Below are 72,089 nucleotides of genomic sequence, written 5' to 3' on the forward strand. Positions count from 1 at the left end.
ATTACTGTAAGGAGAAAGCATGGCCCCCCCTTATGACAATTTCCTAGGACAAAACTCCATTAACTCCATAATAATTAAGTCCTTGAATAGGTCTCATTTTTCATTCATATTTCATTTACAGAGAAATTCCTTTGTGTAAGTAGTGTGCGAACAACTGAGGGGTACTCATGATAGTCCACAAATGGAGAAAGGAAAAAGGATGAATTGTCCTCTTTGCTCATCACTGACATCTTTGCTCCCCACTCCCTTGAGAACCTCAGAAAATAGAAGAGGGTAGAGGTATGAGGGGATTAACAAATAATCATTAATTCAGAAGTCATCTAATCTAACCTCCTCATTCTATAGATGGAGAAATAGGATGGGGGAGAGTCAGAGATTACATGATTTGCCTAAGATCATATACATAGTAAGTAGCAAGATCAAGATTCAAATCCAAGTCAAGTGACTCCAAAACCAACATTCCTGACAAAGTACCAGGCTGCCTTTCCAACACAGACAGGAGGTAAGTGGAAAGAGTACTGTAGTCAAAGAGCCTGGATTCAAATAACTTCTCAAACTACCAGTGAGATTAAGCATGAAATTAACCTTTCTAGTCCCAAATTTCTTCATCTGTCTACTAGATGGATTCTGAGGTCCCTTCTAGCTCTAGTTTTATGATCCTATGCATGCCAATGGTGGCTAGATTATTGAATGAACTAATTGTTGATCAAGACTTAACATTTATTTACCAACAAATCATGATCCATTGGTCTCAGATGGGAGATTACTGAAATTTGAATTTCTGACATGGTAATGATGAAGCACTTGCATTCAAATATCTGAATTCTGATAAATGTCTGGCTGGCCTGTTTCATTTTTCCACCATTCCTGAGGCTACCTGGAGAGAAATTTCAATGATTCATTTTGCCTTATTCAGAAAACCATAAGCAAAACCCACCAGCAGCCTGTAAATAATGGAAGAGGGTGAGTAGGAGCCTGTGGCAAAGGCTTAGAGAAAACTCACACACACATATGCCACTCTTCTAACTAGATTTTGTGCTTTTTATGTGTTCAGTCAGGAATGAAAACAATATTATAAATGTTATGCTTTCCGGAGATGACAGATGCTCATCTTGGGATGAAGTTACATATACCGATAGAAAATGAGCTGTAGTGAGTTCCTCACAGAGGATAAGTGGGTGTTTTCTGAATCTTTGATGAAAACCCATCGTAGCATGGATAGTACATGTATATTTTACCTTATTACCCAGATTTATCCTTAAAAACTTTTCCTCTACCATCTTTACCCATCCAACTGACAATTTCCAGTGTTCCCATGTTATTACTACTTACTTCATGTAAAGAACGAATGATGTTTTACAGCAGCTGTATGAAGTGCCATTGAGGATTAAATTGCTTTTCTTTCTTTCTTATCATCATGAATTTGGTGCTGGTGAAAGATGGAAGATTGGCAGCCTGGGAGCCCAAAATCTTCTGTTATCTATGGGATGGGCAAAGGCAATACAAACTTCCTTTTCCTCATCTGCCATCTGCCAGCGTTTGAACGGAGAAGAAAGAGTTCTCTGGGAGAGTATGTCATTTTAAAAGATAGGATTTCTCTTTATAGAGGAGAAAAAGCACGTTTTTACAAAAGAAATGGAGGGAACAATGAGGGTACTAAAAATTCAGAAAGATTCCATAATATTTGTATTTCCACTCAGTTTTATATGGACTCTGCCCTTCCCCACTCCCCCTCCTCCTCCAGCTCAGTCCTTCCCACTCTGTTCTCCCCTACTGCTTTTGCAATTGAAACATTTTAAATGTGCATATACGTAGATTAAGGATACAAATTTGTTGTTAAAATGTAGGGCATGTGAAACTGTGAAATATAAAATAACAAGAATAGTAGTAATAAATAATAACCATAAAAGTAGTATCTCCATAGCTTTTTAATGATTGCCAAACAAAGATCCCTTGATCTTCACAACACTGTGGATGATATGTTATTATTATCTCCATTTTGCAGAAAATAAACTGAGGCTTAGAGGGAGTGACTTGTCCAGTCATACAGCCAGTAAGATTTGAATTCAGGTCCTCCTGACTCCAAGTTCAGGACTCTATCCCCCATTGCAGCACATATCATACTACCTTCCCATTTTGCATCCATCTCCTCCCTTTGCATACTCTTTTTCCAGCATCCAATTGCATCAGTTTCCCTCTTTAGATGCACAGATCCCCCCTCTGTGGTGTCTCATTCAGTGCCCAACTCTAGAACTCTGTCTTTCCAACTCAAAACTTAACTATTCTTTGTCTCATTCTGAAGAGAGCACTTTTGGTTGCCAGGTTGAAAAAGATATTATATATTTTTTGGCAATAATGTGTTAGTTGTATAGCCAAATGTGTAACCCAGGCCAAAGATATTTGGATTAACCTGGAAAACTCCTCAATAATTCACAGAAATAACTTTCTAAAAGCAGAATTCCTCACCATATACAATCTAATGTGAGAGATGATGTGATTGTTTCTCTACATCTTTCCCCTTCTTACTATTACCCATTCCCTACCAACCCTTTTCCTAGGTCTTCTTACTGTTCGGATCACATTCAAAGATGTTATTTTCCTATCCATGACCAACTCTGTCCAAGTGATAACTTCTGAATAAGTTTTTGCTTTAGTTTTCTAACATGAATCTTTATCTGTCCTAGATGATGAGTTCCTAAAGAGGAAATGTTTAACTCACTTTGTTAAATACAGTATTGTGCTGAGGACGTTTAATAATTTTTATTTATTTGTTTGCAAAGATGATAATACCAATTGACAGTGATTTATCACCTATTCCTATCAGGACCAGTTCTAGGCAAAAATGTTCACACAGTCACGAGTGAGTAGGTTCCTCTCATCTTTTTTTTTTTTCCATTAACTCCACTTATCCCTTTGTCCCAAGTCCATGTTCCATATAGGCTAGCCAGAAATAAGGTCACAAAATGTGTAATGTTTGATTCAGAGTACAATGAATTACTTTCCATCCACCCCTCTCCCCTTTGCATTATTCATATCAAGTTGTACAGAATCACTCTCAGATATGTCTTTTCTACCCACACAGCAACCACCATAATTACAGCCCTCATCACCTCTCTCTAGGATTATTACAGTCACCTCTTCACTGGTGGCCATGCTTTAAGTCTCTCCCCACTCTAATATATCTTCTACACAGATACAAAAGGGATTTTCCAAAAATGTAGGTCTAAACACATCACCTCCCTACTCAATAAATTCCAGTGGCTCCCTCTAACCTATAGGATCTAATGTAAACTTCTCTTTTAGGTATTTAACTCTTCACAAACATTCCCTCCACATTTTTTAGTCCTCTTACATATTAGTCATTTCCATGCACTTAACGATCTGAATACACTGACTTACTGACTGTTGTTCACATAGTAACTCTTAACCTTCCATCTCTGTGCTCTGTACTGGTTGTGCCCCATGCCTATAATTCTCTAACAGTTTACCTTTGCCCCTCAGAATCTCTAACTTCCTATAAGAATCAGAAAAAAAAAATTAACCTTCTTCAGGAAGTCTTTCTTGATGCCCTAATTTCAACCAACCTCCCCCCAACTCCACATGCTCGTGCCACCTTTCTAAGTTTCTATTAACATTGATGTACAAATTAATTGAGAAAAGTAATGAATTTAATGTAGTTTCATATTGTGACAGGTCGTGCATGTGTAATTTTTCCAATACTAGGCCAGGGGTGAGGAACCTGTAGCCTTGAGGCCACATGTGGCCTTGGATGTCACCTTTTGACTGAGTACAAGTTTTACAGAACAATCCTTTTATTAAGATGATTTGTTCTGTGGAGTTTCGATTCAGTCAAAGGACTGCACTTGAGGACCTAAGGGACCATATGTGGCCTTGAGGCTGCGGGTTCCTCGCCCCTACACCAGGCTCACTCAGAATATCTGATCTTGATTGAAAAAAAAAAAAGCAGATTTGATCTGGTTTCCTCACCTTTAAGTATGTCTCTATCAGTCGAACACTAAATTTCATGCTATTTATATGTTTCAATGCTCTCTTTTTGTGTTATTTTAATTCTGTGGTGTTTTTTTTAAGAGTAGATTTGATTCCAAGGAAAGAAGAAAAAAGTAGTAGCTCTTGAAGGATCCACTCTAATGATGGTTGAAGCTAGCATAGCAGTTGTTGGTGTGAGGAAGTCAAGTATTCCAAGATTATTCAAGCTGCAAAAAGAAACAGGAAGAAGCACACTAATCCTGAGAAAGCTGGGTCAAAAAGGGAAAAGCAGCATTAAGGTGACAAAGTATTGCTGTAAAGCAGCCTAAGTAATACTCAAAAAACAAGCAAAGACCCTCAGAGAGACCTAGAAAATGGATATGTACTTATTCATTCCTCAGCAAAGTAGGATAGGCTACTTGAGACTAAAAAAATACTGTGAAGGCCAGTTTAAAAAATTTTACAGAGAAACATCAATAACTACTACTGTGGAGGAAACGTTTATTTTGAATAAGGTGATATAACAATTGGAGTACTAGAGATTGGAAAAAGGTGATTTTTAGTAATGAAATTTACTTTATCATTCAATGCTATATACCAAAAGAATTGTCAGACTTATTGGTGAGTTTGTCTGTATGGACATCTTCATGTATGTGTGCATATTCATACACACAAATATATATGTATACACATATGTAAATGTAAATACACATATATGCATACATATACACATACATGAGATTTTTTTTTTACTTCCAATGGGCCTACAAGTCTTGCTTCCATTAAGGAAATGGTAAATTCTGGTAAATATATTTATATGCTGAGAAAGAATTGATCTGAAATTATAGAAATTTTTAAATGGAAATGGAATAATGCAACATATTCTTGCACCATGTCACACATCAAGAAAGGTTAAGAAATTATCAAAGAACATAAAGGATTTTTTTTCCTTTTTTCCCTTAACTATCTTGGGAAACAGATCTAGTAGTGGTATCGGGGAAGGAGGGGGATGTCAAAGGATATAGACAGTTTAATAACTGTGGGCATAATCCCAGACTGCTCTCCAAAATGCTTGGACCAGTTCACAGTTCCAACAATAGTGAATTAGTGTCCCAATTTTTCTACATTCCCTCCAACATTTGTCACTTTCCCCTTCAATCATTTTAGACAATTTGATAGGTGTAAAATGATATCTCAAATTTGTTTTAATTTGCATTTCTCTAATCAATAATGATTTAGAGCATTTTTTTTGTAGGTCTATAAACTGTTTTTATTTCTTCTTAGGAAAACTGACTATTAATATCCTTTCACCATTTGTCAATTGGGGAATGACTTGTATTCTTATAGATTTCACAACATTCTTTGTATATTTGAGATATGAGAACTTTGTCTGAGAAACTGTCTATAAAAATTAGGGGAAAAGGGAAAAAAACCCTACGTGTTCTACAGTATTTATAGCAGCTTTCTTTGTGGTGGCAAAGAACTAGAAATTGCCCATAAATAAGGGAATGACTGAACAAGTTATGGTATATGATTATGATGGAATTCTACTGTGCAAATTCTTTGAAATATTGCTGTGTACAAGAAATGATGAGCTTCACGATCTTAGAAAAATATGAATAGACTTACTTGAAATAATGAAGAGCAAAATGAGCAGAACCAAGCAAATGTTGTATATAGTAACAAGTAATATTGTTTTAAGAATAATTTTGAATGACTAAGTCATTTTCATTATTATAAATACCCAAATTAACTACCAAGGACCTATGAAGGAAGATGCTATCTGCATCCAGAGAAAGATATGATAAATAAAGGTATGTATATAATTATATATAATTATATATACATATGTATGTATGTATGTATGTATGCATATATGTCAATGCATATCTGTATCTAATGGTAGCCATGTCTAGGGTTGGGAAGGAGGGAGGATAGGGGAGGGAATAAATATCAGATAATAAGTAGCGTACCTGGAATTTGAACTTGGGACCTCTGACTTGAAATCCTACATACCACTACGCCATTCCGCTTCTAATTCTAAGTTGAAAAAAGGCACATTGTGGGAAGGTCGTAATGTTTAAGTCAATGATACTTTTAAAAAAAGTGATAGATGGAAATGAGAAAATTTGGCTTAGATGAGCAAAAAAGCTTCCTGATAGAGTAATTATTAATCCTGAATCAGACATTAAGAAGAAAAGGAAGGTTTATTCGGGTCTTTTTGCTGAGGAGAGATTCATCCGTGGCCCTGGTGCTTTAAATATGGCACTTCTACAAAATGGAGAACTAGACTAAGTATTAATAATAACCACAGTAAACAAACGATAGCTACCATCTCTATAGCCTTGAAGGTCTGCAAAGGGCCTTGCATGCGCGATCATATTTAATGGTCTGAGAATACCTTTCCAATATTCTAAAGTTGTTATCTCCATGTAATAAACAACTCTATTGAAAAAGAGAGAAATAACAAATCTCGCTGTGAACAATAGCAACAATGACTCACATTTATGTAGTATTTTAAGGTTTACAAAGCATCTTCCTCACAAAAGTGGTATGACACAGGTAAGTCAGAGCAATATCCACGTTTTAGCAGAGAGGTACGTAAAGGTTGCTACTCACCCAGATTCACAGTGAGTGGATTGTAGTCGGAATTTGGTCCCTCGACTAATGAATTCCAGTAGCGCTTTTCCCAAACACACAGAAATGTTTTTAATTTTCCCAGTGCAATTTAATGATTGATCTAAAACTGAATTAGGGAAAAGGTATGCTTAGTGTTCCTGAGTCTGGTGTGGGAAATAGATATGTGTATTTCAACTCTATAATCCTGTATCAGACAATAGCAACATCATAATCTCAAAATGTCAGTCAATGGATGTGGTATAGTTGAAAGATCCTGTCTCTGATTCAACAGACCTTGATTCAAATGAAGCCTCTGATGTTTACTTTCTACATGACCTTAGGAAAGTAATTTAATCTTCCTGATGTCCATTTACTCATCTGTAGAATGAAGGGGTAGGATCATGTGGTCTCTAAACTCTCTTCTGACTCTAAATCTGTGGTCTATGGCTATGCAACATAATGGTACATGAAAGAAAAAGCACAAATAAGCTTACTATATTCGTTACAATTCCACAATTTCCTAGCCTGATGAATTTACTGTGACCCAGGTGAATGGAATGCTGAAATAGTGAAGCCCCTTCACTGTAGGATAAAAGCTGACCCCACCCTATATTTCTCAGAAGCTGCCTCACTGAGAAAGCAGAGTGTCCCGAGCCACATCCTGTTCACCCGGATTCTATTCCATCTCAGGCCCCCTCCCTAGTTATTGAAGCAAACCTTTCCTTGTTTCACACCCTTTTTGTCCTTTATCCCCTTGCTGCTGGGGAGAAGTTTCTGTGCTTAGACTATGAGCTCCAAAACCCAGCAAACGGGAAGAAGAGCCAGTGGGTGGGCAGGGGCTATGGGTTAGGGTGTATATAAACTTGCTCTGAGCTATACGTCCACACGCTCCCTTGCTGGCGCCATCTTAAGGGACACAGGATATGTCCTTTCTCATGCAAAAGCAATAAAACTCCTTTTTGCCTTTCTTAAGTCTCTAACTGATTATTATAAGGGGCTTCATAAACACCCCAAACACAGGTGACAAATCAGAAAAGACTGAATGAGTTAAGGCACATTAGGAACAGATTTCATCCTTCTCTTCCTATCGAATATGAGGATATTGACGCTTATATTTATACTAATTATAACTATTTATAATATTAACTAATTATAACAACTCAATTCACATTACTATAAGACTCTAAGACAAGTGTTCTTAACCTATTTGTATCATAGACATTTTTGACAGGCTGGTAAAAATTATGGACCTCTTCTCACAATAGTTACTATGGTGGTGGTAATTGCTTTTAATGACATTTGAAGAAAATGAAAATTTTCAGTCAACAGGTAATTAAAATAGATGTAAATTTTTCACCTCTAAGTTCACGGATTTCTTGGAGGACTGTGTGCTCCAAAGCTTACAAAACATAGTGACTAGTAATAACATGTAAGTATCATAATTGTTATTTTCTTTTAGGTTAAGTGAATGGTGTCATACTCAAATATAAAGAGACCACTAAACAGTACATATGGTCCCTGTGGTGTACATACTGACTTAGAAAAACACATGTTAATATTATCCATATTCTATTGTACTTTTGAAAATTTTGTCATATATTTCCCAATTACATTTTAGTCTGGTTTGGGCTTCTGCCTGTAGGCTTTGCATTTGATGCCTCTGAATTGAGTGACTTAAATATAATCACGTAGATAGTGTGAGAACCACAACTCAAACTTAGCCTTCCTCATTCTGGATTCCTAACTGGTTCCATTATACCGAGCTGAATGTCTTTTCAAAAAGCAGGCTGTAACTTAGGAATTTCTGTTTCTCTCCTGTTTAAAAAAAAATGTAGATTTGCCACATATTTTCTCATTAGTGTTTATGTGTTTCTCTTTTGACATTTGGTTTGTGTATTTACACTTGAAAGTTAAGTTGATGTAAATGGGAAGACTGCATCCATTTTATTACTTGTTCCTTGTTTTAAATTGGTTAGTGATTAAAAAATTTGGATTTCTAAGTGAATGATTTAATTGTTTTTTTTCCTTATTTGAGTTGTTCTTCTCAGTGTAATTATAATGAACTAATTTGTTTAATTTATATATCCAGGGTTTTATTGAGTTGCTGATGACTACTGAGAAACATACTACAAAGCAAGGAGGCAAAATGTTCTCTCTTGTAAGATAGTGATATTTTACTGTTTCCTTTACTTGCCCCTACAACAAAAAGGTGCACCTTTAAAATACATCTATCCCTTGCTATACATATGCTCTTTCTGCATTTTTCACCTTAATGGAACAGTCATTCATGCCCATTTTTCACTATTTCTATGCATATGATTTTTTTTTTATTCCATTACAAACAAATCCCCTCAGAGCAGGGACAGGTTACACACCTATGCAGAGGAATACAATACATAGAATATCTAGAAGTCATGCTTACCAAGTGCCTCTGCTGCCAAATAATTCCCCCAAATGATGTTTACCTCGGAAAAACCCTTAGCACTTGCACAATCCCATCCCCACCCAGTGCACTGTTTTTAGAAACTAGTTTAATGAATTAAGTAGCTCTTTTCTGAGGTTCTCCATTGCCATTAGCTTAATGGTGATGACCAGTAGACCAGTTCATTCCACCTCTCACCTCAGGTCAACTCAATAGCCTACCAATTTCTCCTTTCGGTAAGCACTGTTAAATAAACAGTTATTTCAATATTTGTCATTTGTGTAACCACCTCTCAAAGCCTATTTGCATGAAACCTCCTTGGTGGAAACTGATATGCTATGACCTTGCGATAGGAGTAAAATTGGTGAGATCTGGGGAGAAGAGAGAGTCTGGGCTTCTGGCTTCCAGCTTTGAGAAAGAAGACATGAGGTGTGCTGACTACCTTCTGGTCCCTGAAGGGAGAAAAAGACTCTGGAAAAAAGTCAACTCAACCATCTCCTCATGCAGGAGAAGAACATTGAATAATCAGTATATACCAAATGAAGAAAAACTCATGAAAATTGCCTTGTTACATTTGGATATATTTGGATGGAAAAAATAACTTTTGGGTAGTGCCAGGAACACTATCATTTTCTCCCATTAAAACAAATGGAAATAAGGCCTTTATTTTGTAAATTTTCACTTTATGGACAGTTTTTTGTTTGGTTGGTTTTTTACAGAAAGGATTTTGCCTGTTACTGTTGAACTTCAGTAAAGCAACTTACTCCTATCTTTTCAATGTCAAGGAAGAAAATTGAAACAAGAAGTTAAAAGCATGGGAACATTAGTGGAATGTGTCCTACCGCTATAAAAAATGGCATTTAACCAAGCAAAACTGAGCATAAATTGACTTCAACAAAGACTCAAATATTTATTACACATCTCCTATGTGTTATAGCAGTATACTAGGAAATTGTGAAGAAGAGATACAGAAGATACATGCATACATACATGTGAATGACAAGATTCCAGCCCTTAAAGGGCTTACAATCAAGAAAAGACATCACCTAAGTCCAAAATACATAACAATAAGTGTTAATTGTATGGTGCAAATTGCACTGAAAATTTTGTAGTAGGCATTCATCCTGCAGATTGGAATTGTACCTCACGACCCTGAGATTCTATGAGTATATGATTGTGAATAAGAGAACTATTAATATTCAGAATGATTGTGGAATGGAATTGAGTGGTATAAATAAGGGCACGACCCCATTTGGGGTTTTTTTGGCAAAGATACTGCAGTAGTTTGCCATTTCCTTCTCCAGCTCATTTTACAGATGAGGAAACTGAGGCCAACAGGGTGAACTAACTTGCCCAGGGTCAGAAAACTAGTAAGTGTCTGAGGCCAGATTTAAACTCAGGAAGATAAGTCTTCCTGACTCCAAGCCCAGTGCTCTAATTACTGCACCACTTAGCCGCCCATGATGAACTATAAGAAAAAATAACCAAGCTAATAGCCTTTATCATCACCAAATCCATTTTCCACTGGCATTCCTTAAGGCAGAGTTTTCCAAAAGGGAGAATATATACCCCTGGGAGGGGAGAAAAGACCCCTCCCCCCAAAAAATATACAAATCGATGTTCTGAATGACTGTATATTTTTGTAATACAATTCTACAATGCCCACATAAGTATATCTACTATTTTCAAGGAGGCAACTAGGTGGCACAGTGGATAGAATGGAGGACCTGGAGTCAGAAAAACCTGAGTTCAAATCTGGCCTCAGACACTTACCAGCTGTGTGACCTTGGACAGTCACTTAACCTCTGTTTGTCTTAATCCACTGGGGCAGGAAAGGGCAAACCACTCTAATATCTATGCCAAGAAAATTGTACAGACAGAATGGTCAACTGAACAACAAAGACAATTATTTTCCAAGTTCAAAAGAATGTGAAGAAAAGTGACAGGGTGATGAGTGATTAGATTCCAGAAGGTAGTGAAGTGAATTAGCAGAAGGGAATACATCATGATTAGGCTCACTCTGCAGCCTGGCTTCACACAATGGTAGGGCAAACTTATTATCCTCTGCTGTTGTAATCGAGTTGTTCAATCATTTTTCAGTCATGTCTGTCTCCACTCCATTTTGGTTTTTTGTTTGTTTTTGTTTTTGTTTTGTTTGTTTTGCAAAGATGTTGGTGTGCTATGCCATTTTCTTCCTCAGCTTATTTTACAGATGAGGAAACTAAGACAACAGGATTAAGTGAGTTGCCCAACAATAACAAAGGGCAAAATTTTCAACCTTTAGCTCTCTGCAAAAATCCTAATCACACTAGGGAAAAGGTCAGGACCCTCCACTAAGAGAGGAGGAATTGATGATGATACAATTGATTCTCATAGGGTATCCCCCCACCAGTCCCCTGATAAAGATGGGGGGCTCAGAGTCCTTGCTGTCCCCTGTTTACAGAGAGGGTCCCTGGTGGTCAAGTTAGAGGAATTTACTCGCTGAGTGGGGGGCAACAAGCCCACACATTTCCACTCATTTCTTCTCTTAATTACCTGGAAGTTTAAAGATTTAGGGGCTGAGGCCCTGCCACATTGTCTTTTCCCACTGCCTTTGGGAGGAAGATGAATGAAGTGGGAAGAATGATTTATGTATTTGGATTTAGAGTCCTTGGATCTGTCACTTTCTACTTCTTAGATTTTGGAAACTCATTTACCCTCTCTGGGCCCCAGTTTCCTTAACTGTAAGGGTAGAACATGAGGACCAGATCACATCCAAGTTCTAGCTCTGGAACTATGATCACATGACAGTGAATGTAAGACAGTGCTTATTTACATTATGATATATATCATTTTAATTTATGTTTTAAATTTGTTTGATTACAAAATTATAATTCATTCTTAATTTTATTTGTTAACTATACAAACTAATGTAAGTATTTTGAATACTTATTAAAAAGTGTTGATAAGAACTTTTAAAAAATATAATTTGGAAACAACTGCGTTAGGGAAGGACAAATGTGGTGGGGGAGAAGTGTTAATATAGTGGAATGTTAGAGGTAGCTAGATGGCACAGTAAGGGGTGTATTGTAGAGTCAAGAAGACCTGACTTTGTAAGAAATTATGAAAAACATGAAAAGACAAAGACCTGGACTTATGAAGGAAGATGCTATTCACCTTCAGAGAAACAGGTGATAAGTGGAAATAAGCATAGTATGTTCTTACATATATATATGTGTGTGTGTATAAATGTGTATGTTTATATACATGTTTATCCATGTATGTAGATATAGATATACATATACATATAGATACAGATACAGATGATATAGATATATAGATATAGATATAGATACAGATATAGATATAGATATAGATATAGATATAGATATAGATATAGATATAGATATAGATATAGATATAGATATAGATAGATTGATATCCATACTTGATTGTAGCCTTCTTTAGTGGTGGTGGTGGGGAATAAAGTAAAAAGTGAACAGCAGAGAACAAAAGAAAACCTACAAGGAAACAAATAAAATCTCAGCAGCTTTGAAAACAATGTATAGTATTTATTATACAGGTTTTCTTGAAATGGAAATTTATTGTTTTATACTGAACCCTCTCATGTTTGGCTATGTACCTGGCAATGTTATTTTTTTCCTTCTCATTTTCTATTAAAATTTAAAAAATAAATAAAGCTTTACAAAGAAAAAAAAAGACAACCTGATTTCAAATCTAGCTTTGGACACATTAGCTATGTAACCATGGGCAATTCACTTAATCTTTATTTGCCTCACCTTTCTCATCTGCAAAACGAGGATGATAATAACATCTGCCTCCCAGAGTTGTTGTGTTATGGATAAAAGGAGATAATATCAACAAAGTGCTTTACAAATCTTAAAGTGCCATATGAATGCTAGCTATTATTATTATTATTAGAAAATATATTTAGATATGTAGGGTAGAGCTTCCTATAATAATTTAGGAAATTTTAGGAAATATTTTTCCTAGTTTAGGAAAAAATTAGGAAATGCAAAACCACTAAAGATTGTTGACAAGGGAATAATTTGAAAAAGGTTTTAGAAAAAAACTAGAGGTATATACGGTAGCATAATAGACAGTATGCTGGACTTGGGAATCAGGAAGACATGAGTTCAAATCTGCTTCAGTCATTTGTTAGCTGGATGACCTTGGACCTGTCACTTAAGCTCTCCAAATTTCAGGTTCTCTGTCTCTAAAATAGGAATAATAATAGCACCTTACAGGTTGTTTTTATGATGACATGAGATAAGAAAAACAGTTTTTAAAATTTTTGTTTTGAACATTCATTTTTTGAGTTCCAAATTCTCTCTCCCCTCTATGCTCTCCCCTACCCATTGATAACCATTGTACATGTGAAGTCATGTAAAACACAATTGCACGTTAATCATATTACAAAATAAGCTAGAAAAATAAAATGAAAAAATATATTTCAATTTGCACTCAGAGTTTCTCAGTTCTCTCTGAACATAAATAACATTTTTGATCATGAGTCCTTTGTAATGGTCATGTATCATTATATTGATCAGAGTAGCTAGGTTTTTAATAATTGATTATTGTTATCTTATTGCTGTTACTGTATACAAAGTTCTTGTGGTTTTTCTAACTTCATTTTGCATTAGTTCATATAAGTCTTTCCAGGTTTTTCTGAAACTACCTCCTTTGTCATGTCTTATAGTACAATAGTATTCCATCACAATAATATGCCACAATTTGTTCAGCCTTCCCCAATTGATAAATAACTCATCAATTTCCAATTTTTTTACCACCATGAAAAGAACTCCTATAAATATTTTTTGTACATACAGGTTCTTTTCCTTTTAAAAATATCCTTGGCATACAGATCTAATAGTGGTACTGCTGAATCAAAGGATATGTAGTTTTATAGCCCTTTGGTCATAGATCCAAATAGTTCTCCTGAATGGTTGTACCAGTTCACAACTCCACCAACAGTACATTAGTGTCTGTATTTTTCCACATCCTCTCCACCAAGTGTCATATTCCTTTTCTGTCAGGTTAGCCAATCTGATAGGTATAAGGTGGTACCTCAGAGTTGAGGAAACTGAGAACAAAGGAGATTAAATTACTTACCTAACTTCATGCAGATTGCAATGATCTTAGACAGGATTTGAATCCGTGGCTTCTGACTTCAAAGCCAGTGTTGCTGCTGTTGTTGTTTACTGTACCATGCTGTCTCTCATGCTATATGTATGACTGCTGAGGTCCCTTAAAGTTCTAGGATCCTGTGTTTCTAGAAGGAATTGATTCATTGATTGGTGAAGAGGTTGAACAGGATGACCTTTAAGGTCCATTCCAATTTTGGTATTCTATTACAATATGATTCCATGATGCAGAATCTGGATATATGAACTAAAACTGAACAAGAAAGCAGGGCAGTTGTAGAAACAGGCAGTGAAAGGAAAACCAATAACTAGTTCATAGGTATCAAAGAGTTCTAGTGATGGTTCTCAAACAAATGGCTCAGTAGCTGAGTGAGTCAGGACATTGGAGGATTGATAGATGGAGATTTAGGTAGGGAGGTGTTTAGTGTAAAGAAAGTCTTAAAGGCAGTTTTATTGTATTCTATCCTGGTTAAGCAATGTTTGGGGTATTATATTCTAATGTAGGTGCCATACTTTTGGCTAAATGACTAAAAGGAGTATGTCCAGAAGAAGACATCTAGGATGGGTGAGAGAAATGGAAGCAAGTCACTTGAGAATCAGTTGAAAGTACTATAGAGATAACAGACATATAGAAAAATAAATTTAGATGGAATGAGAATTGTCTTCAGTATTTGAAGAGACATGTTAAAGGGATTAGGATCTACTTGACACACCAGAATGGACATTATAGAGAAAGAGGTTTTGAATCATTATGAAAAAAAAAAAACTCCCAAACATTTCAATTTAATTCAACAAACATTTATAAGTACTTAGAGTGCTAAGTAAAAACAAACAAACAAAAACATTGTACTAGGTGCTAGACATACAAAGACAAAAACAAAACCTCTCTTCCTTTCCTGAGGGTTGGAGGAGATAAAACATGCAAACAAATAAGTACAATAGAAGTAAAATTAAGGAAGAAAAGAAAACTCAAACTAGGAGGGTGGGGATCCAGAAAGGCTTCTTAGAGAAAATTATACCTGACTTGCTGCTAGGAAGAGAACAACAATTGTCAGAGGTAGAGATCAATCAGGGCAGTGCCATTTAAATATGAAAAATGAATACATGGAGGTAGGCTATGGTATGCTGAATTTAGTTAACAGCAGAGAGTCCCATTTAGATAGGATGTGGAATTCATGAAGGCAAGTAGTATGAAAGAGTTTGGAAAGATACACAGGAGCCAGATTGTGGAAGGTCTTAAATGCAGACTAAAGAGTTTATATTTTATCCTGCAGACAATGCTAGGGAAGGTATTATGGCATAGCTTTTAAATCCTGTCTCTTATATGTACACTAGTTTTGTGATCACAGGCAAGTAATTGAAACACTGTTTCCTAGGGAGACTGTCTGAGAGCAAATATTACAGACAAGTTCCTGACCTGCATTAGTGGATGAAGTTTACCTATTGATTTCACACAAATGAAATCACAGGGTTATACACCCAAAAAAAGGTAATTGGAAAACAATGAAAGTTTTTGAGCAAGGGTAGCATCACTTAGGGACAGCTGCATAATGGAAGATAGAATGAAGACGGAAGAGTCGTCCAAGCAATTAGAGTTGTCCAAAAGTGAAATAGGCTACCTCATCACTGAGTTTCCCTCACTGAGAGTCTTCAAGGGGAGGATGGATGACCATTTGTCACATTGCAAAATGAGATTCTTGTTAAGTTACAAATTAGCCTAGATGACCTTTGAATTCCCTTCCAAGTCCAGATACCATCTATGGTTCTCTGGGTATTGAAAGCCTAGTGCTAGATACTGGGTTTCAGAGGATGGCCAAGGAAAGCACATAGGAACACAGGCCTGGAGGAACTAGAGTACTCAGCAGATAAACAGGCACAAGAAACAGACTTGATCAGAAAGAAAAAGACAACAAAGGACGAAGTATTGATAATAGGACACGGAGTCAAAGAGTTAGCTACAGAGCTGCCTTGATAAAAGCTCCCTCCAATATTTTGAATTTTGGCCAAACTGAATTGACTAGTCACCATCTCTTGTTCTTATCCTGACCTATCTTATTTCTATGATGGAATACTATGTCCATCAGAATTCTAATGCTTTTCCCTAGTATCTCTGTCTCTGTCTCTGTCTCTCTGTCTCTGTGTTTCTTGTTCTTGATCTCTGTCTGTCTCTCTCCCTGTCCCTCTGTCTTTATCTGTCTTTCTTCCTCTCTCTGTCTCTCTGCCTGTCTCTGTCTCTGTCTGTCTTTTTGTCCATCTGTCTGTCTGTCTGTGTCTTTCTCCTCTCTCCCTCTCTCTCTCTCTCTCCCTCTCTATCTCTCTCTCTCTCACCATTTTTATGAAACTTCTCTTGGTCTCCTTCAGCTACCAAACTACCATTAGGGAAAGAACTACTGCATAAGAAGGACTTGAAAATTAGGAAGAAAAAAGAGAAAATTCCCAAAGAAAAGTAGGGGAGACAATATCAGGAGAAAAGTTGAGGGTTGATATTATTTTAAAAAGAGTAAAACTGGACCATTACCTCAAATAATTCTGCTAGGAAGATACAACATGAATCCAGCCTTCAACTTTATTTTCTTTATTCAAGACTCAGGTCTGTGCACAAATTCTCTGAAGCCTTTCCTTAATTGTTAAGGCTGTCTGCCCTTTAAGTTATAGTAGTTTATATGTGTTTATATGGAGAATATATATATATATATATATATATATATATACATATACATATACATATATGTATGTATTTAACCCTGCCTCACATACAGGCAGTTACTTTGCTGACAGATACAACTTCATTTGTATCCAGTGCCTAACATGATGATATCCATATTGGATGCTTTTAAAATGTTTATTGAATGAATTCAATGGGAATTCAAATCTAGGTCTTTAAACTTTAAGTCCAACATTCTCTTTACTACTGAATAGGTCAATTCCTCCCTTTAGTCACCAAAGAAGCACTGAAGCTCTCTATCATTGCTGTCTCCCTTGTAGGTAAATATGGGCTCTAGCCCCTGACTCAGGACCTTGGGCAGACTTCCTCTCTGCATCTTTTATAAGGAAAAACAAAAGGTATTGCCATATTAGTTAAAATCTTTGTTTCCTTTACAATACAATTTTAAAAAGCATTTCAAAAGTTATTTTGTACTACACAATGAAACCATTTGTATATTTTTCTTAACTTTTGAGTTTGATTCATATTTTCAAAAAACATCATTAAATCATAAAAAAATCAATTTGTCTACTCCATCTATATTCCATTATGTTTAATAAATTTCTATGCATTGGGATGTTGGATGATTCTCATTGTCTAATGAGCTATCTGGTAACACTAACTCTAGTTTGGATCAGTTGTAGGAAAGAAGGGATTATTAGACTTCAGATTCTAAATTCAAAAGTATAGCTCTTAGTTCCAACAATAATATATACCCTCTAATTAGAAACACTAGAATGGCTAGACTTCCAAATAGACCATGACTCCATGTTCTGAATATCAGTACAACCCCCGGAAACAAGAAATCTACATCAATTTCAGTGGTCTTACATGACTATTAACCATCAAGATAGATAAAGTAATAGAAGAGAAAAGAGAGATATTGATTTCTCATCAACATTTTCCCTTATGCCCTTTCCCTTTCCTACCCTGCCCCACAGTCACCTTTAGACCTTCAAGGACCTATCATTAGCAAGCTAGGCATTAGTTAGTTGAGTGCGGGCAGAGTAAGGATATATGTTCAATATGATCTACTGAAAAAAGGAAGTAGGCCAGGGGTCAGGAAATTTGGCTGTTATTTTTTTTTTTTTGGTGAGGCAATCAGGGTTAAGTGAGTTTCCCAGGGTCACACAGCTAGTAAGTGTCAAGTGTCTGAGGTCTCAGGTCCTCTTGACTCCCAAGCCGAAGTTCCATCCACTGTGCCACCTAGCTGCCCCTAAAGAGTGTTTTCAAGGACCACTTCACTGATTCTTTCATATATATATATGGGGGGTGTATATGTATATGTATGTATGTATGCATGTACACACACATATATATATATATATATATATGTGTGTGTGTGTATATATATATATATATATATATATATATATATATATGGCAATTAGGGTTAAGTGACTTGTCCAGAGTCACACAGTCTAGTAAGTGTTACGTGTCTGAGGCCAGATTTGAACTCAGGTCCTCCTGACTCCAGGATTTGTGCTTTATCCACTGCACCATCTAGCTGCCCCTTGATATTTTGCAACTCCAGCAATGGTATGACCTTGGACAACTGCCTGATCTTTCTAGTTTCAGTGTTTCTCTACCTGTACCCAGGGATTAATAATATCCAGCTCTTCTTAATTCACTGCAGTGTGGTAAAGATAGCACACATAGTCTGTGAATGCAGTAGGAGTTCCCTGGTGGAATAGCACTTTGAAAATTCAACAGATCATTATTAAAATGGAAACTTGCAATAACACTGTACAATAGAATTTGGTATGAGGTAGGTACATGTTGGACCCCATCCAAGATTTTTAAAATTAATATAGCAATAGGACTTCATTCAAAAACAGCTTCTCTTCTAAGGCAGTTCTTTAGCCTAGACCAAGAGGATGGTCAGAGAGTGAAGCTGTCATTCATTACAGAAACACTGTGGCCCCAGTGGTTTCTTCCCCTACAGTAAAGATTCACAGGATGGCCATTTTCAAAGTTACATAAGATTCTGATGTATACTTCTGGCTATGATTATATTTTTCAATTATCTTAGCTCACAAACCTACATTTTCTTTACATCTCAAGGGAAAATAAATGGTTGCTTCAATTCACTCTCTGCTCTCAGATTTATCTTACTGTGAGTATGAGTGTATTTACTGTTCTCTCCCTCTTCTGTTCCTTGACCTTACCCAGATCATCTCTTTATTGGCCATCTTTTTGTTGGAAAACTTTCATTCAGTCTTGTCAATTCTGAATTCCTACATTTTCCAACCCTTAACCCTGATATCCCAATATGGATTCTACTTTTTCAATGACTCTTGTTCCTTCTACTTGTTATGGGCCCATTTTCCTTCACCAGTCTTTATACTGTTAAGTGAGGCTAGGAACCTTTTCTTACATTCAATGTAGTTTTAGTCATCTTGAAAATCTTAAATCACAGCAGCTGTTGGCTCAAGGACATTCTGAGCAAAGCATTATTGTTTTTTCCTTGAATTTCTATAAAATTTCATTTCTGCTTGGTACAGGCAAAGAGGGGAAAAATCAGCAGTATAAAATAATCCACTCTCCCTTCCACTGAATTCAATTCTTTCAAGTAAAAGAAATCTTTTTCTTTTTTTAATGTTCTGTAAGCAGCCACGTAGCTGCAGGAAGAACATGCTATCAAAGCACACTTTGTGGTCTCTGAACAGAATGAGTGTGCATCTATTTTTTTTTTCAGATCATTAAAGGAAATGCAAAGTTAGGAGGGGAAGAGATCTGAAATCCAATTTTTGCATTCTCTTAAAAAATTCTTTACTCCTTTAATTCTTTCAGTTAAGAGAATGATAAAAGCCTTCAAAGAACAGATGATGACCATGTCCAAGAGAGGAGCTTTGAGTGCCCTGAAGTAAACTAATGCCTACTTAGGCATCTTAATAAAGATCACAAACATCACATTCTGGGGATGAATCTCCTTTGCCTGGGGCCACTTCTTTATGCTTTACACTAAAAAGAGAACGACATTTTAAGATACGCTGGGATTTAGTTTTGTTTTTAAGAACTAATCTTAATAACCAAACTGGAAAGGCTTTAAATACAGCCTCAAAAAAAAAATGGTATCTGCTAACCTAGGACCAGCCTAGCTAAGTGTGGGGAAGCTCATTACCTATAGGTAGACAAATAAGTGATTAAATCTGTGTTGATAGCAGTCCATGAGTCTCTACAAAATATTTTTGAGCTACTAGTGAAATAATTGTCTGGATAGGTGAGCCTTTCTAGTTGACACTTGGGCTTGCTAGAGGGAAAGAAGGCAGAGACAGGGAGGCAGGGTGCTGAGCAGAGTTGTTGGTGGGAAGGGAGGCCAAACAATCTTCCCTCAAAGAAGAAGACCAAGAGAGTGTCTAACTGAATCCTCCGATCAACCACTTAACAAGGCAATAGACATGTTTTTATTAACCTTTGGTGGTTATATTGAAATTATAGACTGAATTAAGATTCAGACCATCCTACAACAATGCAAATGAAGCAAAGCTTGATGTTATATATTATAATGAATAATATTGACCCTGGAGGAAAGATGAAGAAATGATCTTCCATCTTTTTGCTGCAGAGGTGTAGAACTATTGCTATGGATTATTTCATATGCTGTCATATGCTCCTCTCTGTTTCAGTTCTATTTATCTATTTTATCTCTATTACAAGGACCAGGATGGGACAGAGGAATCCAGAAAGGACTGGTATATCAATTAAACATTAACTGATTTAAAAAAATAATAATCTTGTTCTAGTGGCAAGCCTATTATATTTATTTAAATACTTTTGGGAGAGAAATCCTTGGTAGAGGTGGAATGGAAGGGGCTGAAAGTCCTTAAGGAATATGCATAGGCATAGTTTAAGAAATTTGAAACAATTATTCAGTCAACAAGATTTCATCAAGCCCTTACTCTCTGTCCATCACTATGCATACAAGAAAGCTATAGGCTTTTTCTCTGTTTTTTAGGAGATTATAATCTATTTATGAAAATAAACCCAATATTTATTAAATAATGACTAAATGCAAAACTGTGGGGCATTTATGTTAAAACAATAGAAATTTAGAGAAGAAATCAGTTTAGACTGGGCCGGAAAAAGGCTTTTATAGAAACTAGAGATTAAACTAAGCCTTAAAAATAGATACGATTGGGAAATGCAGGTGAAAACACAGAAAGTATTCATGGTGGTCTGGGAATAAAGGAAAAGAGGAACATGGTGCATATGGTGTAATCCAAACTCCTTTGCCACCTGGAATATCATACCCCAAGCCTTCTGATCCTTTAATGTAGAAGCTGCTAAGTCCTGCGTAATCCTGACTGGGCTCCTTGACTTTTAAATTGTTCCTTCCGGGCTGCTTGCAGTATTTTTTTTCCTCGACCTGATAGTTCTGGAATTTGCCTACAATATTTTTTAGAGTTTTCATTTTGAGATCTCTTCAGGAAATAGTTGGTGGATTCTTTCAATGACTATTTCACCCGCTGGTTCTAAGATATCAGGGCAGTTTTACTTGATAATTTCTTTAAAGATACTGTCCAGGTCCTTTTTTTGATCACGGTTTTCAGGTAATCTAATAATTCTTAAATTAACTCTCCTGGATCTATTTTCCAGGTCAGTTATTTTACCAATGAGGTATTTTACATTTTCTGTATTTTTTTCATTCTTTTCATATTGTTTGACTATTTCTTGATGTCTCATAGAGTCATTAGCTTCCATTTGCCCAATTCTAGTTTTTTAGGAAATTTTTTTTTCAGTTAGCTTTTGCACTCTTTTTTTCATTTGGCCCATTCCACTTTTAAAGGAGTTCTTTTCTTTGGTGGATTTTTTTTTCTATTTCAGCCAATTCTATTTTTTGAGGAGTTGTTTTCTTCAGTCAATTTTTGTGCTTCCTTTTCCAAGCTGCTGATTTTTTTTTCATAATCCTTTTGGATAACTTCATTTCTTTTTCCAATTTTTTCTTCTATCTCTTATTTTATTTTCAAAATCTTTTTTGAGCTCTTTCAAGAGGATATTTTGGGCTTGAGACCAATTCATATTCCTCTTTGAGGCTTTGAATGTAGGCATTTTGAAACTGTTGTCCTCTTCTGAGTTCATTTTAATCTTCCCTGTCACCATAGTAGCTTTCTGTGATCAGGGCTCTTTTTTGATTTTTGCTTCTGGGGTACAGGGGACACTGACCCAAGCTTCTTTCACTGAAGGTCAGGGGTCTGGCCACTGGCTTTCTCCACTAGAGCCTCTGGGGCTGGTGGCTTACCAACAGCATTAGAGTTGCCTGGCCTAGTTTTACCTATTGTGCCCTAGGTTCTGTGTCTGGCAGTTTGCCTTCTGCACTGTGACTTAAGGCCTCACAGCTGGCCTTCTGTGCCATTGACCTGTTGAGCCAGAACCTTGGAGGCTCAGTTGCTGATCTGTGCTGTGACTAAGAGCCTCTCGCTGTCTTACTTGGGCACCACTTGCACTTGGATCCATTCCCCTTTTATCCAAGTGAGAGAGCCCTTTTCTGAAGTCCTTCTGAATTATCTTGGGCTAGAAAATTGTTTCACTCTATATTTTTGTGGATTCTGCTGCTCCAGAATTCTTTTACAGAGTTGATTCCAAGTTGTTTCCGAGGGAAAACTGAGGGGAGGACAGACAACTTCCTGGCTTCTCTCTTCTCTCTGTCATCTTGGCTCTCTCCCCCGCCCCCTGCAGCTAACTCTTAAAGGTAAAAATATCAATGAAGGTTTATGAACAACAATTTTTATAGATGTGAACCTATAAAATACATTTAATTTTGGGTAGCCATTCTCTGGAGTATTCACCTTAAAAACTGGGGGCTACTTCAAGAGCTACATGAAACTTCTTTACAGGAATAATCTTCCTTTTCCACACCTCTCACCCAATACAAAGTGGTAAAAGCCAACCAATTATTCCAAAGAGATTTTCTTGGATTTTAAAGAAAGAATTTGAGAGATGAAAGGTGGGTTGCCATAAAGAATAGACAACTGGCTTTGGAATCCATAAGAACTGGTTTTAAATCCTGTCTCCAACATATAAGAATTACATAAACATGTCATTGAGTAAATAAGTCACTCACTTCTCCAAGCCCCAGACAACTCTTTGACTAAAAGTTGGAAAACTTCTTGTACTGTGCAATACTAGAAGGAATTTCCTCATCTGAGACTTGTTTATACTAACGGAAACACAAATCTAGACCCCCAAAATTGGGAGTCTTAAATAATCTTAAATAAGTGCTTTTTTGGGTAGGAAATGTTGGCTTGGATGCCTTAGAATAAAGTATAGTTGTATATGTGTATATATGCATATATATATAGTAAAAATATCTTAATCTGGTAGTAGTGATTAGACCTTACTTTGAGACTTTAAGAAAGCAGAAAAATTATTACTCTATGGGCAAAGTTTTTTGAAGACAAGGGCTAATGAAGTTGTACCAAAAGAACAAGCAGCAGAGAACATTAGTTTGTCTCTGATCAATACAGCTCTAATGCAGGAAGAACTGTTCCTCCTGCCAGATTGGAAACACCCTAAAGTAGAGGTTTTCAACCTTTGTTGTGTCATGGACTTCTTTGGAAGTCTGGGGAAGCCTGTGGACTTCTTCTCAAAGTAACATTTTTAAATGCATGAAATAAATTTCATGTAATTACAAAGGAAACCACATATGTTGAAATACAATTATCAAATTATAAACAACAAAATATGAGTGGAGACCAAATTAAGGACCTCTGCCCTAGAGAAATCCTCTTCTTGGTGAATAAAGAGGTCACCATGAAAAAATAAAAACAGACTAACAGCTTTGGAGCTAGAACAGGGGCAAGAAGAATTATTTAAGCTGTACAGAGAACAGCAGGAGGAAATATCTACTGGTAGCCCTTCATAATCCTGACTCCAACCAAATGATATATTAGGCCTGTTCTTGGCAAAGGGCTGCTCATTGGAAGGATCTAAAAAAAAATCAAAGAATTCTGTTGTAAATTCTATTTACTTTATTTGACCTTTCAACAAAACTTTCTGATATATGGCAAATTGCATACTTATATGTGCTTTATGAGTGTAGTATGATGAGAATGAGAAGGGGAAGGATTTGTAGGGATTTCCCCAAGTTTTTTTGCATGAGATTTACATAAATAATGCTTTGTAGTCTGGGTCAGTAGTGTCTATTGTTTTAGTTTTTTATTTTATTCAATATATGAGCTTTACTCATGAGTCCATGTTGAAGTTGTATGCCTTAGCTCCTAAGTCTCTGAAATCGTATTTTAAAATTGCTATTGTATAGCACTGAGGATGACAATGAGAATAGATATAATACTCTTCTTTGGGGAGAAAATGCAACAGGATAAATCATAGTAACACAGAAAAAGACCTGAATGTAGATTGTTGAACTTAAAGTCAGGGGACTTAAATGCAAATCCTGGCTCTGACATTTATAAAATGTATGAACTTGGGAAAATCACTCTTTTGGCCTATTTCTTCATCTGTAAGATGAGGGAATTGGATTAAATATCTTCTAAAGTCCTTTCTAGCTATAGATAAATGAAATTATGATCCTAATACACTTCCTTAGTACATGAAGGCCTCTTTCAATAGGGTAAAGCAAAAGGTTCACCTTGAGTTCTGAGGTTAAAAAATTTCCATATAATAAAAGGCTATGTTTATACAATAATAAAATGGATGGTTAAATCAGATAAAGAGGTGGAAAAGGAAGAGATGGAAACAAATATGAGAGGATTTTTTTGTAATTTTTCAAGCAGTTGTTTCAAAATTACATATTTGCAGTATAATCTACATCTTGTATATCATTGCTGGCATTCATAGTTGCATGGATTATTGTATTCAGGGCATCTAGAATAGTGTATATAAAATATCATAAACTGTATCTTTATGTAAGAATATGTAACTGGCCCTCATCATCAGTAGAAGGGCTTTATGTTGGTTTTCGAGTTGTGGTGATGGATTTTTATTTCACCACCCATACTGACTCATTTAGTCCAGTCCCCCTTGTGAATAATGGGGGTGCTTTTATGAAATGGCTAAATTTTTCAGTGCCGTCTACGGCACAGAACAGGTACTTCAGTTTCAATAAATATCAGCTATTAATATTGCAAATATAGTGCAGTATACCCTCCCCTTCTCTCACTATTATAAATATAAATGAAAATGAACCTCATTTTTCAACTGCCTCCAAGTACATATATTAGTTTAACCATGTCTCTCAGGTTTAGGGGGAGGCAGAGGGATAAGTATGGATATCTTTTTATTGACAAGATGAATTTAACCTAAAATATTTTTCACTGAATCTTAGGAAAGGAAACTAGAGGCTGTATAGTCAAACCACATGCTCTGTCAATGAACTTTCTCTACTACATCCTAACAAATGATCATCGAGTCTTTACTGAAACACTTCCAATGATGGATGGCCCTCTACCTCATGAGGCACTCCATTCCATGTTCAGAGAGCTATAATTGTTAGGAGTTGCTTTATAGTTAAGTGAAATCTGCCTCTCTGTAATGGCTGTCCATTGATCCTATCCCTCCCTTATGAAAAAAAGCAAAATTGAGCCTATTCTCTCTTTCACATGAAGCATTTCAAATATATGAAGACAGTTATCCCATATGTCTAAGTCTGTTCTTCTCTTCTCTGGGCTTCAGTTACTTTACCTTCAACTCACATGACATGTTTTTGAGTACTATAAGCACTCTTAGCCCAGTTCATGAATAACCTTCTTAAGGTATGCCTTCAGTAAATACAGCGCTCCATATATATTCCGAATCCAGAACAGAGGGCTATAATCTCCCTTGTTCTAGAAATTAATTTATATTAATGCAACATAAGGTTACACTAAACATTGTTAGCCATATAATACTCTTGATTCCTACTAGATTTATAATACACAAAAACAGCCAAGTTTTTGTCGCATGAATTATCTAGCCATGTCTCCCTCATTCTGTACTTGCACAGTTAATTTTTTAACCTATGTGCAGAATTTTGAATTTCCTCAGAGAATCATGAAAAATAGATAAACTCAGTAAAACAGGGCCTTTGTAGCCACTTATTCCACTTATACAGCCTGTAATACTCCCAAGTACAACAGGAGACAGATTAAAATATAATTGGGGAAATGCTTAACAAAATAAATAAAAATGTAATAATATTGCTGTCTAGTTTTCTAAGTCAATATGAGGCCTATAGGGATCATTATGTACAATTTAGAGGTCTTTGTTTCTATTTGAGTTTGACATTATTGACTTAATAGAACTCCATATCCAAAATGAAAATCCTTTCATTGCTACTATCCAGCCTTTGGACAAAAATTTCCAGTAATAAGGATCTCATTACTAAATTGTCTGCCCAGTAAGACAGGATGATTTGGTTTGGGATATCTTTTGCAATAACGATTTTTTTCCCCTTTTATGTTGATGTCACACAGTCTGGTACATGCACAGAGTCTATCAGCTTGTTTGGCTGATGCAACTTCCCTACATGGAGTAGGCGAGCAAGCAGCCTGCTTCTGGAAGACAAGTGCTAACATGAAATGGAAGTGCCTTGTAAAGATTTTAAAATATTCATAGGTATTCAATAATTGGCTCCAGTCTGCTAATCATATAGATAGGAGGGGCTTTTTTGATTTCTGTTTTTCTGTTTTTTTTTAATTTGTTGTGGAGCTAGAGCTGGAGGTATCTTCAAAAAGGCCTGGCAGATTTTCCCTAGTCTCTTTAGCAATTTTCTCCTTGATTATGCTATTGGTTGGTCTCCTTTGCTCATTTTATCTGATGAGGATCATTGTTATATGAGGAGAGGCCTTGGGACATTTTCTCCATTGAGTCCATTTGGCCCCAAACAATAGGCTTCACTCATTGGTCTCTGAATTTGTTCTTTTCCAACCTAGGTAAAGGGTTTGGAGCCACCAATTTTGTGAGTTTGAAAGGTAAAGTCCCAGAGTCTAAGCTTTATATCCAGTGAAGCATCTGTGCCGAGAGAAGCAAGGAGGGAACTTTGTGACCCAAGCCAACAGTAGCTGAGATAGAGACTCGTCCAGCTATCAGGCTGCCTCTGGTTATGAACTTGGTAGAGCCAGTGTTATGTAGGAACTCAGCTAATATTTGTTCCTGAAGCAGCAGAGATGGGAGGATGTTTGTGCATTTGCTTTTGCTATAGATTTGAAGTAAGTATCATTTTCTAAAAGCTAATTGTGATTAAGTGGTTAAATGAAACTGAAACATTAGTAACCGAAACCTAACAGTTGGAGGAATGCAGTTGATAGAGGATGAAGCCAATGGCATTGGAGTTAAAAAAAAAAAAAACATTCCTAAAATCTCTCAGGGGTACTCTGGAGCTTTGAAGGGGAATGTAGCTGCCCAGCTTTAGGGAATGGAGCCAAAACATGCTTACTACGTTGAGTTCAAATCTGCCTTCTTGCAATTAGCTTTCTCTGTTCTTAGTTCAGTCCTCTGGGATCAAGAAAAAACATCTAGTTACTTTTATACATGAACATTATCTATGTTAAGTTTCATCATTATAATCCTTTCAGGGTTCTACTCTGTTGAGAGTTTTTAGATGGCAACTCTGTGATCCATTTGCAAATAGAATGAGCATTACATCAACGTCTTCATCCAAGTCATTGAAAAACATGGTGAACAAACCAGAGTGGAAAGTGGAGAATTGTAGTATTCCTTGGAGACTTTCGTCCAGGTTAACATTAATCCATTAACCAAAAAATCTCTGACTACAGTCCTTCAGCACATCCAACATTGTAATAAATGCTGGAAATACAATTATAAGCAAAATGCATTCTTTACCCTTAAGAAGCTTACATTCTGATGAAGAAAGACAATATATCACTGTGTTGGGAAGGAGCTAGAAAGTATAGGGGATAGGATGACAAAGTTGCTGTTGAGAAGGTAAAAAATATAGAGTCAGAAGTGGAACTAGGAGAGAAGTGACCACATGAGCATGGAGGGCCTGTATACCTCCCGCAGCAGTAGTCACAGTCTCACCAATAAATAGAGAAATCTGCAGAGGCAGAGGTATCTCCAGGGTGAGCAGGTTGCTGATAAAGGGGTAGAAACTCTAAAACGTCAGGAATAGAGCTGGGAGAGAAAACATGACAGGCATTTTCAAAATGTCTTGCTACTAGGTTTATACCCCAGAGATTAAAGAAAGTGGAAAAGGACTCATATGTACAAAAATATGTATATTGCCTCTTGTAATAGCCCCATACTGTAGACTAAGGAGATTTCCTTCAAATGAGGAATCAGTAATCAAATTGCGGTCTAAAAATCTGGTGAAATATTTGTTTTGCCATAAGAATTTATAAAATAGACAGATTAAAAGAAAACTGGGGAAATCTCTATGTACGGACACAGTGAAGAAAGCAGAACTAGGAAACAACTTATACAATGACAGCAATGATATAGAGAAAAAACAACTTTTCAAGACTTTATAATTATGATCAGTGAAATCATAAATGATTTAAGATGGACTTAAGATGGAAGCACACTGCCCTCCTCCAGACAGAGGGGTAATGGACTTAAAACCCAGAATAAGTTATATACTTTTGGACATGACCAGTGTGTGAATTTGTTTTTCTGGACTATGGTCTGTTATTAGGATTTCATTGTTTCATTATTTTTTAAAAGGCCATCCTTGGCCTCATTTCTTACCTAACTTTAAATCATAGAATGGGTGTAACCTCAGACAAACTGAGACCTTGAAAAGGCCTTAACTTGAAAAGGCCAAGGTTTCCCACTGCATCTGGGGTACTCTCCAGTAGTCCTGACCTATGTCTTTCTAATGGACTCAGATGATCCTGGAGGAGAGTGAGGCTGATGACTTTGCACATCCCTTTCTCACTTAAATCCAATTCACTTGCAAATTAAGACATCACCTTCTTGATGTCATCGGTCCTCTTTGAGAACAAAGGACAAACATCAACAACAACAGTAACAATTTTTTAAACAAATTTTCAATGAGGGAGAGAAGTAGGCACATCAGCTCTGGGGTCCTTTTTCCTCATAAGAAGAGGTGACTGTACTAAGAAATATCTGATTCCTTCCAATTCTAACAATCTGTAATTCCATTAACCTCTTTGAGATCTCACCCTAAATGTGATGAAAATGAATGATAAAAATCTTAGATGATATTATTGTTAACAATAGGATTACATTTTGACAGGCAAGGGAAGACACCAACCTGATGCAAAGGTTCAGCAATAATCAGTAGCACTGATTAATGTAGCCACAGAAATGAAATTTCAGAACGCTTCCCAATACCTCATAAGGGTCTTTTGTTGAGATGTCATATTGCACTGTGACCTGGGCTAGGGTCAAATGTGACAAATGCTTTCTTAAATAATTGGTCTGAATCTATGAAATGAGACCATTCATCACCCAGTCATCATTTTAACTTCAATTCCAGTAAGTTGCTCCAGTGTAATTTCCTTTGGTAATTTGTCTTAACAAATTTATGATATTTGATAGCACCACACAGCCCAAATCTATCGGGAATACGAATGTTTCAAGTGGAATATGATAACCACCAGATCAAGATAAATTAAAGAGAAATAATTTGAAATTGCACAGGAAGATGAAATATCTACTGAAATTGAACCTTAATTATTGGGTATTTCATTTTTACTTCTCTTGGCCAAGAACTGATTGCAGCACAACTTGCAAACTCAATAGAACAATTATAAAAAGAATTTAAAATGATAAATGCTAGATTATTACTTATAACCTCTATCAAGTAATATAAACCCTGTGATTCTGACCATTCTGAGAATATTCTATGAGTCAATATAAAACCATATATATTGAAACATTGGTTGATTTCATGATTCCTATATATAATTCAAGTATTTTCCTCTTTTAGAAGCAAACACAAGCAACAATTGCATTACATCAAATACTGCACCTCATGGCAGTAATTCTCAAACCTGGTTTTGTGTTCCAAGTAATCTCAGGGGATGCGCAAAATTCTTGAAACAAAATTGTTTTTAAATCTACACTCTCATATGTGTGCAATGGATATAGTTAACAATTGAGGTAAAGAATAATGCCTCATCCAAACAGTGCTGCAATTACAAAAATACTGAAAATGACTTCTTAATAGTTTCAAAAACTAAAGGAAGTATTCGAGATGGCATTGAAAAATAACATGTTGAAAACATATTATTAGTCTAATTGACTAGTACCAGTTTATCTATAGTCCCAAAATGAGAAATTTGTACATAAAATAATATTTTATCTCAAATAAAACAAAGACATTGAACATGTGTGAAACATTTATTCCACATTATAGTAGTATGTGAATTAACTGGGAAAAAGCAAAATAATCACATTTATTGACATGAAGTAAATATTTCAATGTTTGCAACTTTAAAAATGCTTAATGTGTAATATTTAAGTGCAATAACTTGTTTTTCACAATTTGGCATTGATTTCACAAGATTCTAAAATATGTTCCTTAATCTTCATGATGAAAATACACTTAACACATTAGATACCTTTGATGAACAATCTATTTTTACAAATCTAACCTAGGAAATAGCAAAAAGATTTCAATGGACTTTAAATCAAGTTTGTACGGCATTGAAGGATGCTTCTTTTCATTTCTTTGATAATTGAAATTATAATTTATAATATTTTGTGATTTATAGCATAATAGAAAGCTGTGTTACAGTATCCCATTTTTATGTGGAATATCTATAAGACTGGATGACTTTTGCTTCTCAGGATATAAATTTATTTATCAGAGTTCTTCATTCCCTCAATGGGAGCAAGAATTTGAGGTCTATTGAAAGTAAAAAAAAAAACCTCCCAAACCTGTTTGTTTCTGTGTTTGTTTTCTCACTGATGAAGGTGCCCAGATATTACAGGCTCATTTGGATGCCTTTTGATAATGGTTTTAGTATAGCCTTCAATGAAAAAGTTTCATGAGAAAAATATCATTTTTTCCAGTCTTCAGTATTCAGGCATTCCTCATAGCAAGTATTTTTTTTTCCTTTGTTACAACAATTATCAGTTGTGCTCTCTCTCTTTTTTTTTTTTTAAACTTGTCTCACTGTTCTTTAAACCCCAAGTAACCTATATCCCACTGTGGTGTAATTGATAACAAACCCGTTTAGGTTACAGGTTCCTCTGAAAGTCTTTGCAATTGATTCATTGTGGGATTGAATAATTCTTGGAATGCTTGAATTCCCCACACCAAGAAGTTTTTGTGGTAGCTCTAACATTCCTGGAAGTGCGCTCTTTAAAAACGACAAAGTTTGCACATTTCTTCATAACAAATAACAGCAGCTTAAAAAAAATTGATTTCATTATTCTTCCATCTTCAAAATTCCTATATCACATTGAAATAGAATCAATAATTATCGTCCCAGCTAACAGTGGAAGGAGAAGACAGAGAAATGTACGAAATGGGGAGGAGTTGAGCTAAGCTAAAAAAGACTGTTAACATGAGGAGTGAAAGCTGGCAAAAGGGAAATTCCTTTCCCCTTTCACAAGGGGATCACTACTTAGACATCACCATCATGACAAATGGTGCCACCTCCTTGACATTTAACTCCAAAGTTTCCCTCTCTGATCATCATGTTTCTTTCCATTTCTCCCTCTGATCCACTTCTCCCAAACCTATTCTTTGTTCTTACCATGGTCTCTACACTCACAAAGGTGCTGCCCTAGTTCAGGTCCTCACCATCTCTTGCCTAGACTACTGAAATGGCTTTATTTTCTATCTCCTTTCCTAAAATCCTTCCCACTCCAATCTATCTTCCAAATAGCTGCCAGAATGATGTTCCTAGAATAAATGTCTTATATCAATGCCTGTATTCAACAGATCCCATGAGTTCTGTATTACCTTAGAGAGCAAATATAAACTTCCCTGTTTGGCATTTAAAGTTCTCCATACATTGGCTCTTTTCTACTTTTTTGGTCTTCTCACATTCATTCATTCATTCATTTATTATTTATTTATTTGTTTGTTTGTTTATTATTTATTCTCTTCCTTGAACCCTCATTCCAGTCATTTGACCTGTTCACTACTCAGTACACATAAGACTCCATCGCCTATTCCTGTGCCTTTTTACTGACTATTCCTCATGCCTGTAATGCTCTCTTTCCTCATCTCCATCTTTTGGGATCCCTGGATTGTTTTAAGACTTATCTCAAGCACCACCTTCTTCATGAAATTTATCTATTTTTTTTAAATCATAGAACTAAAGAGAACAATGATATATCTTTATGTGGCACGAAAAGCAACACTCAATTGACAGAGAACTAATTGAAAGTGGGTAAACCAGCTTAATCTGGTTTCATCTGGTTAAGGTCAGATGTTCTGAGTCAGCCTACTGTCAGTGGAATTACACATAAATGGCTTGCAGTAACAATGGCAGAGGACTGGAAAAGAGAACAGGAGGTGATCAAATTAGTACCACTTACTTACCATCTACACATAGTAATTTAAATATTAACAAAACTTTCAGAATATCAAGGGGCTTATTTTTGAGATAATCGGTGTAAAAAAAAAAAAGGATGATGCCAAATACAGGGGGAGAAAATAATGTTATTACTACCAAAAAAGAAAGATAACCAAGAGAACATCAATGACTATCCAACCATTCCACTGACTCCAAAAAAGAATTGACTCTATAGAACAAAATACTCTTTTATAGTATCTTTTACAAGGTATCTCAGATGTTTTTGTGTGTATATACATGTATGTATGTATATGTCTGTGTATATATAGATACACAGAGCTACATGTGTGAGTATATATATATGTATATATATGTATATGTGTATGTGTGTGTGTGTGTATGCATCACTATTATTAATTGGAAAATATAACAACAGAAAAAATCCTGTTCAATAATCCTTTGATAATAAACTGTAAAGCTTTAAACAGGGAGATAGACTCTCAACAACAGCATTTGCCATTCTTATGGCAGTAATATAGCACAGGGAGTAAAAAAGGATTCCCTCTCTGTGATGAGAGTCTTCAGATCAGATTGTTACTATCCAATCAGAACAGAGCTCAGAGGAACACAACAGGTTCATTCTTCAAGCTAGAACACCAAAATACTACAAAGCAGTTGCAAAGGCCCCATCTGTTTTTTTCTTCTCAAGCCAGGTGTAAGAGATTGTAAAAAGCCCTTATAAAAAGTTTCACCTTCTTCCACCTCTAGGTGGCCCTGAAGGGCAATAGCTGTCACTACAGCTCTTGGACAATGAAGTCAATTCTCTAAGACTAATCATGAATTACACAACTGAACCTTTTAGCTGCCTGCTTCTTACCACCACAACTTTGACAGAACACCTTCTCAGCACGCCACCACCCTCTGTTTCTTCAGCTTCTCTTCCTCAATTTTCATCTTGCATGAGACTTCTTGTTCTCATTATTGTGTTCAAAGTCTTAAACAGAAGCTCTCTGATGCACAGTGACTCATCTTTTATTTGAAAAGTTACAGCTCTCCAAATATTCCTTATGAAATCAACAGTCTTTTGTCAATCATTTCTTGGTATACAAATACTTGTATGATTTCTCATTTTCTTAGCTTTACCCTCTTTATTAATAAAACATGTATATGCAAATTAGGCAAGTATCCACTGTAACCCAACAATGAAATATCAAGGCAGTCTATTTTTATTTTGGTACCTTAGAAATTTTTTTTTGCAAGTACATTTCTTTCTTTTTAGTAGATAAAAAAAAATACCTCTGCCTCTTTGTAATATTTAAATATTACCATATAAGTGAGGCATCACTCCATATTGTTAACAAAGAGATATGTATATGTCATCCTATCTCTCTCTACCCCTGATCGTTTTCCTTTCCAAACTGTCCATCTGAAAGCTATTTTTAATATTTAAATTTTAACCATTTATTATAAACAAAGTCACATAGTATAAGCAAAGTTCTTTGTGCACAATTTTTAGCATCAGTGGTTCATCCATAAAAAAGACAATATCCCACATCCTTTGACAATTGGTACACATCTCTTCCTTTCCACAAAAACACTTTTTCTGCCCTTTTCATTATTAATGCTTCTTATGAAAAGAGGCTTAAAAACAGTGTACACACTAGTATTGTTTCATATTCATCTCCTTATCATACTGTTTTGCAGTGAAACTAACCTATCATTTCTTATATTAACTCTCCTATCTCCACACCTTTATACAGACTCTTCCCCCATATGTGAAATGTGTTTCTTCTTTGCCTTTGTCTCTTAGAATATCTAATTTCTTTCAAGACTCACATCAGGGGCTTCTTCCTTTCCAAATATGCTCATTTCCTTGGTTTCTAGTTCTCTTCCTCTTTAATTTATATTTATTTATCAAGGCATATGATTTATTTTTCCAATAGAATTGAAGTTCTCCAAAGGGAGGGATTGTTCTGTTTTCATCTACATCCTCAGCACCTACCTTAGTTCCTTGCACATAGTAAGCATTCTTGAGTGTTGCTTTGAATCGAGAGTATCAATGTAGGAGCCATTTCAGAATCAGTATTTCTGTGTATTAGCATCAAGTGGTTATAACAAAGGTAAAAATGAACACCAAGTTCGAAAAAAATGAAGATTAAAAATTACCCCATGTAATTACAAGAGCTCTGAAGTGACCTACTCAAAACATCTGTCAATGCCCCCAAAAGAAAGTGGGTAGAGGAAAATATCTGAACGTGGAATATCACTATTTCTTGCAGATGTTTACTTGTGGTAAATGAATCACTATTTCACAGAGGTAATAAGAACCCAAAAGCTAATTCAGCAAGAAGGCACAATCTCTTTCCAATGAGAAAAGATATGGCAATTAAGGGCAATACTAGTTTATGGTATAAACCCATTTACACAACATTACTGAGGGAGAATGAGAAAATTACAAACAGTGCACTTTACAACATAGTACTGAGGGATAGAGGGTAAAATTCGAGTATAGAAAGCCTGACATGAATCACAACTAACATGATTAGCCAAAGAATGTTTACATGTGAAATTGAAATGATGACAAACACAAATGCAAAAGATTTCTAAGCATTTCAGTGACAAATTATTTTCATTATTGATTGAGGCTTCTCATTTGGAGTCTATCTCAGTACCTGAAATTCTATATGAGGAAGTAAAAATAGTACTATGTTACTATAAATAAAATAGTACTGTATATGAAAACCAGAAAAAAAGAACATGTACTCCCAGAAGAAATATTTTCTTAAGATGACATAATTTTGAAATCACTGAGGGACTGATTTTCAATATGCCTGGAAGAGAAGAAGATACCAAACAATTGGGAAAATCATTTTACCCATTCATTAAAGGTGATGTGGTAGCCACTAGGGTCACAAAAACAAAAATAAAATGGACTCTGCCCACAAACAGCCCAAATACTTGAAAGATATGAAGGACAGTTCCAACAACAGACTATACCTGTGTGGCAAGGACTATCCTAGTTAATTAAATATAGAGAGCCTCATCTTTAGCAATCTGCCAATTGGTGATGAGGTCTTTGCTATGGCAACCCATCAAACATAGGAAAGTGCAAAAGAGCCTCATTCTAACACTATTGTACTATTGCAGTGATAGCAAGAAAATGATGGGAAAAGGAGACATTACCTGATAAGATGAGCACATGTTTCAACCATCTACATTCATTAAATTAGCCTCTGTCACAGCTTTGAGGGTATTGAGAGGTTTATTTTTAAGATATCTGATCAAAAGGAAAATATTGCTTGATTGGGGGGGAAGTTATTACTACAAATGAAAAAAAAAGAATTGTGATCAAGAGAACATTGACTACTGAACTATATACCTACTTCTTTATTTCTTAAAAAAAAATGAGAGGGGAAGGAGGGGGATTTTTACATAAATTGAGCACATATTTGCTGAATATGTAAGGAAGAGGAGGATGAAACAAGCAGGTTTTCACAAAATATGTAATTCAGTGGAACATATCTTTATAGTCATATAATTGGCTGAGAAACAAAGAGTCAAAGCTACTTATTTCTGTGTCATGAACTCCTTTGGTAGCCATTTTAAGCTTCCAAACCCCCTCTCAGAATAATTTTTTTAGCTGCAGAATATAAAAAAAATATAGGACTACAAAGAAAACCAGTTATGTGGAAAAACAATTATCATTTTTAAAAGCTTATGGACTCCACGTTAAGAACTTCTGGTATAGATAATTCAAGATCTAACTTTGTTTATCACTTTAAACTAATTTATAAAAAAAAAAATTTGAACTTTGCCTTGAAGACTTCCCTCGAATAAAACAACCTCTAATCATGCAAAATATACAGAGAGGCAGAGATTAAATTGCTTGATGACCTGGTTATTTACATCAAGTGAGGAAAAAAAACTAGGATATATACATTTGCCAAAGTTATTTACTACTGTCTTGGAGGGTATCTAATCAGTCAATCAACAAGCATTTTTAAGTGCCTACTATGTGTTGGGCACTCTGTTACATACAGAAGACACAAAGACAAAAAAAATCACACAAACACTCCTTGCCTAAGAAGCTTACATTCTATTCATGTCCAGAATAGAGTGCAAATGAAATAAATGTTCTCTATAACAGTGAGATCCATTAGATGACATTATGTTGCTCTTTTGGTCAAGTTAAGAAAACTATGGAGCCTTCTGGATGAAATTCATAGCTATTCAAAGGAGAAGGTCCATGCAAGTCACACAAGAAAAAGTAGATGGGTAGAAACACAACTGAAGAAAAGAAATGAGAGAAAGTTTTGTCTGGGAAATTACATAGTGCTTTCAATGATCTTAAACTACTCTTTGACGCAAAATTCATCTTGTTAATATGGTTGTAATATGGCTAAGAATTGTGGAACACCACAATCTAGGAAGAATCAAAATTTCTGATGTCCCAAAAGATAATGAATACATATGCTGAGCATAGGATGCTACAGCATATAGTCAAAGATGATTTGCACAGAAGTGTAAAACATATTTCAGAAATATAAGAAAGTGAAAGATAAGAGGTAAATCATCTAAGAACTTCAATGTTATGTACATACTTAGAAGGCAGCTTCTTGAACATTAGGTAAATGCTACATAGATGATTTAGAAAATATGACTCTGAATTGCACAGGTTTAGAAACCATGAATTGTGACATGCACTATAAACAGAATACTGGGTGGATGAGACCACAGATGCTTTGAAGTAATGAAAAGGTACAAATATGGACTTTTCAGATTGCTTTTTTTTAAAGCAAGATATACCTGTAGATAAAACAAAGACTTTCAATCATCACATCTACTAAGGCTGCTGGATCAATCATTTTAACAATAATAACTACAGTTTTACTGACTCAACTAGATGTTTTTCTTTCCCCTGAATAGACCAGTAATTAGACTGAATTGACCAAATTGACCAACTGTTCTGCTGTTATGTAGACACAATTACTTCCATCTGATGAATCTTGGTATTAGCAGTGTCACAGATGTTTTGATGGATTCTTCTCTAATAGGCAGAGAAAGTGTTCTGGGCCTCTGCTAAGGACCTTAGGGCTTGAAATCTATTCTTTTCCCAGCGAGTAAAAGTGATAGAAATACAGTTCCTTTTAGATAGCAGGGCTGGATTATGCTTAAAAAGCTCAGAGTAAACCTGTGGTAGGGAACTGGGGAGATCCAAGGAGTTGCAAAGCAGATGGAATGACAACAGATTATGATCAAATAAAGGAGTTTCAGAGTTCATGAACATGGAAGTGTAATATTTGCAGGTAATGGGAAGATTAAGACCATTTCTGGGTGTAGCTAAGGTGGGATAGAGGAATAAGTCATAGGAAATTGAGAAGTTGAGGTTAAAGTGTTTGGAGAAGAATGAATATGTGTGATGAAACCCCTTGGTATGAAAGCTGGAGTTGGAGAGAAGAGAAAGACTGTGAGTCAACCTCTAACTCCTGGACGCACATAGATAACAGCCACCAGAATTTGATTGAATGATTAATATGGATTGAATGAACTTCAAAGGTAAGTTTCTGTGAGGCAGAAGTAGAGAATAATGAAAAGTATACCTTGGCTGCACCAATACAGCCATTACCTTCATCCACTGGAGGCATCAGTGCCGAGAGAGAGAAATAAGTTTGAGGATTGAAAATTTCCCTCAGGCAGGAATACAAACATGGTGAAGTGCTTCCTGCTTCTTACTTCTTCCTCTCTCTTTTTCACCTGAAGGAAGGATTAATTCTAAATGTCTTTTTAAAGCTTTTCCTTACTTAAAGTCCCAAGAATACTTGAATTTTGCTTTTCTCTAGATAAAAGAAAAGCTTGATCTTAACACTCTCTACATGTAGGTCTGGGGTTGTATTGGTATTCAAAGAAGACTAGCAGATCTAGTGTGAGGGCTTACTAAGCCCTTTTCAGAGCTGCGTATCTACCTGTCACTCAACATTCACCTATGGCTCCAAGAAGCTGTAGCATGTGCAGTGGCCATACCCCAGTAAACCATCTCAGCAAATGGGCTAAACTAGGTTTAGGGTAACTGACAGGCCACCAACCTGTGGCAAGTTAGGGAATGCCTACCCAAAGCATGTGAAGACTTCCTCTAGCAGACAGATAGATGAAAACAATTTGTTACCATCACCATGAAGACGGCTGAAGTAGGCACTATGGAGCGCTCAGAGCTTGGCCAGACATTGAAGACACCAAGGTCATCCACTGCATCCCAGGCCATGGCCAGTTGTCCTGACTTTTGTCTTGCCAACTAGACTTTGATGAGTCTGGAAGACATAGTGAAGCTGACAATTTTGTGCAACTCTGCCTTACTTAAATCCAATTCACTCATGAATCAAGACATCATCTTGTGAAGTCATTGGTCCCCTTTGAACAAAAAGGACAAAAACAACAACAGTATACATGTCTAATTACATTCAGAGACTACTCACAAGGAAGCTTTTGACTATTTAGCTACACAGATTTTAATTGACTAGCTTAATTCCAGCTCAGTTTCAAGATGCTTCCTAGGGGAATGATGAGCTATTATTTTATTTTTAGTAATAATTCTATAAATTTCCTGTAGATGAAGTTTTGAATGCAGTATGGCTTTCTCTTTTGCTTCTACATATATGAGTGAGCCTACTGCTGTCATTTGAATTTGGCTAAAATACCCAGCCTTAAGAAAGATATGGGGCACAGCATGGTGCATGGGTCCTTTAGGTTAAAAAAAAAAAGTCTCTATCCTTTAACCAAAGAGAGATTGAGAGAGAAACTGGAAGCAAGGAGGAAAAATCTCGTCTCTAGCTGACCACAATGGGTGGATAGGTATGTTCTTGGATAGTTCCATAACAGGGAGAGTGAACCCCTGACAACTTAGTTTTCAATAGAGACACCTGCAAGTTATAGAAGACAATGAAGGAAGTTTGTCTTTTCTACCCCTAGCCTAAACTTACCATTTAAAAATTGATATTACTATATTAAACCATTTATTTAGTCACACAGCAAAAAGAACTGGTTTGACTGTTGTTTTTTTTTTTCTGAATTGCACACTTTGGTGACTTTGATGTTATATAAGTTCAGCCATAAAAGATGTGATGATTTTTTTCCCCACTGAGTTACATTGAATAGTATTACTGAGTGATATTCAGTAATGTTGATTATTGATTTTGATGTTACAGAAAAAATATGTTCATGCTTTAAGAGACATGCAGCAAATACACGTTGTAAAATGTGTGTCTGTGAGGTTTGTATCTTAAGCAGTTTTTGTGGTGGCAGAAATAAACAGCTGTCCTATATAGGTTCTCATACCACATTGAGTCCTAGAAGGGGCACTGTTATCCATATTCTGAGGAAAACCTAGATATGAGCCATACTATTTTTTTTTCATTTTTCCCTAGAGATACATCAATGGTTGGGGCAGACCCAGAGAGAGGAAAATATGACCTTCTTTGGGGTTGAGCCTCCTCAGGATTGAGCCGCATTCTGTATGAACCCAGAGCTCTTGGGAGTGTGAATCACGAGATATGTCTTGGAGAAAGAGGAAGTCGAAGCAGTTTTCTGATACTGATAAAAGATGAAAGAATGATGGCGTAGAGGCTTCAATCAGTAAGGAAGTCTCAGTTTGACTCCCCTGCTGCTCAGTGACTCACATCTCCCTAGAATCCCCTTCTGTATAAAAGACAGGATACACTTAAGATTTCTATCACATCTTGTCAGAAATCTCATCAATATCATGATCTCTTGGGATTTGTCAATATTAGTCATTCAGATATACACAGTCTCTCTATCCTCAAATATTTAAAATCAGTCAGTAATGCCTAAGCATTTACGAATTTTACAGTCTGAACTTTTTAAACCTTCTGTTTCTCCAATTCTATTTAACATATTGCAATAATGTCTTTATTTCCTTTTAGAAAATCTCAAGACTGTAAGTCCAAGAGTATTACTCAAAATTGAAGAGAATCATACAAAATACTAGCCTATACATTATTTTAACCACAAAATAATTAGTCTGTTATTATTATGAAATAATTAACAAAATAAGAAGGTTGCTTGGAGGGGAAAAAAAAAAGCAAAACCTGAAGCAATGGAATTGGATGAAATTAATAATCATTGACTAATGAATGGACCGGAGAGTTCTGGAAAGGATTAATCTATTTTGTAATTTTTTTCGAGGTAGTGAACAAGTTATAAAATTTGCTAACTATATACTCCTATAAAAAATTCAAAAAAATATATGAGAAAGAACATAGCTCAGGGGAAAAGCATTAACATTTTTCATTGATAAGCATCTATCTTCCAATATGATATTAAAATTTTGCTATACTCTTCTTTCTACCCTATATCAAAAAGGCAAGGCTGGGCCATGAGAAGAGAGTGAACCAAGTTATATTAACAGAAATTCAGTGGATGTGGAACCAAACAAATAACTTTGAGTTTGACCATAGTATTCTAAACATATTTAGGACCAAGTTTATAAAGAGACTGATGTTGACTAGGTAACTCATTGACAGATCTAGGTTTTTGAAGAAATTCAAAAAGGCAAGCAACTGAAGATGAATATAAACCATTTGGCATAATCCTATAAAAAGAGTATCAGAAAGGATCATTCCTGAACGAGCTGATGATGATATAATAAATGTGATGATCATTCAATAAATGATGATATTTTAATAAAATGAAAAAGATGGCTTATAAAAGCTATGCTGGAGTTAAGAGGAAAGTGAAGGAATTAATGGCTTACTGCTTAGGGTGGATAGAGTTACGTAAAAGAAGAGTAAAGACAAAGCAAAACTACTCTACTTTTATCTGGCCAGAAATTCAACTCCCTTCCCCCAACCCCTCAATGATTACAGTCAGGGGTGGGGAACCTGTGGCCTCAAGGCCACATGCGGCCCTCTAGGTCCTCAAGTGTAACCTTTTGACTGAATCTGAACTTCACAGAAGAAATCCTCTTAATAAAAGGATATGTTCTATAAAACTTGCACTCAGTCACAAGGGGGCTACATCCAAGGACCTAGAAGACCGTGGGTGGTCTCCAGGCCACAGGATCCCCACCCCTGGGTTGAGTCATTTCTTCAAGATCAGACAGCTAGTAAGTGTCTGAGTCAGGAATCAAAGCCTAGACATCTTGACTCCATGTCTAATATTCTGCTCAGCACCTTGCCTCTTGAATTGATTTTTTTTTCCTGTTAAGATAATGAACTTTAGACTGGGAAGCATAGAAAAAAATTCTACAAAGAAATAAAGAACCAGAATACTTGAGAAGATGGTAAAAAAATATAAAGCTTACCTTAATGAATTCAAGTGACTAGGCCCATTTTTTTTTTTTGCCCAGGGTCATGCAGCTAGTAAGTGTCAAGTGTTTGGTCTGAGGTTGGATTTGAACTCAGGTCCTCCTGAATCCAGGGCCGGTGCTCTATCCACTGTGCCACCTAGCTGCCCAACTAGGCCCCAATTAATTGAGTTCCAGGGTAGTGAAGAAACTTGTAGATGCTATGTGAGTGTCTAGAGGCCAAGGAGTTTTTCATTTTTTGGCTCTGTGTCTTCAGTACTTTGCACAGTATCTGGCATATAATAGGTACTAAATGAATGCTTGCTGACTGATTGGTAACTGAAACATAGATAGGGAGAAATACGGGAAGAGAGATTTTACTGCAGGGCTGAACATGGGTCCATTTTGTCACATTTTTTAAGGGAAAAGAGATAAATTCTTCAAGCTGCAAGACCATGATGTTGAAATTAAAATTATAGGGTCTGTAATGAGAGTGTGAACTTGAGCACACTTACATTTTTATTTTTTATTATTTTTTTAAGCAACTGGGGTTAAGTGACTTGCCCAGGGTCACACAGCTAGTAACCATCAAATGTTTGTCTGAGGTAGGATTTGAACTCAGGTCCTCCTGACTTCAGGATCAGTGCTCTGTCCACTACGCCACCTAGCTGCCCCTTGAGCACACTTATAAACAAAGACAGTGATCACTTTGAGACAGTGTGGGTTGATTAAAAATTTACATAAGAATAACCTCATTTCCTTCTTTGAAAACTTACTACATTTATTCTATAAAAGATCCCACTATGTCAATTATTGATTTTTTTTAAATTGATACTCAAGATAAAGACAGGACAGAACATTACAGATGTCTTTAAATATATGAAGAACTATAGTTTTGAATGTTGTATGGAAGGACTAAGACTTTTTTGCCTAGCAGAGAAGTAGGATTCATGGTTAGAAGTTATAAAGTTATAAAGAAGTTATAAAGAAGCACATTTTGTCCCAATATAACAAAAAGAATTTCCTAAAAATTAGAACTGTCCAAAAGTAAAATGTGTTCTTTCAAAAAATAACTTTCCAGTTGCTAAATGTCTTCAGTAAGAGGCTAGATTGTTTGAAAAATCGTAATAAATGTTAAAAAAAATAATACTGAATAATGATAGCTTACATTTACATGAGGCTTTAAGGTTGGCAAAACATTATATACACTTCAAGTAACAGAGTTTCATAACAACGTAGTTAAGTATGATTATCCTCATTTTATTGATTAGGAAGCTGAGACTCAAAGATTTGTGTTGGTGTTGGTGCTGGTGTTTTTACTTGCCTAGGGCGACATAGCTAAAAAATATATGAAGCAGAATTTGAACTTAAATTGTCCTGACTCCATGCCCAGCTCTAGTAGAGATTTATGTTTTAAGTGTGGGTCTATTCCAGCTCTAGAGATTCTATAAAGGGGAAGATTCAAGACAAAGGTGGGAGGAGAAAGAGGTGAGGGCATTCCATAAAGGAGATGCTGACAAAGGCACTGAGATGAGGATTTAAAACATACACATACATACACACACACACACACACACACACTTATACACATACTGTGCCACTGACCACAAACAAATGTGGCCTCATTTTTTCCTTTAGGAAATGCCTAAGAAGCAAGCAATTTGCCTAAGAAGTCATGTCAATAGGCAGCCCTTATTCAACTTATTTCTCAGAGTGGTTTCAAATTCCATTTTTATTTAAACAGGCACAAGATATCATAAGAGAGTTATCTTCTTCATTGTAAAAAGGATTTGACAACAATTCATACAATAGAACAATAAATTACCTGTAATGGCAAAGAAATCATATTATCTATAGCACTTGAAGCTTCAGGTTTATTGATAATAGGCTCTAATCTGAGAAGCAGTAATCTCTCCATTTACTTTCATTTTGATATACATTTGTTTGAACAGAAATATGATTTCATCAAGCATGATTGTGTTCCATTAGTTTTGTCAACTATAGAGTCAAATTATAGCGATAACTGATACTGCCTGTCAAAGACATATAGTGGAGTCAAAAGGAAGTCCTGTCATTCCATAAAAAATGTAAGATGCCCTTAGACACTCTGGTTATTTATTTAAAAAAATTTTTTCTACAATGCCATCACCCTGAAAATAAGTTGCTTATTTGTGTTGATTTATATTGGGTAGGTATTCTGTAAGGCACATTTGCTAAAAACAAATTTGATTTAAAAAATGTCTACCTTATAATAGCTAACTAATAATAATTGTATTTTTAGTGTAACAGTGGTAATCACATGTCCAATACTCACACAATATTCTTTATGATCCTTTACTCAGACATATGAGCTAAGAGCAAATTACATTTGATGATTCATAGACTATAGGGAGGATCAGGTTCATCCTCCTGATAGTGATGATTAATTGATAGAAGTGGCAGCAACTAGGGTACATTTATATAAAAGAAGAGAACTCGAGGTACTAAATTGCAAATGTAACACCTGTGACCCAAAGAAACGATTATTATATTGATGATGATTATAAATATTGTTTTCATGCAGAATATGTTTTAAAGCACTTTAAAACACATATGTGTGTGTGTGTATGTGTGTGTGTGTGTGTATGCTTATACTAAATCAATAATCTTTTGTTAATTTATTAGGTGCCCACTATATGTCAAGTTCTATATATACAAAGAGAAAATTAAAACAATCCCTGCCCTCAAGCAGCTTACATTGTATTATGGGAATTGGTCTATTACTAGGCCCTAGCTGATAGAAGGGACTGCATGTTTGACCACTGACTGATCTGCTTCTATACCAGAAAGTCCCTATATACCCAACAACTGACTTGGTCAGCTACATTTAGGGTTAGGAATGGAAGGTTAGAAAACTTTTAGTTTAGCAAACTTCATCTAAATAAGGTATGCAAGTTTAGCAAAGTTTCCTAATCACAATGCACTGCGGTTATTAAGATAGGTCATAGTCCAGACCACTTAGTGACTGACTGCTCCTCAGGTCCTCTCCCATTTACTCCCCTTGAATCGGCCTGGTAACAACAATTAGTTATAAGGGCAGAAAATACAAGTGATCTGGCCTCTTAATCCAGGTATAAAGTACACTGGGGAACTCAGCCGCTGTTCTCTGCCTGTGGAACTATAGGACAAGGGAGTCACACACTTGCATGCTTATGACTAATAATTCACTCCATTACTCATTATCCTTTGATTATTTGTTTCTTCTCAGCACCTCCTCATTCATAATCCCCTCATATCTATCAGGGAAGACAATATGCATGTAAATAAGTATATATAGATTATACACATAAGTAGGTATATATATATATATGTATATATATATATGAATAAATGTAGATACAATTATGTACTAAACAAATACAAGTTAATTACGAGAGAGAAAACCCTAGGACGTGGGGGTTATCAAGAAAAGATTTATGTAGAAAGGTGATACTTGAGTTGAGTCTTGAAAGAAGCAAGGGATTCTTAGCAGTGGGGCTGAAGGAGTGGATTCCAAACATGAAAGACAAACAGGGCAAGGGCACAGGGTACCTTTTATGAGGAAAATAGAGGACAGTTTAGCAAGACCGCAGAGTACAGAAAGAGAAGCAATATATCATATATATCATGAAGCCAAAAGGGTAGGTTGGGTAAAGTTGTGAAGTACTTTAAAACCCAAATGGAGGAGTTTATATTTTATCCTAGAGGCAATAGAGATGTTGATAGAGTTTATTTAGTAGAATGATATGGTGAAACTTATGATTTAAGAAAATCACTTTGGCATCTGTGTGGAGGATGGATTAGAGAGGGTAGAGACTTAAAATATAAAGAGTAGCAAGGAGGCAATTGTACTAGTAGTCCAGGCCAGTGGTTGATAGGGACCAGTATTAGGGTGATAGTCATTTAATTAGAAGACAAAGGTTAGATGCAACAGATGTTGTAGAGGTAGAAATGACAAGTTTTGGCAACTATATAGATATGTGGAGTGACAGAGGATGAGGAGTCAAAAATCACCCTGAAGCTGTGTACCTGAGAAACTGGAAGGATGATGGAATCTTCAACTGAAGTAGGGATGGATTTAGGGTGGTGGGAGCTAATGAATTGATATTGGCCTCTTGAGTTTGGTATGTTTAAAATACATCTCAAAATGTCTAATAAGCACATGTTAACATGCAAATGAAGCTCAGGAGAGAGACTGTAGCTGGATTTATAAATCTAATAGGTTATTTTAATCTTGGTTTACAGATGAGGAAAGCAGCACAAAGGAATCAGGTGCTTTAGTTATGGTCTTAGACCTTTTTCTAAGTAGAGCAGAAGCTAAAGCTTGTATCCTTAGGTAAAACAGGGGAGTATAATGAATAGCATTCCAGATATTCAGAAACACCCGAAATATGAACCCCCCCACCCTGGCAGTGATTAGCTATGTGACCCTGGGCAACTCATTTAACCTCTCTAAGACTTAATTTCCCCACTTGTAAAATGGCTGTAATAGTGCCTACATCAAAGGTTTGTCAAGATGATCAAAGGAGATAGTATATGAAGAATGATTTGCAAGCTGTAAAGCACTATGTAAATGCTAGCTATTATTATTTCACTCTTACTGGCAACCCTTTTCACTAGATCTCATTATATATTCTCACCTTCCATGAATTATATGACCACTGATTTATTTTTAATACTGTAAGCTGCCTAATTAGGAAAGACATTCAGAAAGACATTTTTGATAGATATTCATAGCTGTGATATGGAATTGCCATATCACTCTCTCTGGGCCCTGGTGAGTCAAGAAATCTCCACATAGAAAACAAGTCTAAAGCAGGTCTACCTGCTTAACCTGCTTAACTTGTGTGTGTGTGTGTGTGTGTGTTGTGTGTGTGTGTGTGCACATGATGGACCTCTTTGGTCATCTGGTGCAGCTATAAACCCCTTCTCAGAATAATGTTTTTAAATGTATGAAAATAAAATATATACAACTACAAAGGAAACCAATTATATTGCAATACTGTTAACTAAAATATTTTTAAACAAGTTCACAGACTCCATGTAAAGAATCCATATTCTATGCAAGAGTCAACACACTATGGCCCAAAGATGAAATCAGGCTCACCATCTGTTTCTGCATGGCTTGTAGCCCAACCTCTGGTATATAGGAAGCTACCTGCTGCAGGACTACAACTCATTTGTCTAATAAATTGAATTGTCCAACTGGTCACTACTGTCAAATAACTACTTTGACTTATCTTTTTAGGGAACTTGGCCAGCTGTTGAGGAAAAATTGGCTAGAAAAGCTGGCTATTTTGGCATGATGTTGATATAACAGCCCAGGCATCTTGGCCAAATAATGTAAATTGGCTACTGTAAAACATTACTGACACATGGAAAGGTAAATATCAGAAAAAGACTTTGCTTGTTCCAAGGATCAGCCCTCAGTGAGGGCACATTGATACAGAACAGGAGGAATCAAGACATCAAGTGGCAAATGTTAGAACTCAGGGCCAGAAAAATAATTAGATAACAGCTGGAAAAAGAACTTCTTTCATCTGAATCCTAAAGCAGGCATAAGCCAAGTGTACACTTCAGAAGAAAATTCTTCTTGGCACAGTAAAGAGTAAAGAGTAAAGACCTTTTACTTATATACCACATCTTTTGTACAGCAACAAAATGTTAGCAACTTTGAGGAGGACAAAAAAGTCAACTTTCTACATCGGTTAAATAAGCATCTACTTACTACATGTGTTTTAATGGGTCCTAGGCAGGCCCCTTTGCTGCCATCAGCTTGTTATAAGGATAGGAATTCTATAATTATAAAAATACTCATTCCTTAGGGTTGAAGAATTGCCTCATTATAATACAAAAACCTCTTAGAAGGAAAATATTTTGGCTGCTATGACCTTAATATCATAGTGAAAACTAGATTATATGATCACCTTCCAGAAAGCTAAAAGCAGGACCCCACAGGAATGACACATACTACTGATATGTTTTGATTGTGGAACTGATGAAGAAGAAAAACGTCTGGAAAAAGTAATATCAAACTCGCATAGTAATGGAGGACCAGTAGTGTGTAGGTGACTGCATATTGCCTTAGAAAAACACATATTAGCATTATATATGTTCTAATATATACGTTAAACATTTCTCAATTACATTTTAATCTCATTCAGACCACACTTGGCCCAGAGGCCACATGATTGACACCTCTGCATAGGGTATTACCTGGGGTAAACAGGCCTAATTAAGGTCACATTTTGAGGGACCCCGGGTAGCATTACAGCTCTGAGTATGATGTTTATTAAGAAGGCTGATGCCACATGGAAAGAGAGGCACTCAAATTATAGCTGGTAAACAAACTTTGCCTTCTTCATAGTTTTATCTTAACTAGTTCTAAGCCAAAGTCAGAATAATAGATGCACATGATAAGAGACTATAAAGAGGGAGAGATAGTAGGGGAAAGAAAATGAATAAAGAACTAAATAACTTATATTTTCCAGACTTAGTTAGTTCTGCTTGCTTGTTTCAGGATAGGGATTGTGTTAAAGTTAATACCAATTTAATTCAGGCTAGCAAAAAGCAAAGTCTTCTAGGAATTGTTCCTTCTTAAGAAATAGTTTGGTATCACTACCAACCCCATTGGAATAAAGTTTACCTGCAAGTAATCTCTCCTGAGAGCCTCAATTTAATAGGCCCTTTCCAATCCATATAAACCTGTGCCCTATCTGTTTTGTAAACAAATTAACAAATACATAAAGCCCAACAATATGTGTGTGGCTTCTTTAAAAATTCTCCATCAGCTCTCTTTGGAAGACTCTTGATTTCAATCACCAGAGATGGATGTGAGGATGCTACAAAAATGAAATTGAAAAGATATAGTACCTGACTAAATGAGAAGTGAAGGATCAAGAAATGAGTCAAAGGTAACCCTAACCAACGTGAATGGTGGCACTACAGACAGAAATAGTGATGCCAGAAGGAAGAGAAAATTTAGAATAAAAGCTAGTCAGCTTCAAGAGTTATTGATTTGAGCTGCTGATAAGACATCTTAGTAGAGATGGGCCATTGATAACTGGAGTGTGGATGTGAAGTTGAGAAGAGAGAGTACTGGAACACCATCCCATATCTGGTATAGGACCCAATAGGGAAGTGGGGTATCTGCCCTGTGATTCAAGGACACTGGGTTCCTTTCAGTTCCTTAAGATATTCCATCTCAAAATATGTTGACTGGCTGTCCCCCATTCCTGGAATGTTCTTTTTCCTCAACTCTACCTCTTCCTTTCTTTGATTTTCTCCAGAAAACATCCCTGATCCTTATTAATTCTAAGACCTTCCCTTTGTTGATTATTTGTAATTTATCCTCTACATAGACTGTTTGCATATACTTGTTTGTATGTTCCCCCCACCCCCATTAAGCCGTGAGCTCCTCAAGAGCAGGGACTTTCTTTGCCCTTTTTTTTTTTTTGGATCATCAGTCCTCAGCACAATGCCTGGCATATACTAGGCATTTAATAAATGTTTATTGAATGAATGAGTGCCAGAGAGGATTGATGAGGCTGCTGTGAGCAGCAAAGCTGAAGCAATCTCCATGATAATGAGTTTCTTAGTAATGAGTTTAGCATGGAAGGGACATGTTGAAGATGATGATGGAGATGAAAACAAGCACAGTAACTGGTGGCAAAATTTACATGTTCAGTTCTTTTTTATTATTATTTTATTAATTTTATTCTGAACTTTAAAAATAAAGCATTTGTATAACACAGAAGAATAGGGGAAAAAAGATGATTGTGTATGAAACTGCAAATCTATCATGTACAACTTGGTGTTCCTTTCAAATAAATAATAAAGCTATCATGTAACTTTCTTTGAAACAAATAAATAATTATCTTTCAAAAATAAATTATATTTGTCTTCTTAAATCAATATGCAACACTATTCTATATGTCTTCAAATTATGAGAAAATTATGTGAAAGTACTTTTTTTCTGAATTAATACTGTTGAGATTGCTATCCACTTAGGCTGTCCTCCTCCCATGGAGTACCAGTACCATAATTTATAAAAGTTGATCTCCCTTATGTCGCCAAGCCATTTTAGAAAATTGTTTCCAAGGCTTTCTATGTGCCCAACCTGGTTGATCATTTTGAATCAATCTTTCAATTCAGTTGAACAACCAGTCAATTCAGTCAAACTGTTAGTTTGACTGCTTTTTAAAATTGGCTGGTTGACTGAGCTGACCAGTCAAAGTAGCCAAATTAGCTGAACCAGTTGTTCAGAGAGACTCAGCCTTTCTGCTTTGCATGCAGAGCTGCTTATCTAATCACGTGAGGCCAGTATCCTAATTTGTCATTTCCACTTCTTTTGTGGCTTGAGTTTCCCATTAAGCAGCAAGTTAAAAGGCTCACTAGGGAATACATTTCCATTCATTATGGCCAAAAAGCTTGTCTCACTTTTTTTTTTAATATGGGTAACAGAAGACACACACACAGGCCCTAACAAGAAGAAATTGCATTATGCTGTCACTTCTCTAGTGTTTGCATGTTCTTTTGCCCCAGTGGACAAGCTTTAAAAAAATCAAAACAAGAGCCCTACCCACCACACCCCTACACCAACACACACAATTTACATTTCCTACTGTGTTTAGCAGATTTACCAAGTCCTAAGGGGAAGATGTTATTTAAAGAATTAAAAATAAAAAACTCTCACTTTGCCAGTAACAACAGCAACAACTTTTATAAATTGTTTTAGAGAAAGACAAAGAAAGGAATGAAGGAAGGAAAGAAGGAAAAAAGGAAGAGAAGGAAGAAGGAAGGAAGGAAGGAAGGAAGGAAGGAAGGAAGGACGGAACAAAAACCTTTATTGTTCACTATGTGCCAAGCACTACGCTAAGCAACTTATAAATTTTGTCTCATTTGATCCTCACAATAACTCTGGTAGGTAGGTACTATTACTTCCTCCCTTTTATAATAGAGGAAGCTGAGGCAGACAATCATTACCCAGAGTCACTCAGCTAGTATGCATCCAAGACTGGAGTTGAACTCAGGTCTTTTTGACTCCAAGCCTAGCACTTTATTCACTGTGTCACCTAGATGTCAGGGAAAGCCCAAGAGGGAAAAGAATTCATGTGCTTAGGATAACTCACAATTCTGGATTGCTGGCTTCAATATTACTGATCCAACAGATGTGTAAAACTGCTTCTGTGGTCATTCATAACTGATGATCATTAGCATTCTTCAGCTGGGGAAATTCTCTTTTTACTTGAACATAGTCTTTATAAGCTCTTTCGATCAACCATCAACTTTAGAAAGTGTTAGGTCTTAATGTGAATAGTATTTCTCCTTAAGTCAGACATCTATCAAGTTCAAACTCACTATTTATAAGTTATACAGACAGACCAGCCTGTTATGGATGCTATACTGTCCAATGAGAATGGAACTCATAAGAGCACATTTTAGATTCACCCTTTAAGTTGCAAAGTTCCCTCTACTTTTCCTTATTAAGCTAGAAATGGCAGCAGAAAGCAGGATACACATTTAAATAAATGATAATTTCCATTCAATTAAAGGAACATTTATTAATTGCCTACTATGAACAAAGTACAACATAGGTAGCATAGGCTATGTCCCAAACTATGAAATAGTTAATAATTTCTGCTGAAATTGAGAGGATGGGATGACCATAGTAGGTGAAAAAAACAATATTTTATGAACTATTCTTTAAAAACTTTAGTCAATAATATTGAAAGGTTGTTGATGACCCAAATACTAGCAAGGAATCAGGCATCAGCTACTAAGATGATCAATTTAGAAACGACTTAGGTAGCAGCCTATTGGAATCAAACCCCAGTACAATTAACAATAATCAACAGAACAGAACATTTCTTCCAATTGAATCAAATAAGAAAAAAGTCACCAAATTGGTAATTGGAATAGTTGGGGATTTGGATAGTTGAGCAAGGTCAAATTGCTAGACTAGAAAAGGACAGATGGCAAGGATATTTGAAGATCCGAAGAATAGAAAATATTATATTTGACATTCCAATGGTATTTTCATTCCCTGTGTTCCTTCTCATGCATTTCTTAAAAATCTGGGGGAAAAAAATTCCCCTGCTTCCAAAACCCAATGGCTTTTCTCTATTTCTTTTATGCAAAACCTGTGATTCTATTTTCTCCATCTAGTTCTTTTATGTAAAACCTATAATGCTCTCAAGTTTGGAATTAAATACAAAAGATGAAAGATTTCTATGCAGACCATTTTGAAATGAATTAAGGTTGAAGTAGAACGGAAGAAAGGAGGCAAGTGAGCAAAAGGCCAGAAAGAGAAAGTAAATCTTCTGAATTGATTTAGAAAAGGAGAACTGAACAGACATAAAGAATAAAAATCTCATTGCAGATGGGATAACTTGAAGATAGTACTGGAAAAAGCAAGAACCAACTATGTATTTCAATAAATATATGGGAAAGTAGGACTTCCTTTGGGAGGCATAAGGTTAAGGAAATAAATGTGGATGAGCTTGTATGACAATTGACTTCTTGCTCTTGGGGAGAAATAAGCATAAAGGAGGATGGGAAACTGTCCTGAACTTCCCAATAATTTCTTCAAATAACTACTGGCTCTTTATTTTTATGAGAGCCTTGAGACATACTTTCAATGATCATTTATCCAGACAGTTGACTTTCTTTAATGAAATATCATTACTCCTCCGAGGGAATATCTGGGCATGTCAGCTGTTCCTTCACAGGGGATTTTCTTTAAGGTTCAGTTTGATTTCACACAACAAAAATGGAAACAATTATGAAGAACTACATAATGTATTACTATATTATCCAACCCATACCTTTTGTAAACACCTGCTAAGGGTTTTCTCTTGAGTTCTTCACTAGAGCCTTCCCCCAATAAAAAAGCTGGATAAGCAACTGGGAAACTTCAAAGATTAAAAATTCTGTCTCTATTCATGAAGTTTCCTATAATACTAGTTCTAACTAAACAACATTTCTGATAAGTGATCACCTTGAGATAAAGCATAGTTCTATATGCTCCTGAATACAAGTGATACAGTGTACTATCCAAAGTCCTGCACACTTGCAGTATGGCTCAGTCACATAATGAACCTACTTGGCTTCTTTCCTAAGGAGCCATTTTGGTGCCAATATACAATGTTCATTATTACCAAATGTGATGAATGCACCATCACAAAACCAGTAGATGGTGCTGTTATTTCAAGTACTGTATGGAGGATTGGCTGATCTGTACCCTGTGCTGCCTGGCACATAAAACAACAGAGAGAAAAGTGTGGAAAGTTGATCTAGGTTTTTGGTTTGCAAGGGTGGGGTAGTGGCAAAGTGTTTTCTGGAGCAGTTCTATTGTGCTCCTTTTGGCATTAAATAACAATCAGAGAATTCTCTGCTAATTAATGAATTCTGGTTCACTGAGAAAAGATAAAATGTAGACATTAAAAACCTTTCTCCTCCACTAGCAGCCACAGATGCTGTTTCTCATACAGTCTGCCATTACAGACAGAAAGCAATTCACAACCACTCAACAACGCAGAATAAGATATTAAAATGTAAAACACATGAGGGTGAAGTTTCCTTAAAAATGCTGAAAAGAAAGGTTTTTTCCTAATATAAAGCAATTTATATGTAAAACATCTGTAATCACCAAAGCACCTTAAATACAATATTCAAATGCAAGTAATAAAAACCCCATATCTGACAATGATAAATCAACATATTAAAAGCTTGCCACTCTTAGCAGCAGATGCTCTTTGCCAGACAATCTATAACAGAAGCAGGACACAGAGGGGGGTTGGTTCATAGAGTGGTGACAGGAGCAAGCAGCTACCTAGAACAAAGCCAAAATGTTGGCTCCGGGTACTGGCCACTAAAGTGCAATTGCTAACGAAATTCTCAAAGAGAAATACGAATTGTCTCACTCCCTGTACTCAACTATGATGTTTGTTGACTTAGTGGTCCTATCAATCTGAGAACAGGGGAAAGCAAAGGGGAGAAATTGATGGGAGTCATTTCCTGTTTCCAAAGCAAAATTAGTGTACTAATCTCTGCTAGAGTGAATAAACTTCCATACACAGATTATTTCTGCAACAACTGAATGTGTACAAACAACTAGATCCCCAGGTATTTTGATAACATGATGTGAAACATTTAGAAATGTATATAATTTAGCTAATTAAATTAATTTTGCTGTATCAATAGGAAGGCTTTCTGTCAAGGAGATACAGTCACGCAGTTCATCATTAATGCAGAAGAAATATCTCCTCAACCTTTGAGCACTTATATTCTGTGAGATCATTTTGGACTCCACAATATAGTTAAGCATTTGTTTTTATTAAATATCATAAACGTTGGTTTTGACTTTATCATTTAGCTCTTCTTATTTTATTTCCTCAACACCAGAGATCCCATTACTTGATTATCATTTTTTAAAAAAATGCATAATGGACAAGGAGGAGTAAATGACTCTAAAACTTCACCCACAAGTTCTTTATTTAGTACAATAAAGATCTAGTATTCTGGCAATTCTTTGTGAGGTTTCTGAAAACTGAAGCTAAGGATCATTGATTTAGAGTTGGATGAGAATTTAACAAGCCAGTTAGTCCAATCCCTCCTATTTTACAGGTAAGAAAAGTGAAGGACAGAAATGTTAAGTGATTTCTCCAAGGACACACAAATAATAAGTGAAAAAGTTGGGGCTTGAGCCAAAAGATCCTCTGAATCCAAAGCGATGATGGTTTCCACTTTGACATTTCATACAACTCTCATGCCACTGTTTTATTTCACTCTGTGAAATTGTGTTCAATTTGTGTTTAAATATTTTTAAAAGTGGAGATAATTTTGAGATAAAAAAAATAATCCAAGAGTCCACTGATTAGGTACTGCTGTCAATCACCAAATCAATGATACTGAGATAATTATCTGCATAGTTTTGTTATGCTTAGAGTGCAGGTTCATCTGCATAAAAAAAGTCCAAAAGCCATATAAAATCACACAATAATGCAGTCATTCTCAAGTGACCCTATGTTTTAATCTTGTTTGGCAATGGCTACCTATAGCCAGCCTGCAGGAGACGGCTATCTGCATACCTACTAATCAGATCTCCTTAATGCTAATCCCATCTCCTCACACAGAATTGCTAGAATAATAGATACTCAAAGAGGGCAGAGAAAAGGCAGCCTGAGCACTACCCCAAAACCCTCTGAACACCTTTAAATAACGCCATAAAACAATTCCTACAGAGGCAGAACCCACAAAAGGACAAGGTGAAATAATTTCCCAGCCAAAAACAATTTAGAAGGTTGACAGGAAAGGCCTGTCACACTAGGGTGAGAGTGGAACACAATCCAGCCCAGGCTGTGCCAACACAGTCCTGGTCCCAGCAAATTAGGAGCAGGCCTTGGGAGCCACTGAATCTACAGTGGCAATGGTTGCTTCCAGATCAGCTTACAGATGGTAAAGAGGTCAAAAAACTGATCAGAAGGAGATTTCAGGGTTTTCTTTACTAGCAATGAGACAGGACTCTATGGCTTTGATCATACTCAGATCTGGGTCAAAGCCCTGAGTGGCACTCCCAGAGCAAGGAGAAGCGCTAGCATACCAGAACTTGCTCGCTACAGTGGAGCAGGGTTCTTCATCACAGTTCTTGTGGTCACTCAGAGATCAGAGTACAGGCCAGGAGAGGAGTAAATACCTCTCCTTAAATCATACCACCTTGGAAGAACTTAGAACTTACAGGTCCCTAGAAGCATCTCTGAAAATAGCTGTGCAAAATCCCTGAAGCTTGGGACAGTACACCCTCCACTCAGGAAACAAAGCCTTACTTTAACAAAGAGTTAAAAGTCAAAAAATAGACTGGAAAATGAGCAAACAACAGAAAACAATTCTGTTGATAAAAAGTTACTGTGATGACAAGGAAGATCAAAACACATTCAGAGAAGATAATAAAGTTTTTCTCCTTCATCCAAAGCCTCCAAGAAAAATGTGAAGTGGTCTCAGGCTATGCAAGGGATTGAAATGACTTTGAAAATCAGGTAAGAGAGGTAGAGGAAAAATTAGGAAGAGAAGTAAGAGTGATATAAGAAAATAATGAAAAAAGAATCAATAGCTTGGTAAAGGAGACACAAAAATATTGAAGAAAATAATACCTTAAAAAAAAGAGACTAGGCTAAATGGCATAAAATTTGAAGTACAAAAAACCAATGAGGAGAAGAATGGATTGAAAAGCAAAATTAGCCAAATGGAAAAGGAGACGCGAAAATGTGTTGAAGAAAAAAAATACTCCTTAAAAATTGGAATTGGCCAAATGGAGAAGGAGATACAAAAGCTCACTGAAGAAAATATTCCTTAAAAATTAGAATGGAGCAAATGGAAGCTAATGACTTTATGAGAAATCAAGACACTGTAAAACAAATTCAAAAGAATGAAAAAGGGGACAACACAAAATATATCATTGGAAAAATGATCTAGATCTGGAAAATAAATCTAGGAGAGATAATTTAAAAATTATTGGATTACCTGAAAGCCATGATCAAAAACAGAGCCTAGACATCAGCTTTGAAGAAATTACCAAGGAAAACTGCTCTGATATTCTAGAACCAGAGGGTAAAATAGAAATGGAAAGAATTCACCCAATCACCTGGTGAAAGGGATCCAAAAATGAAAACTCCCAGGAATATTATAGCCAAATTTCAGAGCTCCCAGGTCAAGAAGAAAACATTGCAAGCAGGGGGCAGCTAGATGGCACAGTGGATAAAGTTCTGGCCTTGGAATCAGGAGGACCTGAGTTCAAATCCCACCTCAGACGCTTGACACTTAATTAGCTGTGTGACCCCGGAAAAGTCACTTAACCCCAATTGCCTCACCTCCAATATATATATATATACATATATATATATATATATATATATGTATATATATATATACATATATATATATACATATATATACATATATATATGTATGTATGTATGTATGTATGTATGTATGTATGTAGATATTGCAAGCAATCAGAAAGAAACAATTCAAGTATCATGGAGCCACAGTCAGGGTAGCACAAGATTTAGTAGCTCTTACATTAAAGGATCAGAGGGCTTGTAATATGATATTCCAGAGGGCAAAAGGGCTAGGATTACAATCCAGATTCATCTACCTAACAAAACTTAGTATGACCAGACTCATGATGAAAATGTTATCCACATTGAGAGAGAGGACTATAGACTCTAAATGCAGGTCGAAGCATGCTATTTTCCTTTTTTCTTTTGTTTTTTTTTCTTTCTTGTGGTTTTTACCTTTTGTTCTGATTCTTCTTTCACATCATGACTAATGTAAAAATATATTTAATATAGTTGTACATTATATATACATGTATATGTACATGTGTATTATCAGATTACTTGCTATCTTGGAGAGGAGGGTGAGGAGGAAGAGAGAGAAAAAAATTGGAACTCAAAATCTTATGAAAATGAATGTTGAAAACCATCTTTACACATCGTTGAAAAAAATAAAATACTATTAGTTGGGGCGAAATGAGTATAGTCCTTCAGGGAAAAAATGGATATTTAATGAAATAGAGGACTTGCAAGCATTCTTGATGAAAAGACCAGAGCTGAATAGAACAATTGACTTTCAAATACAAAATTCAAGAGAAGCATAAAAAGTTAAACAGGAAAGAGAAATCATAAGGGACTTAGTAAGATTAAACTGTTTGCATTGCTATGTGAGAAGATGATACTCGTAACACAGTAACTTTCTCTTTATTAAGGCAGATAGAAGAAGTATATGTAAACAGAAGGCACAGGTATGAGTTGAATATGAGGGGATGATATCTAAAAAATAAAATTAGGGGGTGAGAGAGGAAGACACTGGGAGAAAGAGAAAGGGAAAGGTAGAATGGGATAAATTATCTCACATAAAAGAGACAAGGAAGAGCTTTTACAGTGCAGGGGAAGATGGATGTGAGAGGGAGGAAATTGGCTCATACATACTCAGTACCTTACTCTATAGGAAAGTAAGAGGAGAAAGAAATAAGAGAAGGAAGGGTGATAGAAAGGAGGGCAGATTGGGGGAGGTGGTAGTCAGAAGCAAAACACTTTTGAGGAGGGATAAAGTGAAAGTAGAGAAAGAATAGAATAAACAGGGAGGGGATAGGAAGAGGGGAAATATATTTAGTAATAATAACTGTGAAAAAAATTGAAGCAAGTTTCTCTGATAAAGGCTTCATTTATCAAATGTATAGAGAACTGAGTCAGACTTGGGAAAATGGGAGCCTTTCCCAAATTGATAAATGATCAAAAGATATGAATAGTTTTCAGATGAAGTAATCAAAGCAAGTTATAGCCATATGAAAAAAAATATTCTAACTCACTATTGATAAGAGAAATGCAAATTAAAATAATTCTGATGTACTACCTCATACCTATGAGATTGGCTAATAGGAAAATGACAAATGTTGGAGGGGATACGGGAAAAATGAAACATTAATTCACTGTTGGTGAAGTTGTGACTTCATTCAACCAATCTGTAGTGCAATTTGGAACTATGACCAAAGGGCTATAAAAACTTTGACCTAGCAATACCACTATTTGGTCCATATCCCAAAAAAGACAAAAACAAAAAAAAACAACAAAAAAAGATCTATATACAAAAAATATTTATAGAAGCTCTTTTCTCTTGGCAAAGAATTGTAAATTTAGAGGATGCCCATCAATTGAGGAATAGTTAAACAAAATTATGGTATATGATTGTGAAGACATACTATTGTGCTATAAGAAATCATGATCAAGATGCACTCATTGAAAGCTAGAAGGACTTACTGTGAAATGTGTACTGTGTACAAAGTAACAGCAGTATTGTAAGATGGTCAGCTGTGGATCACTTAGCTATTCTCAACAATGTCAACTTCTGAAGGACTTATGATGAAAAATGCTATCCATCCCCAGAGAAAGAAGTGATGGTGTATGAATACATATTAAAGCATACTGTGTTTTTTTTTACTGTCTTTATTTTTCTAGAGTTCTTTTTTTTTTTGGTCTATATCTTCTTTAGCAACATGACTAATATGGAAATATGTTTGGCATGACTACACATGTATAACCTGTATCAAATTGCTTGCCTTCTAAATGTGGAGGTGAGGGTGGAGAAAGGAAGGGAAAGAATTTGGAACTCAAAGTTTTAAAAACATTTGTTTTTAAAATTGTTTTGCATGTAACCGGGGAAAAAATTACTAAACAGAAAAATGAAAGAATAAACCTTCATTTTACTGTGGGGATACATGAAGTAAACATATCAATGCCTATCGGGGTTTTTTTTTTTTTAAGAATAATAGATTTCCATAGTACCAAATAAAGCTGTTGTGGATAAATTTTGGAGTCACTTCCTCCTCTCCATCCACTGTCTCATTGACATGTGAACAAATAAGGGTTGTCTTTTACACATACGGAACTTGCTTACTCCTTTCTATAAAAAGCAGTGCATAGCTGCACAGATCAAGGCCTGCCCAGCCAATGCTTACTGCTGTGGCATGCCAAATTCTTTTAGCTTCTTCCTGAGTTTGCCTTATTAATCAAGGTGAAGCCCAAACAAAGCTTTCTTTTGACAATCTTTCGAGCCTTTGTGCCTGCCCTAAGTCGATGATGGTTGGAGTAGACTTGCCCTAGCTAACAGTTAGCTGTGAAGTGGTCAGGAAATGTAACTCAAATTCAGGAAGGATAAGGAAAAATAGGTCTCAAACCCAAAATGATTCTTTCTCGTTTGTGCATGAAGAAAAGGAACAGTACACTGCAGAAGAGGACAGTTGGTGAGTACTGGTACTTGCCCAGTATTAGATTGCCAAGGAACAGAAAAGCAAGGGTATGCATGTATCAATATGGGATTGGCACAGAATGAAGCTCCTGCTGACTCTTCATTAGGCAAGCTGTTAAAACCTTGGGAGAAGGGAAAACTGTTTGTTAAGCTTGAGTGGTAGAGCTTAGTTTGGACTGGACTTGATTACTGAGACTTATCATTATAGGAGGTGAATTTGTCTAGATAAATGATGGACCTTTGATTATTATGTATGCTAAAAACTGGAAGGTCTAGAGCCTAAGAAAAATGGATTATCATGCTGTTGGGGAAAACTTCCAAAGGAGATCACCCCTCATTATCATGTCCTTCTAATGTGGATTTCTATAAGAAAAAAGAAAAGACTATGACACTCAAGAGATAATTAGAGAAGAAACTTAATAAGGAGAAGAAAGTAAGGTATTTGGATGGTCCCAGGAAGGGGAAAATGCAGGCAGTGAGGTAGGCTTGATGGGGCTTTCACTTCAGAAGTTCTCTAGCATACATGACGTCTTTTTACCTGAGAGAATTTTGGAGGGGAGCACTTTGTCTCCCAAAAAATGTGCAGTTAGCACAGAAAAGGAGCTTAGAAAGGTGGGGAAGGCTATTGAAGTCTCAAAACAGTTCTTTCAGCTGTATGTAATTTTAATAAGGGACTTTTGATGAGACTTTCAATGGGAGATAAGGAAGAAAACTGAGATTCTTTCTTTCTGCCTTTACGACCCTGGAAAGGTTGGTGATTACAGACATAAAGACAGTCAGGAAAAAGGTAGGGAATCTTTTCCAAGTTTGTAGGAATTTATGGCATAATAAAAACTTCTTAATGAATGGCCTGCTAATATCAGACAGGTAAATACTCTATAAAGTTATAACATTTACCAAATAGACACTCTTAGAAATAAATTTGCAGTATGAAATTATTTGCGTATAAAATACTAACACTCTGTCCTTGAAGGACCTTTCAAAGGGCACCTCCTAATCCTTGAGCCCTGTGGGCTCCGTATTTGAGGGGAATGGGAATGTAACACTGACAGAACATGCCTTTGAAAGTGAGCTAACTGAAAGAAATGGACTCTAAAGTTTGAGGTGCTGGCAGCTTATGGATTTAGAAAAATGGAGACTTTGAATGTTACTATCAGTAATTGTAAATCCAGATTTGATTTATTTGAAGTTTATCCTGAAAATAATTGATAATGTTGTCTCAACCAAAGTGATACATGTTCTCCTACCAGGATAATTGTGGTAAATCAGAACACTGTAAAATACATTTGATGTTTAGTATTAAGGTGATATGCTTCAAAACTACATGGACCAGGAAAATCTGAATTCAAATCTGATTTCAGAAATTCATTTTCAGTGTGACCTTAAGTGAGTTACCTCACCTCTGTTTACCTCAATTTCCTAATCCATAAAAGGGATAATAATATCACCCACCTCCCAAAGTTGTGAGGATCAATTGATATTAATAATTGTAAAGTGCTTAGTACAGTGCCTGGCACATGGTAAGCACTATACAAATGTTAGCTATTTTTCTTTAATAAATATAAGTATTATATATTGGGTTTGAATGTGATTAGTATAAAATGCCAATTTGATAGATGATTTCTATATAAGAGATTCAGAAATGCATTTAGATGAATTGATATTATTTGACTGACAAAAATTTTTCTGTTATGTTTTGTTTTGGTTTTTTTAGAATTCATAATATTTTTATGTTATTATTAGGCTTCTAAATTTTGTGTATTTTGAAATTTTAGAAACCTATTGTAACAGAAATGTTAGAAAAATATCTTCTCTTTTCATCGGGATGCTGTCACATATGAATTTAACTGTTATAGAATGTGGTCAAAACGTTTGAAAACTTAAATATTTAATTGGGTATATTTTGCTTTAAAATGGATAATAATAATAACTTACTGTTTGGGGGGGGGAGAAGGAAGAAAAGACTTCTTAAATTGTCCTTCTTTGTAAAGTTCTAGGATTTTCTCTTCAAGCAGGGTCGTGAGATCTTATCAGCCCTGCTACCAGCATATTGTAAAATGCTAAAGTAATGAAGTTTGAGAAAAAATAAGACTATACCCAGTGAAAGCAGGAACACATACAAGTTTGCTTATAGTAAAAAATGAGTTTTATCTGGTAGGTTACTTGGCTATGATTTATGAAAATTCTGAAAATATACTTAATAAATAGTGCGTATTGAAATGATCTCTTTGAAACAACTTAGCAACAAAAGACCTTAGATTCAAAAGTTAGTTGGTTGGTTTGTATTTCTTAAGTTTAATAGGCACTATAAATTGGAGACTTACTGTAGTCAACATTTTTCTGGGGTTTGAAGTCTACTATCATGTATGCAGTGTACGTATGAAACTCCACAGTATGGTATTTTTAATTTACACAGGAAGAATGAATAAGATGTCATTATAGGTGCTTATTGTTAATGATTATTGCAGAAAAACAATAATAGCCTAGCCCTAAGCTGTGATTGGTGAAATTTAGCTACATGAGGTAAAGTATTTTTGCATTGTAATGTGACATTACTTTAAGTTTTGGTGTCAGGTATAATTGTCTGAATTGTTCTGAAGCCAATCACCCACTACTCAAGAGAAATGTTATGCACCAAAGAGAGTGCAGGCTGAGAACTGCTCCAAGTAGATGTCTGTTCCTGGTAAAAGTTGAGAGGATGATTTTGTGCAGTCAAAGGTAGGATCATCTTGACTCAGTTTCCTCATTATGATATTTTTTTTTTCTGAACAGGAAATTTTCCCACCTGACAAATTCTGAATCAGGCAAAGATACCCTGTGAATAATGTGGTAGTTTTCTGTATGATTAGCTGTTATCTATAATTCTTAATGGGAATCAAAGAAATATAAGGGAGTCTTTCTTTATTATAGCTTATGTCAGGTCAGTCTGTAGCCTTGAAAGGAAAATCTTGATATTCTCATAACCATGTCCTCTTTTTTCCTTTTATAGCAAATTTCTATAATCATGGCATGTTAATTATATATATATTTTTATTGCTTTAACGCTATGCCTATTAATTTATAGATTAATGCTAAAACATCTGAGTTACCAGAAAAGGACATATATATGAGACTTTGACATAATTGTGACATATAGGACACTCCATTATTAATCTTATTTGGGGGGTTATTCTATATCCTAAGCAACTAAATAAATGAGTTCTTAGGTCTACCATCCCCTTGTTAATTGTTATATATTTGTGTATACACCTAGGTCCTTAAAATATCTTATTCCTTCAGGATATAAGAGAGAGAGAGAGAGAGAGAGAGAGAGAGAGAGATAGTATGTGTGTGTATGCATGTGTATGGATGGATGTGTATATATACATATGTATATGTGTATATGTACATGTATAAGTATGTATTTGTGTGTATGTACATTTATATGTGTATGTGTATATTTATATGTATATGTCTCTGTGTGCATCTGTGTGTCTGTGTGTGTCTGTATTTATCCTCAAAAGAGGTGGTTAAGACAAAGAGGTAAAAGGTTTTATTTCTTTTTAATTTAATAGATTAGTAAACTTTGAGAAAGCAAGATTAGACTTTTTTTCTAAGAACCAGGATATAGATGAATGGCTCCAAATGTTTCTAGTGGGATATTCAGGCCTTGAATAATAATAATAATAATAATAATAATAATAATAATAATAATAATAATGATGATGATGATGATGATGATGATGATTTATCAAAATTAGATTAAGAATTTTACATATAAAACTGTATTAATAATTATAAAGATTTTTTTAAATTTTCCCTTTCTTCCTATTTTGAAGTATCTATGTGATGCTTAAGAGACAGAACACATTGTTTGATGCTTAAGACTATGCAATACTTAAGAGACAGAAGAGCTCATTTTACAAGTCAGGCCTTCAAGAATTTTTTTTTTTGAAGATTCCTCCTTTACCTTTTTCATGGAATTGTCCATATCTGGTACACAGTTTGGGTAAAGATAGAACAAGCAAGTGCTATTTAAAAATTAAAATTCTCTGGAGTTTCAGGTGAATTATGAGTTCCTAATTTGCTGTTTTTCTTATAATTCTGTTGTTAATAAGGTTAGATCCATCAGGTTTGAATTAGTTTTTAATCACATGAACTAGCTACTGGAAAAACAAATTTAAGAGATTGTACTAAATTGTGTTGTCTTTTTACTGAAAAATTTTAGCAAAATTGCCTAGGAATTTCTGCAAATGACTTGGAACCAGAGAAGGAGATCTACTAGGAGGAGGCCCCTTCAGGGTTGCCCTGAGAAGAAGTCCAATTCCAGAATGTCCAAGGGAATACATTTTTAGGGATCAGATGACTGCATAGGAAATCTGAGTCTCATGATCAAATGTTCTGAATAAATGAAAATTGAGAGTTGGTTACCAGGTTACAAGGAGACTTGGCATTATTTGATACTGATGATCCATTGCATTACTTTGACTTTTTTGTTTCATGTTTATGATTGCCTGAAAGAGATATATGCCCTAATCCCTTTTATTTATTGTTCAAGTTCATGGCCATTCCTCCTGCCACTTTTTGGCCAACTGATTATTTTCTGTTTATATTAACCTTACCTGAACAACATTTGATTCATGGAATAATAATGTTAATTTTTCACATTCCTCAAGTGGCAGCAAAGTGAAGTTCGATGTTCCTCAAAATGATTTAGCTATTACCCTTGTTAACTGTATCAGAGAGGAATTCTCTAACACTGAGTTTTCTTGATTACCTTGATGGTATGTAAATCTCTCCCTCTAAAACTAGTACATGATGAACACTTTATGGAGTTTAGTTCATAACCTTAAGTTTACTATCCAGTCTCTTTAACAAACTTTGTCTCTTCCACCTCCTTAAGATAAAATTATTTTTCTCAACTAAATTTGCTCAACTCTTATGAAATTGAGGGAACAAAAGGTTATGACTTTTGTAATACTCCAGGCCACAGTGTGCTTGCTTCCTGTTGTAAGTTTAAGTCCCCTAACTTATAGCCACTAATACTTACTCACATCAGTTCAGCACAAGCAGCAGAGAGTAAGATAATGAAGGTGAGAATAAAGGAACAATATAGTTCCTGTTGCAGTGTTGTGCCATGAACATGGTTAGCACAAAAGGGGGGATGTTGTATAAAATCAGTTATTAATGCAGAGTCATTCTAAATGACGCCATGTTTTAACCTTGATTGACTTTACCTATGTATAGTTAGCCTGCAGGAGAAATCATGCCTCCTACTAAGTACATGGAAGCTGGCCTGCTGCTGCACATGATCACTTATCCCATATTCTCATTAAAATGTGAACAAATCAGGATTGCCATTCCCTTATATGGAAGTTATTTACTCCTGTCTATAAAAAGGAAGCATATAGCTCAAGTAGGGGCCAGCTCACCAATGCTGACTGCCTTGTGTGCTGAACAACAAAAAAATAAGAATTAACTTTTTCTTCCTGAGTTTGCCTTATAAATCAGAGCAAAGCCTGAACAGAGATTTCCTTTAATAATCCAGAGTGCCAGCTGTAGCCACTTTATATAGAATGTAGATATGTAAGTATCATAGAAAAATGGAATTTTACAGAAAGCAGGAGGGGAGAATAAAGGTATACTCATCAGAAAGGGAAAACAAGGATCCTTGCCAGCCGGTCAGTGCAAGAGCTGTGGTTTGTTTCCCAACATTAATTGCAGTGATGTGCTTTGAGCTTCTAAGGACAATGTCTAGAATCAGTGTCTTCTTCATATAGTGGCAGAAATCAGTCTAAGCCAAAATTTATTTTCCATCATAGTTTTTCACTTATCACAGTGAAAGCAAGAGACCTGAGTCAGAAATTCTCTTGCCACAGTTTTCAGTTATCTATAACAGCCAAATGAGCTTGATTATTCATAGAGACTCTCAACTTTATTGTTTCAGTAGGATGGGGGAATCCATGATCTCCTAACCAGTATAAATTCAATCTACTTCATATACCATTCAATCCACGTTAATGAATCACCATCTATGAAATATCACTTTATGCTTCTTACTCCCTTGTTCAAAAACATTTGATGGATTACTAGCACTCATGAAAATAGTCTATGCTCCATAGCTTACAGTAACATTAGAGGCTCCCCAAACTTTGTTTCCTTCCTATTTCACCAAACTTATACCACTAGTACTGTCCTATATGCATCTTCTCATTCAGGCAAATTATAGAATTCGGTATTCCTCAGATTTGCTACTAATCTTTACTAATACTGTCCGTGCCACCTTCAATATCTTAAGCAATAGATTATATTAACTTGGTGCTTTTATTAAGCACCTACACATAGTGGGCACTCTACTGAACTCTGATAATAAAAAGAAAGATATAAAAAATAGTCCATCCCCTCAAGGAGTTTACAGTTTAATGGGAGACAAAATGTTCAAGCAACTACAAGCAGTTAGTTTTCCTTTAACCCATGTTTCAAAAATGATAATTTGTTCCAAAGCAATTGACATATTAGGGAACATTTTGACTATAATGCAAATGAGACCACTATTTATTATACCATTTCTGTATTCTTAGCTATTTAACATGTATAAAATTGTACAACTGTTCTTAAAGGTTTCTATATTTTTAAATATATGACTGACAAATTTTTTACTAACCCTAAGCCCATTCTTTCCATAAGCTCTGTGGGTTTTATTGTGTGATTTTGTATAGCATACGTGTCATGTTATAACAGAACTGACTTTATAAACAAGATATATAAAGGAAAAATTGGGGATAGTCTCAGAGGTAAAGCAATAAGATGAAGAACTGGAAAGCCTTCTTAAAGCAAGTGAGACTTTAGCTAAGCCTTAAAGGAAGCCAATAAAGCTAAGAGGGATGAAGAGGGAGACAGTCCCAGACATTATGGACAGCCCTACCTGGAGTTGGGAAATGGAGTATTGTATGCAAGGAAGAGTAAGGTTGACAGTGTCATTAGATTATAGAGTACAGGGAAGAGAATAAGGTGTCAGATGACTAGAAAGGTAGAAAGTTTCTGGAGGGCTTTAGAAGACAAACTGAGAATTTTATTTTTAATCCTGGAGGCAATAGGTAGCCACTGGAGTTTACTGAATAGTGGATGAATGACATGGTCAGACTAGTGATTTATGAAGATTAATTTGATGGCTAAGTGAGGGATGAATTCTACTGAGAGACTTGAGGAAGAGCAACCAGAAAGCCATTATAACAGTACAAGCATGAAGTGATAAGGGCTTGCACCAGTGTGGTGGCAGTGTCAGAGGAGAGAAGGAACATATACTAGAGATATTAAGAAGAGAGAAATTTTAAGATTTGACAACTGTTTGGATATATGTGGGGGGGTGAGGGAGAGTGAGGATTTGAGAATGACACTAGATTTGGAGTTTAGGTCACAGAGAAAATGATGGTACTCTCCATAGTAATAGTACAGTTCTAAAGGAAAGAAGGTTTGGGGGAGAAAGATAATGAGTTCAGTTTTGATCATGTTGAGTTTAAGATGTTTACAAGCCATCTAGTTTAACATATATAATACACAGTTAGAAATGTGAGACTAAAAGTCAAGAAAGAGGTCAGGGCTGGATTAAATAGCCATCTGAATAGATGATTATTGAATCCATGTGAATGGATGAGTTCACCAAGTGAACTAGGATAGAGGGACAAGAGAAGATATCCCAGGACAGAACCCTGGGGGACATCCACAGTTAAAGAAAGTAACCTGGATAGAGATCTAGCAAAGGAGATGGAGGAGTAGTTAGACAAATAGGAGAGACAGATGAGACTATTGTCCTGAAAACACACAGAAGAAAATATCAAGGAGAATATTGTCAAAGGCTACAGAGAGGTCTTCTCTGATAGTCGGTGTTCAATAATTACCTTCACTAGAATGAAATCTTTCTCATTCTCAATCTTCAGTGACTGTTCTGTTCTGGTAACTCTTATAAGCTCCTAGGTGTCACAGTATTTAAAGTGCTTGGCCTGAAGTCAAGAAGACTCATCTTCTCGGCCTCATTTAACCCTATTTTCCTTAGTTTCTTCATCTGTAAAATGAGCTAGAGAAGGAAATGGCAGACCACTCCAGTATCTTTGCAAAGAAAACCCGAAATAGATTCAGGCAAAGTCAGACAGGACTAAACAACAACATAACATTTTTAATCTTTAAAATATCTTTTTAACTTACATGATACCACCTTGTAACAGGATTCTAGCTTGTTATATATGTTCTGATCCCCCAATTCGATTATAAACACCTTGTGCAGAAACCTACATCTCAAGATTCTGGCACAATGTTCTATATATGCAAACATTGGTTAATGATAATGATTTTTGATTTATCAACCAGCTAATACTCATAAACAGGTGCTATCTTGCCTATTAGGATAATGAGGTCTAAATTTTTCACCATATGCACAAGCCCAGTAATAATTCAATTTTGTTAGTAATTTTATATTTCCACTAAGGATATTTCAAATGGAATTTATTCTCAAGAGTTTGTTCTCAAATGACAAATTAGATATATTTTTAAAGGATGAATAGTGTAAAAAGGTTCTTACTTTCCCTGAATTTCACCAAATCCCAATGGCTTTCTGCTGTTCCTTGTGCTTCATTATGAGAAATTTTAAATATAAATACCTTGAACATAGACACACATCTTACACACATTTCCAAATATGTGTAACAATCATTCATATTCATGATGCTTTTCAGTAACCTGTGAAGAAATTTGAGGAATCATAAATTCCCTGTAGCTAGCAAAGCTTTTTCCAAAAATTTTCTGTTCAAAGTGGAGTAAAACTTGTTAAATCTCAATAATTACACAATTTGGAACATATATGTCCCTCTAGCAATAGCATGCTTTCTTGAAGATTTTTAAAATTCTCTCAAATTAATAGTATTTTAAATTCAAAAATAAAAGGGGGGGGGATGCCATGAAACATGGTTGGATTACTTCCCTAAAATTGTCTGGGAAAATAATCTATAAGACTATGGTCCCAGACTAGGGTTTCTGGGATTGGCAGGTCATTGCATTATAGTCTCTCTTCTCATTTCTCTTACTGCACTTTCCCTTTTTCTTCCTCCCATCTACTCCTTAAAAGGAAATAATTCCATACATCACTAATCCAAAGATAAATTGGCCTTTCACATTTGTATTGCCTGTGGGATCCTGGAGGAAAACAAAAATGAACTTGGTTTTTGAGAGCAGATGTATTCAGGAAGGCTTTTAGAAATTTTAGTTTTGGTATGAGAAATGATGATGTAATGTGATAAAATCACTCAAATGAGTTTGGCATGTCCATCCACATGAGAAAGATCAAGCATGGCTATTCCTCAAATTTCAACATGCTTCTGAATGGACACCCTATAGGACTTGTCCAACAACATATATATGGATAACAGAGGTATAATAAACTGGGCCTAGAGTTGAAAAGCATGAGGTTGAGTAGACCGGATTGCTTTTGGGAAACTATAAAACTTTTACTGATGGCAAACTTTTCATGAAAACAAAGGTTCATGTTTGAAACAGAAACACAAAAATTTTATTGATTTTGCTATATGGCAATGAGACATATAACACCAGGTCTGAGAATAACCAAAGATAAATATTACAGAGAGAAAAATGAAAAGATACTGGGTACAGGCTAAAGCATAGAACCAAAAAGGAATTGCACAGAAGAAGAGTAACAGATGTCATGAAGGAATTATGTAATGCAACAAGAAGATAGTGTAGTCACGCGGCAAGAGAAAGCAATGGATTATATGTGGACAGCCAGAGAGTCTCACTGATAATTTCGAAATGTTCACAAAATTACTGGCAGCTGAAAGACATGCTGGTTAAAGATCCTAGACTGAAGTCAAAAGTACTGAGTTCAAATCTGACCTCAGACTTTTACTAGCTATGTGACCTTGGGAAAGTAACTTAATTTGTTTTTCCTCAGTTTCCTTATTTGTTAAATTTGGATAATAATAATATAGACCTCAAGGAAGTGTTGTGAGGATCAAATGAGATAATTATTGTAGCTTACCACATAGCCGGAACATAGTGTTATGTAAATATTAGCGTAGTTATATAAAGTGTCATGTAAATGTTAGCATACTAATGAGAAAATGTGACAGGCCCAGGGACATTGGATGGACTTTCTATGGCAAACTTTGGGGAGGAAATAGACAAGAAGAACACGAGAGAGAGACAGTCATGGATGTGTTTTGATGTGCTTTTCCAACTAATTTCACTTATGAGCGGTTACTCTCTTTTTTTTTTTCACCTGGACCCCAGAACATCATTGCTCCCTCAGAGCAGAGGCTAGAAGAGAAACCATTCCTGCTTTTCAGGTTTTCAATTTATATTTTTGTATTATTTCTCTCCGTTGGATTGTAAACTACTTGAGGGCAGAAACTATCTTTCTTTTTCTTATTTACATACACAGTGCCTGGATTAGCACAGTACCTGGAACATAATAGATGCTTAATAAATATTTATTGATTACTAACTATATCATTATGGGGGAAAGCTTCCATATATCATAGCCTGGAAGAACTTGAGTCCTAGAGCCCCACTTTCCTGCTCAATGACTAAAGACATTATTTTAGGAAAGTCCTAGCACTGCTGCATTTCACTCCTATTATTTCAAACCCCTCTTCCACAAGGTCCAGGTCAATCACCTCAAGTTCTGGTTTCCTTTCCTCCCTATCTTCTAGGTCCTCTCAAGTGCTGGAACCATAAACCATAAATTGGTCAATTCAACTCTACCATTGTTTCCTGGATGGAGTGGGTCAGTCTGTTCAATGGCCTCAATTTCCTGCCTCTCCAGGCATTCCACCAATATGTATCAGTTCCACAGTTAGATAATAAACTCCTTTAGGACAGGATCTGCATTTTCTTTTGTACTTGTAAACCCAGGATTTAGCAGAGTTCCTGGATCATGGCAAGTACTTAATAAATGCTTTTGAATTCACTTATCTTTCTGGACCCAGAGTCTATGCAGATTCATTATCATATACTTTGATGAAATTCTGAACTTTGTTTCATCATCTGTTACTTAGAGACAGTTCTCACTTTACATAAATTCACATTATACAAATTTGACTTTACATAAAGAATAATGAAAGAAATCTGCATCCCCAAACAAACAAAAAACAAAAAAAAACAAAAACAAAAAGACCTGTGTTAACTTTACTGTACAGTACTGTACTCTGTCTTTCAACACTCCTTCCCCTGGGCTTTGAGCTCTGTGGCCTCCAACCCCATATCTCGTTCCCACCAAAAAAAATCCCTCCAAGTGGAAAGAAGAACAGATATGGGACCAGGGTATTGACTTGAGACTTCCAGTGTGGAGAGAGGAGACCTCTGCTAACTCTGCCCACTTGCCCACATGTCTGCACTAGATGTCTTTCTTCCATATACTTGGACCACCTGTTTGTATCTGTCCTGGTCCAGCTGTCATGTCTTCTGTCTGTGTCTGTGTCTGGCCCCCGTTTATCTTCCCACACATACTTGTTCTCCCTCTAGGTTCTGGCCAAACCCCCACATGGTTGGTCCCCACAACTTATGTTCCTCCTCCTGCTTTTGCTTCTCTCTCCCTGGCTCTCGTGTGTCCTTGAACCATATGCTGGTGGCTCTGTTTCTTCCCCATATCCTTAAGCAAATTTGCATTAGGTAAAAATACTTTATAGAAGTCTGCAGATTGACCATTTAGTAAAGCAATAACACTCTCTATTGTGTTGCAGTCTGTTCTTATCCACCATATTCCACTTATTTACCCTATGATATTACTTTTTAAAAATTCTTTGAAGACTAATGTTCCATGACTTATAAATATATAACCACAATGGAAAGATTGGTAATAAAACAACCATCCTTCCCATACCAACAAAATTATGGTTCCAGGACAAAATTAATAAATAAATAAATAAATAAATAAATGAAACACCTAGATTTTAACACACCATTAAAGTACAATTCTTAACCTTAAGGTTCATAACTACTGCTACTCCACAGTTACTGATTCTGTGACTTACTCTAGGAAAAAGGTAGCTGGCTGCATCTAAACAATAAATCAGTGGGCAGTGTAAAATAGTTGTCAAAAAAGTCTTGTATTGCAACCTCATATCGATTGATTCATTTGATGAGACTTCTTAAAATGATAGAATTTTAAGCTCCATCTCATCCAGGGAAACTTTCTCCAAAGACTACAAACCACACAATTATCTCCTTTCTCTGATTACTTATTGTATTCATTTCAACCGGGAATCTAATCACATATTGTCATTTATTTATTGGTTTTATTTGCATTAACCTCCATATATACTTGTATGTTCCTTCAGAGCAGGGATCATTTTGCATACTTGCTTTGAAATAATCACACTTCCCAATTTTAGCACTTTGTGTTTTTAAATGTTTTCACATATATGATCTCATTTTATCTTCAGGTGGTTATTTACTAATTTTAAAAGGTATCATACATATTAAAATACCATATATAAACAACAGAATTAACATCACTTTGATACCAAGAGACAAAAAAAGCCCAAGCATATTCTTTAATGATATCACTTTTATAGATTGTCCTTTACTGTATTTGAAAATCTTTCTTCTTCAGTGATATTCTTTCTTGCAAGAATAAGAAACACCAAAATGCTAAACTTTAGTAAAAATTCTACATTGACCATAACAAGCCCACTTTCTTAGAATGGCACAT

This window comes from Phascolarctos cinereus, unplaced genomic scaffold (assembly GCF_003287225.1).
Source record: "Phascolarctos cinereus isolate Bilbo 61053 unplaced genomic scaffold, phaCin_HiC Scaffold_726;HRSCAF=1367, whole genome shotgun sequence".
NCBI lineage: Eukaryota > Metazoa > Chordata > Mammalia > Diprotodontia > Phascolarctidae > Phascolarctos > Phascolarctos cinereus.